Source organism: Micropterus dolomieu, linkage group LG10, assembly GCF_021292245.1.
Source record: "Micropterus dolomieu isolate WLL.071019.BEF.003 ecotype Adirondacks linkage group LG10, ASM2129224v1, whole genome shotgun sequence".
Taxonomy (NCBI): Eukaryota; Metazoa; Chordata; class Actinopteri; order Centrarchiformes; family Centrarchidae; genus Micropterus; species Micropterus dolomieu.
The window spans coordinates 20,092,532-20,164,620 of NC_060159.1; the positions used below are offsets into that span (position 1 = coordinate 20,092,532).

General features: G+C 39.2%; 2 protein-coding genes across 2 annotated transcripts in view; one reads left to right on the top strand and one right to left on the bottom strand.

Annotated features, from left to right (window-relative positions):
• Positions 1-43,762: 43,762 nt before the first annotated feature.
• LOC123978240 (vesicular inhibitory amino acid transporter-like) lies at positions 43,763-60,414 on the bottom strand. Its single transcript, XM_046061407.1, has 8 exons — positions 60,227-60,414; positions 58,896-59,592; positions 49,021-49,157; positions 47,562-47,682; positions 47,220-47,422; positions 45,525-45,762; positions 45,060-45,222; positions 43,763-44,082 (listed from the first exon to the last, which is right to left on the bottom strand). Exons 1-8 carry the CDS (start codon positions 60,412-60,414, stop codon positions 43,763-43,765), a joined length of 2,067 nt encoding a protein of 688 aa, XP_045917363.1.
• A 1,562-nt stretch (positions 60,415-61,976) lies between these two features.
• lama2 (laminin, alpha 2) overlaps positions 61,977-72,089 on the top strand; it is a 196,063-nt gene continuing 185,950 nt past the window's right edge. The window contains exon 1 of the mRNA XM_046061408.1: positions 61,977-62,089. Within this exon, the coding sequence (XP_045917364.1) occupies positions 62,023-62,089 (67 nt within the window). The 5' untranslated portion in view covers positions 61,977-62,022. The remainder of the gene's footprint in view (positions 62,090-72,089) is intronic.

Here is a 72,089-nt window from a genome sequence, read left to right on the forward strand (position 1 = left end):
AACACTGGACCTAAGATTATTTTTGGAAAAGGGCACAGTGCCCTTGTCTCAGTAGAGTGCCACTTTATGAGGCATAGCTTGCACTCTTTAATGATGAAAAAAGATGTGTCTTGAAAAAATACACTGATGAGCCCATTCAAAGAACGCAGTTTATAAATGTCCTTAAAAACCTCCCTCCCCTGCCATTTGTACATATGTGACAGAGGAAGGCAGGCAGGTTTAGCACTGATTATCCATTGTCAATCATGTCTTAATTGTGTTTGCGAAAGCACGACAGCCTCTCCCTCCCCAGATAAGAACAAAATAAAATATATAGACAGAACATCACTGCCAAGTGTCACAAGATGAATAATAGAAATAAAACAAAAAGTCTATTCAGCAGGCACAAAAAAGAAGTCACATGCCAGTGCACCTTTAGAAAAACAGACTTGCAGAGAGGCTTTCATTCACGGACATCATTTCTTACAAACATTTGTCATTCAATGTCATTCATTTCATAATTCATTTTCTAGTAAGAGAGCAGAGAGGTATTTAAAAGATTTCAGCACATTCACATCAAAGCCACTTTTTGCAATGAGACTGAACTGAGGTTGATCAGCCCAGTAAAAATAAAAAAGCTTTACATTTGTTAAGGCATGTCCTAAAACCTCAAGGCAAGCCACGTAAGTCCAACTCAAGTCTGAAGTCTTGTCAAGTCCAAGTCAAGTCACAACTCTAAGCAAACCCCAAGTCAGTTGTAATCATCCAATTGTCACTGTCACAATCACTGTTTCCTCACTGTCTCACCGTGAGGTGTTCCCATGTGCTTCAAGACAGTCACCATCGTCCCTGTAAAAGTCTGCAGTGTCTAGTCTGAATGACTGCCGCCCTGTGCACTCACCCCCATTCTGATGAAGTCCTCCAAGAAAACTTTATTGTTCAGCACATCAAAGAATAAAATCCTAGCCAGCCTGGACCGTCACCAGTTTGTTTTCAGAACCAACAGATCCACAGAGGATGCCATCTCCACTGCCTTCCACTCTGTCCTCACACACCTTGAGAAAAGAAACACCTACATCAGAATGTTGTTTGTGGATTTTAGCTCAGCACTCAACACAATCTCCCCCCCGAAACTGATTGGGAAACTTAACACTCTGGGCTTGAGTATCACACTCTGCAACTTAATATTGGACTTCACAAACAGACCAACGATAGCTGGTGTTGGCGGTCACACCTCCTCCACTCTAGTGCTCAACTAGCACTAGCGCCAATTTATACTCCTGCGTAGGGTCTACGTGCGTACCTACCTGCAGTTATACTTATGCGTAGGTGTGTCCATCATTCTGCAATTACACCCCCAAACGCTAGTCGGTAGTAGCGCTACAGCGTCCACTGTGTTGACGTTTGCCGGCTGAGCAGGCTAACTTCCGGTTTAGCGCTCCACTAACGTAAATGGGGGTAAAACTGTAAACGTGCGGCTGGTGTAGCCTTTTCAAATGTTACCGACCGAATGGATCACATTCTGATAGCGAAACGAGTCATTTCGCTCGGGTTGCGACGGTCAAATATATTGATTCACTGTGTTACAGCCACCGTTTTGGCCGCTAGTAAATGTTACTTCAAAGCGCGGGATACTTCCGGTCAGCTTGGAGGCATTGCGAGGCTACCCAGCCGACCAATTACAGAGCTTATGGTCCGCTTCGGCTCGACGTGTAGTTCCATTTTTGAGGAGGTGCACGTCAGGCAACTGCGTAGCCTCTGCGTAGCACCATAGCCTACGCCGTTGATTTGACGCGTATAACGAGTATAAATTGCACTTAAGCCCCTCAGGCCTATGTGCTCAGTCCCCTCCTGTTCACGCTGTACACCCACGACTGTAACACCCGACATGGAAACAACTCTGTTGTGAAGTTTGTGGGCAACACCATCATTGACCAAAATTCAAACAACAATGAGACTTGACATATTGCGAGGAAATCCACAATCTTGCAGAGTGGTGCGCAAAACAGCACCACCAAAAGCTGATCGTTGCTGCACGGCTAACTGAACCAGTTAACAGCAGCTACAGTTAACAGCAGTTAGCGGTTAGTCATGGTGATATGCTGCCCACAATAAATTTTTCTATAAAATGTTGCAGCAATGAGAAATGAATAAAACAGCATCAGACAGGCACAACTTTATCTTTAGTTATTAAGGCTATGCACTGAAATGATTTGATATCACAAAAAAACAAAATTAACACAGTTTGACAAAAAATACCACCTCCAGAAGCTCCAGAGCCGATGGCATGTCAGTTTTAGCATCTGAGTTTAGACTTCTTGTCTGTAAAGTCTTCAATTTAAGAATGAAAGTTCATTCTTAATCTTGGAAAGAGTTTGACAAAACAACTCCAAGTCAAGGTCAACTCACAAACTTCCTGGAGCTTAATGAAATCAAATTAAATTAAAACAGGTCCTGAGCTTGTATGTCAGCAGATCTGTCCCTATGAAGACTGGAGGAAGCTCAGTGGACCTTGACTTGAGATTGTTTTGTGTTACTTTCAAGGTCAAGAATGAACTTTCATGTTTAACTATTAACACAGCTTTGAGAGGAAAATGTTAATGGCATGTAATTTTAATCAGTGGCAACTGAACTCACAAGATTACATGGTTGGTTTATTAGTCATTTTACAGCACAGGGTTGTATAAAGAGACAAAGTTTTAGTTCCCTTTATGCTAGTCACACAAAGTAAATTTTGTATACAAAAATTATAAAAAAAATCTATAAACTAAATGGGTGGATAAATAACAAATCACAGAAATAAAACTATTTGATCCGGGGGGAAAAGCCGCTCTGGAGTCTGGTGGTATGAGAGCACATACTTCTGTATCTCTTGCCAGACAGCAGCAGGGTGAACAGGCTTTGTTTGGGAGGGTGCTGTCTTTTAGTTTCCTTTGGGCTCTGTGCAGGCACCTCACCTCACCGATATCACTGATGCTTAGTAGATGGGCATGAATCATCTTCTGGGTTTCATCACCCGCCACCTCCTCCTGTCCTTGGCTGTGCACATCCCATGCCAGTTTGTGATGTTTCCAGTGAGCATGCTTTCTATTGCTCCTCTGTGAAAGTTATTAAGAACTTGATGATGCTGATTCACAGGAACTGTTCATCTGCTGCACCTCAGCTCCACTGATGTAGACGGAGATGTGTGTTTGCCTCATTTTTCCCTACTAGCAGTCGTATTTGCTGACTCTGCCCAGACTGGACACTGAACACAACCTAAGCGACCTACGGAGGCACGGTGGGTTTAGGCAGGAACAGGAGAGGCATCAAACAGGAGAGGAGCGAAGAGATTGGGCATCAGAGAGACTGCGACAGCTTGTAGAGCAGGGGTCGGCAAATAAGTCTGACATCGTGCCAAATTTTTTTAAAGCCGTTACGTGGCGGGCCAGAACATTATTTCAGTCAAATTATTTCAAAACCTTAGTGCACGTTTAGTTCAGTCGGTAGAATGTGGATCTCCCGTCGGGGGAATTCTGCCTACATTTTGTTCTCCCTTGTTAAACAAAGTGATTAGCATATAAGGACACTTTTTTACATGCTCGCAATAAAGCATGTGCTGCAGTGCGTGTGTGTCCCTGCGTTTCATCTGCATTCATAAACCTATGGACTTATTTTCATTTACCTGAGAAAATTCAGGGGAATGCAATCACACGTTTACTGACGGCTTTTTCAGAGGTGTTTATTTTGGAGGCACAATCATTTAAGAGGAAGTGATTGTGTGAGTAACTGTAGCTGTCATGACTGAGATCTATTTCAGCACCAGCGCTATCAATTTATATATTTTTTATTTTTCTGCTATCTGAGGGCGGCCCGCCTATTGCCGACCACTGTTGTAGAGCCAGAATATTTTCAGAACTAACTTGGTAAATTAAGGATTTATTTTGACCAAACCAGAGATGGTGATTGTTGGGTTCAGTGGAAAGACAAACAGTAATGGTTTGGGGGAGTTTTGTTTTGTTTCTGTCGAGTTTGAATGAAGTGTGTTTTTACATAAGCTACGAAGCAATTAAGCTTGTCTTAGTATGGTAAAAGAGAGAAATACCACCATCTCAATATTCTGATGATAAGGTTAGTTCATTTTTGAATGTTTTAAACTGAAATTCTGGCCATATCTTACACATTGTACCTTTAAGACTTTCAAATCTCAATTGAGTCAAGCTCAGTCAAATCCCAGTCAAGTCTCAAGTCCTAATTGTGACCTATGCCTGACTCAGTGCTAAGTTTGCAGCTCAGGCAATAGTAACAGTTACGAACCAAGTTTATTATTTATTCAGCCAATTCCAATGGGTATTTTTCTAACTCTTCCCAACAATAAAATATTCTGCATTTGAATGAGCAGAGGAGAGGAGAGGAGAGAATGGTTTCTTTTTGTAGACAGAGTTGGCAAGGCTCCATGTTAACACACATACACAAAGTTAAACCATTTGGGGTCTGTGTGCTAGAGATATGCATGTTCATGTTCAGTCTCAAGGTCGCAGCTATGGTAGGAAACTGCTGTGTGTGTGTGTGTTCGTGTGTGTGTGTGTGTGTGTGTGTGTGTGTGTGTGTGCATGTGTGTGCATGTGTGTGTGTGTGTGTGTGTGTGTGTGTGTGTGTGTGTGTGTGTGTGTGTGTGTGTTTATATTTGAAAAAAGACAGAGAGGGAGAGAAAGTTTGTGCGCGTTATTTCTCTGACACATACTCAGGTCTGAGGTATGCAACCTGGTGTGGGAGTGTGTAAACACACATGCGCATAAATATACACTTCTGCATACTCTGCACACTTACTAAATTCACACACACACTTACATAGAAACATACCTGAAGCCAGTTTTTCAGCAAATCCTTCAACACAGTGTAACACTGGGCGCTGTGTTCGAGAGATGTTGCAGAGTTGGCCAACAACTAGTTAAAGGAAATGTGAGTCTGAATGCAGCCTGACCAGACACTCTGCCAAGAAATGATTCGGATGAAGCCACCATTTATCTTCTGCACAATCATGACGCTATTTTTTTTTGTGTGCGTATATAGCTGGTTCCCGCAATGTTTTGAAAACAATTTTTTTTTGTAGGAGTATCATCTTGCATTGTCTGTCAGCTTGTCTGCCTGTCATTCTGTCCACATATCTGTGAATCTGAGTCAAAGATAGCAGCTAACAGCTTTGATTTGCAACTTTCTGTGTATGGAGGGTTTTTTTTGCAATAGTCTATACCAAAACCAGATTTTTGTTCCAGGAAACAAGAAAAAATGTCATCTCAGTTTGAGGCGATGTGTATTTCTAGAAAGAATTCACACCTTGTGCAGCTTCAGTGATTTTCCTGAAAAGCTAAATTGCATCGCTTTAACCACATTCAAGCACATATAACCCACACACATGCGTGTACTGTGAAGTTGCTATGGCACTGTTTACACCTGGACTTAACATGCATCTCATGGACTCTAATAATCATAATAACCTTTATTTGTATAGCACTTATATAACACAGGTAAAAAGTGCTTTACAGAACAAAATAAAATAGTACAAACAGTCAAGATAAAAACAACAGAAACAATATAAAACAGCTGATAAAACAAGTGTGCAAGTACAAAAAAGAGGCATAGAAACTAGACAGACAATAGATTTAATATTAAAAAAAGGCCGTCCTATGATGTTTTGAGGAGTGATTTAAAAGACGGTACTGGATTAGCTAAATTCCTTAGGTGGAGTTCCACAGTTGTGGAGCTTTAAGGCCCCATCCGCACAACTCTGTTTTACTTTAAAAACAGAGTTTTAAAATGAATACAATCTCCGTCTACACCAGCGTTTAAGCTGCGTATCAGAGTTGATCTCCGTCTACATTAAAACGACTGAAAACACACATCTAGTGTATGTTCAGGTACACTGGGCATGCGCATGCTGGTGTAAACATGAAGCAGATGGTCTATTACCTTGTTACAGAAGATTTGGCGAAAGACTAAAGTACTACAGACGAAGAATCACACCAGATTTTATTTTGCATGGACCAAGAACTGGACATGCACAGTTCAAGTGTAGGCTATCAGTGTTATTTGCACAATACAAAATATTTTAATGAAAATACCAAATCAGAAACTCTGTCTGTAGCATTGTGTTTCTGCTTTGCATGACTTATAAGACCAATCTGAGAGCCATACTTGAGTGGCTGCATCATCGTCTCTAAAGTCCTCCGTTTTTGCCTGTCCCCACTAAAATGCTACCCCGGTGTTTTAAAACAAAAACAGGGTTAGCAGCATTTTCAAACTTCTCCGATTTAGGTCTTTGTTTTCGCCGTTTTAGTCTGGATGGGAGGTGCAAAGGTAGCAAGAGGTGTCCCTTTTTAAAACGAAAAAGCAGTAGTGTGGATGGGGCCTAAGGGTGCAGGCCAAAGTGACCTAAGTCAGTTTTTTTTTTATCATATATTATGTACAACAGTATGAACAGCCCAAGTCACACAGCATCAGATATTTTTCCAGTTTGGATTTGGGCCACTTTCATAAGGAGTCCAAATCAGATACAGTTTTTGATTTTGAAATGCGACCTCCGTCTGGTTGTAGGATTAGCAAGTATTAGCTAACCTCTGTGGCCTCCATGTTCACTTCCGTATGACAGCGTGCTGCCTGTGACGTCGTATTATACTTTTGTGCATGCGGGTCACTTTCAGGCTGTGGCTAGTTCACACTGGAGTCTGAAATGGGCCACATTTGAAAAAATGATGTGTTCGGTCAATCAAAAAAAATCTGAATTTAGCATTAAGGCCTGTAGTGTGAACGTATACCAATAGAAAATTACTGGTTCCCTTTTGTAACAAGGTGGATGTGGGAACTGCCTGACCTCTGTGCTGTCCAACAGTTAAATTATTATTAATTAACAGTTACTAGTCCAAGTAACGCTGCGCTATTGAACGTGCTGCAGGTCAGCGGCACCGGACCTTAAGTTGTTAAAGTCAGCTGTTAGCCAAAAAGCTAAAGGAAGACTGGAGAACAGGGAGAGAGAGGTATTTTCAACAGCTGTAATTGACGGTATTGCCATTATTGTGTCACAGTCTACGATGCAAAGAACATTGTCTTCCGTTGTAAAAGTTTTTGACCGCGAACAATTCTACATTTATACTTAGGCTAATTTAAACATCAGCTAAAGCAAGACAGCAACGTGAAACTCAGAAAGAAACTCCGGCGCTGCTGCCAGTGATGGTTGGACTCATCGGGAGAGAGTGGCGTTGTATCACCCAGTAGTAAGTAGAGTAGCTACTATTACTTTTTTAAGGAGTAACTTGCTAAGTAACTAGTAGGTAATAACTAGATTATTTCTGAGTAACTTGCCCAACACTGAGTTGACAATAAGGATTGGATAAATTGGGTATGTTTTGATTATTGCTTGTGATAGGCCTAATGTTTACTTTGACTTTGTTGTCGATTGATCATGTAGCCTATATGTACACTTTGCTGTAAGAACGTTTGCATTTTAAGTCGTCCTTACGTTAAAGGTTTTGGCAAGTTCTAAAAAAAATTATTGTGAATTGTTGTGACAGGGTTTATAAGTCCATTTCATAAGGCTTTGATCCGTGGGGTCGCTCTGCGCTTTTCATCAACAGAGAGGCAAACAAGCGCTCCACGAGGTAACCATGTCAACGGCTTCTGTGTAATTGGTGCAATCCCGTGAAACTGTCGCGGTCGTTCTGTCTCACGCACACGCCTGCCTGCTGCCAGAGTTGAAATGTCAAACCTTTTCCTACAGTTTATCAACAGACAGAGACTGATCAGCTGTTTGATCTGAGTTTCCTGAATAATATAACTGTTTCTTTAAAAGTTAGGCCACCAGGTCTTAAACAGGCAACCTTTGCTGCTGTCTTTTATTCATTAAAAATAACCTCTTAACTAATGAAGAGGTAATTAGAACTAATTTGAAAGTTAGTAGTTATATTATTTAGTTATAGAATCAATTATTTCATGTTTCATGTTGCACATTAAGCTGTTGAAATTTGGTAAAAAATGAACACAAAATAATAATTGTTATAGAGAGGTTGTGATGCCGCAGTGGATTAGACCCTTGTCTTTGATTCCCACTGCAACACATCCACCAAATAAGTTATTGTCATGGGTCCTGCTTTACCATCCATGTTATAATTGAGCCACCGCCAGTTTAATTGGGGTGTCGGGGGGTCTCAGTATATTTTCCCTTTGCCAATCACATGCCTGAGTACTGTACATGGAGCTGTGCTCTTGTGATCGGATCACCCAAGACACATGTTAATGCCAAGTGTAAACAGGGTCTAAGACCAACTGGAAATGATCCCACACTGCAGTTTGGCCAGATAGCCTGTGTACATAGTGGATGCCTTGTAGAAAGCGGCTGAATTTAATTTTTGCAGCAAGTTTGCTTCCAAATGTATATTCTGTGCGTCTCTGCCAATGTGTGTGCATGCCCACAGAAGCCATGTGACAAAAGACATGGCCAGGAATGTTCAGTTTAACCCAGAAGATATAGTCTTCATGAGATTGTTGTCAAACACATCGAAAAAGTGGCTTTCTGAAGTAGTAACACTTCCTCTCATAATTTCTTGGTCACCTTTTTTAAAATCTGCATTGTGTGTTAAATTTTCTTAATCACAGCTTTTAATGACTTGGCCACTTCACACACACTAGTCTCATCTTTGCGAGCCTGTCCACTGAGCCATGAGGGGGAAGGGTTAGTACACACTTCAGCTGTGGCCAATTTTTCTCACATTGCTCACAGATTCCTCCAAGGCAAACACAGTTGGCTGTATTTTTGTCCAGTGCCTGGAAAAAAGCTGTGAACCTGATTTGAAGTGATATTCTGCGAGATAAGTCTTCAGTTTTGTTGCACTTTGCTGTCGCTAACTCTTTTTTTCTGGTTTAAAAAACAACAGCTCCAGGAAATAAAAGCTTATTTAATCTGGCTACAGGTTAATGTAAAATAATGGGTGTTAGAAAGTTTTTAATTTCAGAGGCGTTATTCTGGCGTGTAATAGCTGTTGTATGGAGCTTTGAAGAATCAGTACTATCAAAAAAACTGTGTGTGTGTGTGTGTGTGTGTGTGTCCCTGGTCCAGCTTGGCCTATAAGGCTGGCGCTGCCCACTTGTCTGTTCAGCTGTTACCATGACAGTGCCCACCATGCCAGGCCAACACCATATGGTTGCCATGGTAACGTTCACGTTTTTTTTGGCTGATGCTGGGGAACCAGGTGTATCTGCCAGCTGGTAACGACAGGTGGATGGTGGGAGTGAGCGTGTGTGTGTGTTGCGCCTGTTTTAGAGCAGATAAACCGAAAACACTGAGCCTCCAGGAGACAGAATAAACTGGAGAAAAAAGAGCCTAGCGCTGTGTTTTTCTTCTTTCCCAAAGACTGATATTTAGAAGCATCGATCCATCATTTGCAAAACTCTCCATGGGTAGGGTACCTGTACAGTTGGCAGTTCTTGCAAGAGTCCAGCAATTTTGGTTTTGGTCTTGGCCTCTATCAGCTTCTGTTCTGCCAATTCAGCATTTTGAAGCTGGGACTCGAGTGACCTGTCTGAGTGGTTGTTCACTAGTTATCAGTTGCAATTTTTTGTGAAACAGTTTGTATTTGAAACATGACATGGCTGTTAGTTACTTACATTTGCAACGCTGTGAAATGACTAGTCTAGTCTCTGTTAGGAATGTGGTTTTGTGTTCATGTCTTTCCTGTTTAAGTCTGTTTTTGGTTCTGTGTTTCTCTGTGTAGTCTTGTTTAGTTAGTTCTTAGTCCGGTACATTAGGTCATGTCTGTTGTGTTTACTCCTGGTCTTGTGTTCCCTGTTTAGTCTTGTGTATTCCCTTGTTCATTTACTGGTTCTGTTTAGCTCTGCATCTCAGCCCTGTGTCCTAGTTGTGTCTCAGTTGGTGTCTTAGTGTTTACTTCTGGTCTGTGTACTTGTGTATTCTGGTTTAACTGTCTCTCTCTGCCGGCCTGTCTGTTACCCCCTGTTGTCTCTGCCGGCCTGTCTCTCTGTTTTCCTGCTGTCTCTCTGCCTCCCTCGTTAACCTGATCCCAGTCACCTGTGTTGCTCTCTCCCAGCTCGTTAACCCATGTGTGCATATATACATGTTTGTTCCCTCAGTCTGGGTCCGGTCATTGTATTGTTGTGTGATGTAGTGTGTTCACTCAATCATGTTCGTCTGGTGGAGTGTTCTGTCTTCTCTATGGATCTTCCTGTCAACTGCCTGTAAGCTTGTTTTGCCTGTTGCCGTTGTGGATTAAATCCCTGAACCTTATCTCTGCCTTGGTGTCTTGGGTTTGGGCTCACCTCCTCTGCGCTCCTCCACGAATCGCGACAGTATCTTTGCTTTTTGTTTTTTTTCTTTAAGAATCCCTGCAAAACGGGAGAGTGCAAAAACTACTATTACTCTTTTTATCATTATAATTTACCCTCATGAGGGTGTAGAACATGTAATGTTGCTTTAGTTTTTATGTTTACTGTAACTTTAAAAAAAAAAAGACTTAGACAAATACAAAACAGGCCAACAGACTTGACAGTATCGAAGGAGAAGGCCATAACATACACACAGAGGGAGCCCCCCTTCATGACAGTACCACATTTTTGTCCTCTCCTAAATACAATACAGTCTTGGACAAACACAAAAAAAAACAAAAGGCAGGGGAGGGAGAAGCCATGTCACACACCAAAAAAACAGATCAGGAATGATAAAATACAATAAAACATAAATCAGAATAAGAGGCGGGGGGATTAGCCCCATTAGAGACACCCAAGTCCTGCACACCTACAGAGGATAACATCACTAACCCTTAAACTCCTAGGCTACATATTGAAATTCGCGCAACCCCAAAGCACTTCGGTCATGTACTAGTAGGGCTGTTGCGGTTTCCACCGCGGCAATATGTTAGGGTTCAACAGTGCGGTATGGGGTATTATTGCATTTTTCATCAATGAAGTAATTTGGTGCCATATAGCAGAGTAAGAGTGTCTGTATCTGTCACCTCACTGCACAGCGAACCGCTAATAGCAGCTTTATGGTCTGAGCAAGCTAGCTGCTGCGTGCTATTCAACAACATTGTCAAGAAAACTCCTTTTTGTAGTTTGACCGTGTCTTTTTCAGACATAGCTATATTATTACCTTCAGGGCATGTCTATCAAGTCAATTTACATACATACAATTTGTGGTGCTCACGGTAGGCTTGACCAATAGTATTTCAATTTTGCGATTATCGCGACAGCCTTTATATACTAGTACGTTGAGTTGCTTCCCAACTGTGGCCTACCAGGCCTTTTAGCACAATGGTTGCTATTCTAGTACCCATATAGTCTAAAAACTGGGGCCAAATACTATAAAATACCTTTAATCCTACACTTTGACCTGTATGTAAGATATTCCATAGGTAACATATCAAAAATGACCTTATGCCACCCTGTTAATGTTTATCCATTTCAGCAGTATACTATTCCTTGCACAAAAAGTGAGAATACAGAACAGTCTTTTGGAGTGTGTGCTTTTAAGTTGTTTGGGTGGTAGACTGAACAATAAGGGTAAAGTGTCCTTGCTCAATTTAATATCAAAAATTAGACATAGTACCACTATTTTATTCCAATATTCGTCAATATATATATATATATATATATATATATATATATATATATATATATATAATAAGTCCAGACACAATTAATAAAGTTCCCGACCTTAGCGTTACACTTTGTACGTACTTCAGATTTATTGTGATCCATTTTATGTCGAAGATATGGCATTATCTGCTGTTGGGTTTCCCTCATCCTATTGCAACTTGAAATGTTATTTGCCACTTCCCATATTTGCATCCAGGTTGCTTCATCAATGTCTATATTCAGGTCAGTCCAATCTCTGGGCAGAAATGCAGGTTTGCCTTTATCGTATTTAGATAATGCTTCATATCCACGCCCCAAAATACCTTTGTTCCAACAGATATTATATTCTCCAACGGAGAAAGCTGATGACAAAGGTTGGCGCCCTTTTGACTATTCAGAAAACTCTGTATCTGAAGATATCTAAAAAACACATTTTGTGGTTTACTATATTTCTTACGTATCTGGTCAAATGAAAGTAGTATTTCCTTTTCATACATACAGTAACTTTTAAGGATGTGATCCTAGTAGTTCTTTGAAGTGTGCTAGGTTTTGAATTGTTTCATTTAAAAAAAATTTTTCATTATACCAGAATATTGTGTAAATTTCTTGTAAGTTATGTTTACATTCAATGTTACTCACCAAGACACATTGTATGCACTCTAACAAACTTGTTGAACATGTTTCCTATTATTAATATTTTTAAATTCTTCATTGTTTATCAATGTTTACTTTCTTGCAGTCTTCTCTTTCACTGCCTTTGTTTGTGCATTGCAAGGCTTCTCTACATGTCACCGCCAACTATCAATCAGAGGAGCAGACTAAAAGGAGTGGCAGGAATGTATACATGGCTGTGTACAGTACTTGCACACATGCATGTCTGTCCTTGTGAGAGTGCACTATGCAATCAAAATGTAAATGTAAATGTAAAATGCTAGTAGTCAAGGACTCCACAGGGTACCTTCAATTGCTGCTGGTATCATACTACAGTGAAGGAACCATTAAGTAGTATGACTGAGAACCTGGCCGACTTGTCACTTGTCTTGAACAGCTTGGCAGCAACTTTTGAAGTAGGGTTTTGATGGGAATCATCAGGTGTGTCTATTTGTCAACAAGCATCAGATGCCAGAGTCAACAAATTCCAACATATCAAGCTGACTGCATTATTGAAATTGTTCCACACTACATCCTTGATTCAGCTCAAGAGGTTGTAATTGTGCTATTACATTATGCGATGACTGCTGCACCTCTAATGTCAAGAACCAGACTGAGGCTCTATTTAACTATTTTACCTTCTTTAGTTCAGTTACCCCTCACATCAACTGAATGCTTATGCGCCTGGGATGGGTTCTTTGCAGAGTCTTCAGAGCTGAAATCTCCCTCTGGAGGGTTGGATCAACACAATAGAAGGTGGAGGTTGAGGAACTGAAAAGACAGCTGAGGCACAAGCAAGAAGGATTTTTATATTAATAGATTTTGGAATTTTTGAAAAAGATCTTTTTAATGTGGGAGAAGGAAATAACTGTATTTTCGGGGAAAATCTGTGGCTGTGTCTCAGTTCCATGACACATGCTAAACAAATAAACAGTACGTATTTGCATACTAATTGTCATAGTATATTGTCTTTGCAGAAATCAATGTACTTAACCACTTTGTCTTGAAATGACGCCACCAATTAAATGTAAAAAGAAGATTTGCAGTAATATATTTTTGTGTACCAAGTTCTAATATTAGTTTTAATATTTTTTCTAAAAATTGGCTACTTTTTTCTTGAAAATGTAATGCTTTTTTCATGAAATATTATGGCTTTTTTCAAAATATTAAGTTTTAATCCTCCTAAAAATACAACTTTATTCTCATACTTGGGGTGGTGATGGTGCATAGATAAGATGCTTGCCTTTGGTGTGGGAGACCTGGGTTCATCCACCATTGTGTCCCTGAGCAAGACACTTAACCCCTCGTTGCTCCAGAGGCGTGCGACCTCTGATATGTATAGCAATTGTAAGTCGCTTTGGATAAAAGCGTCAGGTTAATGTCATAAACTTTTTATATTTCATAGGCCTATTGTACTTTTAACATTTCATGAATTAATTCACCAAATCTCAGATTACTGTTTTTCCAAATTTGGCCACTTTGACACTCTCATGACTGCCCACAATTCTTTAAAAATGTCGAGCTGTGAGCAGCACTTCCATTTCTTTGTGGTACCATAGTGTATATCTGCCACTCAAAATAATTACTTAGTCTTTTTCAAGTACTTTTAATTTTGTAACTTTTCCATTGTGAACACTACATAACCTGATCATTAGTTTATGGTATAGAACTGACACACGTCATATGTTTTGACAACATGTGCAGTCTTCTAGGTTTGGGAAATTATCTGATGATATCGAAATTCAATATTGAGTTCAATCTTTTGCAAAGGTGTGCAACATATTTTTTTTTTATAGATGATGTGTCTCTCTGTGGATCATGTGAAGTATACAGAATGGGTAAGTCCCAAACTTGGGGTCATAAGGTTTTATAATTGACATTCACAGCAGGCCAGAAAGGACTGGGACATGAAAAATTACATCAAGCTTTGGAGCCTGTGTAAGAGTTTGCTCTTGCCAGAGGAGAGGTGTGTGTGCATGTCCCGTTGCTTTTCCCTGTGCATGTGTGTCTCTGTGTGTGTCACCGTAAATGTGTGTGCTTACATGTACATTGTAAGTATCCGTGTGTTGGTGTGTGTGTCTTTGCCCGTGGAGAGGAGAGGAGAGGAGTAAAATTCATATCAGAGTGTTTTTGCTACAGGCATGGTAATTATGGCAGTTTTTTAATAACTATGCTTTATAATCATTTAGCAATGATGATGCACACGTACTAACACACATACACACACATCTCTTGAGGCACTAATGAATTTAGATGTGATAGGCACTGAAGCTGAACTTAAGGGACGGGTGGGGGCAGAGAGAGATAGATGGATGAAGAGCGAGGAAGGCTAAGAGACAGAGAGGCGGGGAAACTTTGTTTTCAGTGTAACAAAATAACCATTTATGCATGAAAATGCTGTGCTGCATCCATCATTTTTCTTCAGTGTGTTGACTGCTTCCCACTCTGATACCATGAGAATGCAGAGAAAGAAAAGAACAAACAATTTCAATAAATTAAATGCATACAAATTAAAAGTTATTATAAATGTTGGTTACAGATTAGGCTGCCTTAATGGTTCCCAATCTGGGTGTCTTGACCTCTGGAAGGGGTCACACGCTAAATCTAATCAGTCAGGAGATGGTTTATGAGACAGGAAAGAAGAAAAATAATGTTCTGCCAATTAAATTTATGTTCTTTTCCCCCCAAAATTTCTTTGCTGTTTCTTCTTGTGAAATACTGGATAGTCTTTTCGTTCTTCGTGCCCCTAACATTCAGATAAAACAGTTAAGAGGTTTAAGCCTACTTCACACGATTTGCTGGTCGGAGAGCTCGGCGACTGTCGGGCTGTGATCAGGGGTAAATCAGCGATCGGTCTGCGGTTCAGTCGTTATGTGTGAACTACTCAATGACGCATCAAAACGGCTCCCTGACGCATCACTGAAACATCGCAGACGCCTGCCAGATATCTAGCATGCCAAATATCTGGAGTAGCTGGCTGACTCGACATCAACATCCAGCCAATGAGAGCAGGCAGCTACTTTTTCACTGCAAAACACTTTTTACTCACTTCCAGCTCTTTCTGTAGCATAGACCATCCCTGCTATCTGCGTGTGCTAATCCATTCTTTCACCCAGATTCTTTGTCTTTATAATTGGTATCTTTATAATAACAAACAACAGCTGTTTTGTGTGTAGGTTTGCGTCACTTCCCGTTTCACATTTCACGTGTGTTTTCTTCACAAAATGTCAGGTTACACAGCCGCTGTCAGCTGGCATAGTGTGTGACCCCCTGTCACTGATCAGGCACATTGTGTGAACGCCACAACGACTTCAAGACTCCCGTCACAAAACGTCAAATTGTGTGAACAGCAAGGCCATCGGCTGACGCTGAAAGTCATGTAGTCTGCATGGGCCTTAGAGAAAAATGAATCTATGGTAAAACTGCTCACAGCTCATTGACATATTCAACCAGTGATCACACACAGTCTGAAAATCCCCTTTCTGAACAGACAATTTTACTATCATGACCACTTTTTGTGAGGCCTGAAAGAAGGCAGGATGTCACTCAAGCTTCCTTTTATGGTTTTTCACATCTACTGCCATCACAGTTTTGCACACGAACAGTGATCTAAGCTTTAGGGGAAGGAGAAAGGTTTTAGATAAATAAACCTTCCTCCTCTCCCCTTATTCTCTCCTCTCCTCTCTCCTCATAGGTTTAGACAGGTACTGAGAGCTGAGTGAATTGGTTGCTGAGATGGGTCATTAGCTTTCCGCCCTCGCCATCGATCTGAGCCAGAAGAGATGGGGGAGAAAGAGAAAGAGAGCGACAAACAGAGGGAGAGAGAGAGACGGAGGCATGGCTGCGCCTTTAAATTGAGATGATTGGAGAGAATCAAACAGTGAATGGAGTGACTGCGACAGGATTGGCCAGGTTAAATGGATTAAACTGTCTAGAATGCTTTATTTTAACTTAATGTCACAGGTCCAGTAAGTAAGCCTGATCAGGCGGCCATTTTGTGCCCCGTCGTGTGTGACGTTTTGGTCAGTTTATTTGGGAACACAAAATGGCATGAGTGAATTTCATAAAACCAGCAAAGAGGATTATTTTAGTCTCAGTTATCCAGACCACCTGATACACTGAACAGAATTAACATTAAGTTATTCTAAAGAGCAAGTTGTCTGAATGTTATTCTGATTAATTTGTGGAACTGTCATAATTTTCCTGCTGAAACATTAAAGTAAAACCAGTCAAACAATGTGTTAGAATGAGAGAGGCACTTCAAAGGCATGGATGTTTTGTCTTTTTCAGCCATGGTAGCGGCTTGGCTCTAGGGATGGCAAAGTCGGTCTGACTGCCGGTTGGTCCACCACTTTGGTCTGGACCAAAATCTACTTGGAGGATTGGCGCAAAATTTTGTACTGACATTCATGATTACCAGAGAACAAATCCTAATGGCTTTGTGACCCCTGACCTTTCGGCTTTAGTGTCACCATGAGGTTGACATTGTTGCTGTTTAGTGAAATAACTTGACACCTGTCAAGATCACTAAAATGAATTGTACACACATTCATGTCCCCTTCAGGATGAAGTGTAATCACCTTGGTGAACCTCTGATTTTCCATCTGGCACCATTGTGAGGTCAAATTTTTATTTTGTCCAATAATGGTGGTTGGTGGTTGGTTTATGGTCATCATCCTCAGCTGTGGTTTGTGTTTAGTGCTCATTAAAGGTCCAGTGTGTAATATTTAGGAGGATCTGTTGACAGAAATGCAATATAATATACATAAATGTTTCCAGTGGTGTATAAAGACCTTACATAATGAACTGTTATGTTTTTATTACCTTAGGATAAGCCATTTCTACATACACTGCGGGTCCTCTTACATGGAAGTCGCCATGTTGCACCATCATGTTTCTACAGTAGCCCAAAAGGACAAAGTGCTCTATAGAGCCCGAAGAAGAAGTAGTAGTAGTTCTTTGGAATCCCCAAACTCACCACTAGATGCCACCAAAACGTACACATTGAACCTTTAACAAATGTTCTCATTCAAACACGCTAAACTATCATGTTGAACATGGTAAACTGCTAAATATTACCATGTTAACTAACTCCGAAGCACAGTCTCACAGGGCCACCAGCGCAGCTGTATGCAGGCTTCAAACAAAAAGTGAAGCAAATATTCACCTCAAAACATCTGCTAGGTTGTTTACACCTACTGTAAGCCAGTCTACCGACTGTACTGACACTAGCTGTGAACAAGCTAGCAACTGACACATCAGCTGTGTCTGTGGGAGTGTACCTTTGTGTGTGTTTGTGTGGCAGCTCAGCCTCTCACTGATCCCTCACCGGAAATTCCACTTCTTTCCGTTATTTCCCTCCAGTCCCTCTCCTTTCTCCTCTTGTCTCCGTACATTTATGAAGTACATTCATAGAGCCCTGCGCAGAAATGTTGTTTTCTCCTCTTTCCACCCACCCCCCTCCACTCCTCCTCCTCTTCCTTTTTCCTTCCAATCATGCATTTTTGTTCACTTTGCCAACACCATGTAATTATCATGAAAGATGTGCTGCGTTTGTGTTTCTTTCTCTTCACAAAGCCTCACACATCTTGTAGGAGTGTAGGTGGAGTTTTCTCAGATTCGACTATATACGGTAAAAGACCTCAATCCACTCTGCTCATCCCTTCCACCATCTTTACAATCTTAACGAGCTGTGACATCACTGCCTTGCCGTTCTAACGGACTGTGACATCACTGCGGTTGTGTTTATTGATTAAAACGCTGGCAGCCTTCAGGAAGTTGAAATAAGAACCCAATCCAATCACGGTTTGACTTAATGGCATTAGTCGCTGCCATTGGCTGGGTGGTTGCTCGGTAACCTGATTAGTACTAAAGCAGTTTGATGTTAATGAGATTTGCTCTTATTGGTGTCTGATCAAATCACATCAGGGATGCGTGTGCACAGATGCACTCGCACATACACACAAAAATGCCAGAAGAGACACACATACACTTTATATGTATTAGTGCATGCATCAACAAAAGTACATACAGCTACTTATGTACAAAATCACACGTGTGAAAATACAAACACATGTATCTGTAAGTTGCACACACACACACACACACACACTTACACTGCATTATAATGATTTCACTGCATTAAAACAAACTGAAAACCATTGGACATACTCAAAGTAACAGACCCAGAGAGGAGGAAGAGAGAAAAATAGAAAACAGAATGATGAGTACAACTTGGTTTTAACTCAAAGATGAGTCATAGGATGTTTACGATCTTTTCCCAAAATGATTCTTTTAAAGCTTCTGATTTTGAGGCACAACAACAAACTGGAACAGAGAGATAGAAGGGGGGAGATTTAGGGCTCCTCAGAATCCAAGTTCTGCAGTAACATCAACAAACATCAATCTGCAGTGAAAAACTCCATCAATCCTCTGGAATTGATCCACTTGGAGAGGCAAAGCTAAGAGGTAAAACACCCCAGCGGGGTACACAGTCATCCTGCGCTCTGAGATTCCCATCCAAGCCACATAGGCCTTTTTATACACCGGCAGTTTACCACACTCAAACATCTGCTTTGAATTTTTGTCAGAGGTTTATAATGTCAGGTAACTTGGTCTCAACATATTTGGCTGCATCAGTTTATTACCTTGTAATAACAGAAAGAAGAAGGAGGCAACAAAGGAGTATCATGACCAGTTGTATGCCTGCCATAGATCCCTTTAAGACTATGATAATGCCATAAATACTATAGAATAAGAAAAATATTGAGAACACTCAAAGTTTATGTTCCAAAATAAGATTATTTGAAAAAAGTGAATCAAGGATTTGATTAAAACAGACTTAATTTAAAAAGAACAGGAGTCCTTATTTGACAGAATACTCTCACAGACCGAGTCCTCCTAATGCAATGTTATGATCATTACATTTTGGTTTTGATGGGTGGCTTGGCAAATGGAGCACAGCGCATGACAACCTGCCAACTGGACAGGACCTGGTTATGAATATACATGAGAGAACCAACTGTCTGAGACTCAGACTTAATGTCCACAATAAACCGGCTAAATTTGAACTCAGTTTTGGCCTACTGTCCACGCTAAACTTGCATTTCCGCACCCCAAAAATGGCTTTTTAGGAATGCCTTCCAGAGTAAATAGATCTTAAAAAGATTGAATATGTATGTGTGTGTGTGTGTGTGTGTGTGTGTGTGTGTGTGTGTAGGTGCAGGGTTCCTTTCTCTTTGTAGGTTGAAATGCCAACTCCTCTTTTCACTCTTACTGATTCCCTTATAATTAATCAGCCGTGCAATTATACTGCAGAATAGAGAGAGAGAGAACAAGAGAGGAGGAAGAGAGAGAGATAGAGAGACACAGGGATAGGAAGAGAGAGCGAGAGAGAGAGAGAGAGAGGGTATAAAAACCTCTATTTGAATCTATTGTTGAGGAGCAAGAGAATAAAGAAAAAGTCGAAGAGAGAGGTGGAGAAAGAGAGGGTTTCTCTTGAAAGGTGATAATAAGGAGCCCTTAAAAGAACAAATGAAAATGTCATTTCTCTCCCCATTTCTCCCCACCTCACCTCCCCCCTCCTCTGTCCTGTGGAGGGATAATGAGGGGGAAAGGGAGAAAGTGAGGGAGAACGAGTGTTTCTCAACATGAGCCCTTTTGTTGAAACATCTCTGCATCTCTGCACCCCAACGTCTTTCCTCCTCCTCACCATCCAGCCTATCCTCCTTCCCTGTCCCCCCCCCCAGCACCCTTTTCCCTTTGTTGTGGATTTCTTTTCTCCTTGTAAAGACACATCTCCCACCACCCATGCCACCCTCTACACCTTCTCTTTTCCTCCTTCGCCAGCCCTCTATTATGCTGGGCATTAATTCCAGGTTGTTATCAAGACGATAGGTTTGGATTGGGCCAGAGCGGGGAGGTTATTTCCCCCTTCTCAGCCATTAGAAAGGTCAGTTATTATGGTAATAGGACACAGTTTGATATTAGAACCACTCTCTTTGTTCCAGACAAGTTTCATTACTCTAGAGAAGCTCTCATTACAAAGAGCAACGCCTCACTCTGGCTTTCTTTTGTTGAAAGGATAATACATGAGGCTTGTGAATGTGGGGACACTGTCTGCAGGCTGTAAATATGATGTTGAGGTGCCCTTGAGCAAGGTAATTAGCATGTGACTGCTTCGGTAAAAGCTGGTGCAGTTATAGTTTGAAATACATTGCCTCTGATATTCATAGACAGTAGTTTTTAATGTGCAAATAATTGAAAACACACTCGCACTGAAATGAAAACAGCACATTCATAAAATATGACTTTACATTAGGTTTTGTTTGCTTTATTCTGAGCTTCCATACACTTTCAACAGAATAGTGTAATCACAGCAGATCATAATGAATGCTCCATGAATACATCTTGTTCTCACTTGAAATCAGACCTGTGCTTTTAGTGTTGCAGTCGATAAGAGAGTACGCTCCTTTGAGGTCATTTCACATTGTAAGCAACAGTCGCTGAGAAATCAGTCATTTCCAGTGAAAGGTGAGTGCAGAGCTGCGGGCAACCTCACATGCAGAGCAGGAAACAGGCTCCTTCTCATGGAAGCTTCTGTGAAACGCAGGTGAATCATGTCGAGCTTTTAGAGGCCGCACAACGCGGTGCTTGACCAATGACATGACAGCCCTGCTCCCTCTTGCAGAGAAGAAAAGGTAACTCTTGCCACTTGTGGTTCTCTTCTGGTGTGAGTGCTGTACGAGAGTTGTCTGAATCATGAGCGCCAACAGGTGCAGGTCTTTTTGTTGCCTGTATGTATAGTCATGCCACACATATGCAGTGACTATATTCTCTTCACTGCGTACAGAGAATGATATAACTTTTGGGAAAACATTGAGAAAACCATGAATTACTTAGGAAAAATAGTGGTAAAATATACAGACGGGAGGAAAATTTTTAGGAAACATACATAAACTGCAAATTAGGTAATGCAGAAGGGTTGGTGATGGAGTGAATAATGGTGCTGTTAGTTACTAAGTTAACACAGTCAATCCAAAGGAACATATTTTTACCATATGTCTCTCAACTAAATGCAGACCAAGCCTTTTTTTGGAGCAGTTTATACTCCGGCAGAGCAGCTAAAATGTGTGCTTTTGGCCATTTGGGACTCCCCACACCTTTCCATTCCCTCAAAGTTCAGCACTTGTCAACAGCAAATTCGAGTGCGAAAATTCTCCACTGTTTAACTCTAAATGAAAGATTTACTTTGACTCCAGCAGTGAATCCAATAATCTTGGCACTTCAAAGGAAAAAAATTGATTTCGTACTGAAATTTTGCAGTTGTAACTCTAGTGTATATGAGCTTGCCAAAATAAAGTTCAGATGTTAGTTTCAATTTAAAATTAAATGATATGCTATATCTATATGTTGCAGCTTCTCTATTAAAGTGACCTTGTAATATATCTAAATGTTTGTCTTAAAAATTATTTAATAGAACACAGTCATGATTTAAACTAAACCTAGTTCATAAAGAGTTGCTGTCCTATACAGAAATTAATTTCTTCTGTGTGTTTGGACTGGAACATACTTTATATAAAGCTGAATATTTAGCATTAACAGTGAGAGCCACCGTTGACAAATAACATTAAATTCAAAGCAAAGCTTGGTCAGCACCAAAGACTGGAACAAAATTAAACAAACTTCAAGTGGAGTATTACAACTTTAACACCAGTGCATTCAAAATGATGATGTTATTGCCCGTTGGCGCCTGTAAATGTAGACCTAGTTGAAACTCTGCTCCTTTCCTCTTCTTAGTGTTCCTACAGAGAAACAAGCATGTCGCAGAGAGGCTGCATGGGTCTGCAGGCGACACACTGCTTATCGTCTGAGAAAGAGTTTAGGATGATTCTGTTATGCAGCCGCAGGGAGGCTGAGTCCAACTGGATCAGACTGATCGAACTGAACAGAGATCAGCGGAACACACCGTGGAATCAGACAAGACTATTACCAAAAGATAGAAGGGCTTTGTGTGTGTGTGTGTGTGTGTGTGTGTGTGTTTGTGTGTGAGTGTGAGTGAGTGTGCTTCTGTATTGGTCTTATTTTCACACTCTGTCTAAAATTGTGTGTGTGTGTGTGTGTGTGTGTGTGTGTGTGTGTGTGTGGCGACAGCAGATGGGCGGTAGAAGAATCAGTAAATTAATCCTCAACACAACGCAGAGCACTAATTACTGATTAATAAGCAGTGGACTGCTCTCTCTGTCTCGTACACATACAAATATGCACACACACACACACACATACAGGTTGATCTGGTTATGTTCACATGGGAGTTATACGGAAAATTTGTCAGAAATGGACAGAGGCAGGTCAACAGAAATACAATCCGATAAGCAGAGAATTTGACAAGAGACTGAAAAGATCATGACACACAGAGAGAGAGAAAGAGACACAGAGAGACAGACAGGGAGGGGGGTTTGGCTAGAGAGAAACAAAAAGAGAGAGGGAGCGATGTAGGGATGCAGAGGGAATGCAAGTCTATTGTCTTTTCATCACACAGCACTCATTGTTCCTAATCCACTTATGCACTCTGGGGTAACTGAAACACACACACAGTTACAATTTAGACATTTAGCTGGCAACATACAAAAACACGCAAACACACACAAATTCCATACCAGGTTAAGACTAATTGTTGCTATCTATCTATCTATCTATCTATCTATCTATCAACTAGACAGGTGCTACTCCTTCTGCTATAAAAAGAGTGATGGATAACAAATGATGGTGTACAGCAACAAACAACTGCAGTGGATCAATACAGTATATATTTGTTCTTATGAAATTGCTCCCGTGATAAGCTTGGTTACATCAGCTATGTTGATTTAATGATGTTTCATTTCAAACTGTATTTTTGGCAAGTTCTTCTTTCCAGCCAGAGATTAAACCGCATGATTTCAGTGACTAATACATTTTCACCCACAGAGGCGGAGGACAAATCATTCAAATGATCTGGTGTAGTTTTTCTGGGGTGGTATAAAATCTGGTAAACATGTATGCCTACTCACAACGTCATGTCTACCTCTACTCTAGAAGTTACCTCTGAAGTAAAGTAACAAATAATGCAAGATGCATGTTTCAAATCACCTTAGAAGTGCTGAAAGTAGTATGCTACAATACTGTAAAAGACAGATTACACAGTTTTCATATTGGGCAATACACTTATATTACCCAACATTTATGGAATCTATCATTTCCATGATATCTGTCCTATATGTAATCAAGTTGTGATCAATGAAGTCATCCTCTACCATCACTGATGAGGAAACACACTTTAACTGTATTTTACTCTATTGCAACATATAGTAGGGGTGTGCATCTTCACTGGTCTCACGATTGGATTGGATTATGATTATCAGGTCAACGATTTGATTCGATTCGATCACCTCAAGTGTGGGAATTTCTAGGCCTGATTATGATTATGAGTGCTACGATTGGATAAAGATTTATTTTTCTCACTGTGTGACTACTTGGTACTTTTAAAGCAAAGTATTTATCAACAGTCCAAACAAGTAGGTAATGAAATGCAGATAAATGTAGCTAACTTTGCATAGCATTATTACATTATTACAGCTTTATTACTGACCTCTGCTGCTGCTGTTATTAGTATAGAGTCAGATGGGGTTTGAACTACGCACTTTACAACGCTCCAGCCAAACCACATTCACTCCACCTTAATATATCTGTTACTTTTTTTGTGTCATCTAGTGTAGTGACATGTTTTCAGTGTAATTGAACTGTGACCTACCCTGTACATTTACTGCCAGACTGAAACGTAGCGCTCATCTTTTCCTCTGCTCCGCTGCTTTGACCGTCACTTATTGGGGCCTTTCATGTAAGCTGTCGATGCTGCACCAGTGTGCGGATTAAAATCATTAACGTTAGTTGCGCATTGATTTTATTGATCATGTGTAAAGTTTAGTTGCGGCAGTCACTCAATCAACAACTGTCTGTCTGTGCCAAACGGGGAGAACCACATGTCTCCAGACGGTCCGGAGCTACACTTCTGCATTTCTGAGTCCCGCCTTTTTCATTCTGTTAACATTACGTTATCAATTAACCTCTAGATAATCGATCATTGACATTTGTGACTCAATTCATAATCGTCCAAGTCCGGATTGCGATGCATCTAAAAATCAACACCCCTAACAAATAGGTTTGTCTAATCAAATGTAACTCTGAGCCTTTCCTCTCTGATGGGGGCCTTGCCCACCATGCTGGTGTTCACACCCCTTTTACATTATATGATTATCAATTGACTTTACCACCACGTGAAATTGGCAATGTAATTATGGATGGTAATCATGTAGTGTATTTTACAATATTGTATTGTACATACTATAATCATTGCAGTGGTCCTTTGTGGTTCTGTTTGTTACATAGAGCACTAAGCTACTTGCACTAAGGTTGTAGGTTTGAATCCCACTGAGGTAACATACAGTGAAAATCTCACATCTTATTTTTTTGTTCTGTTTTTTGAAGTTCTGAATCTGAAGATATCAGGCAATTGAAACAATAATATATACATGTATATTTGGCCAATAATTCAGAAATTTTTTTACAAACATTCTGCATGTGCTTTGTATGAACATAATGTATTTCAATGCAAAACATGTCTTTCTATATGTTTTTATTGTACCGAGTCAATGTCAGATGTACTTATAGTTGTGAAAAAGGCTCCTTTTGATGATCTGTTCATAGTATTTGTTAGTGGTGGAGATTGCCATTCCCACAAGCTGGATTCAAATTGCCTTCAAACTCATGAGTGATTCACAGGAAAAAAATGCATGCGTCAAGCATAATTTTAAATCTTTGATGACAACTTTGCTGTTAACTGTACACCTTCCTACAACCATATCAGATCTGTATTATGTTTTTTTTTTCAAATCTGTGTACAGTTACTTTGTTGTTCACAACTCATTTGAATTTCTCATTCATTCAAGCAGATTTCATGTGTTTTGGCACATATGTGCAAGAGTAGTACATCATTTGCCACTTGCACATGGCTTGCTGATCAAAACTGATATGTTGATTGTCAGTGAACTTGTCATACTTACACATTCAACATTTTTTCATCATTTGAGCCACCACATGCAATATGATACATTCAATTATCCAAATATGTCAGACGTAGTACATGTATATTTCATAAATATGTATGACATGTTATTTTTGTGATGTCTTCTAAATTGCCAAAAAACCTGACTCTCAGCAGTGCTCTCTGCCGGTGGATCAGTTTTAATTATTGCACTAATGGACCAAGAATCAAGAGTGAGCAAGGTAACAAACTCATGTGACACAATAGTGTTGCATTTAATGATTTTAATTTAATTTCTTATTACAACTTAAAGGGTTTTAGTTTCAAAGCTACATAGTTTAGACAATGTCTATTCAATGCACAGGCTTAGTAATTAAACATTTAAAGTGTGTGACAATGCAATGTGTTGTCAAGTTCAACTTGACAACACTTAACATTCAGACATAAGTCTCAAAACACGAGTCTACGGCTCGTTTTAAGATTTTGACTTTATTTTGGATAGTAAGTAGTAAAATTCAACATTGTTGCCCCCCGCAGACAGATTTTGGTGTCTTTTTCCTCTTCACTTTACATCAAACAGACCCACAGGACAATAAGCTGGACCTCGTTGTGTGTCCCTTTTGGGACCGTGAGTATTGGATGGACTGGAAACTCTGCACTCATTACTCAACATAATGGACAGACAGGGGAGGGGGTGGGAGGAAGACATAGAGAGAGTTAGTGAGAGTGGGAGTGAATGTGTCCTGCACTTGATCATGCAATATTACCGCTCTAATAGATAAAGTAAAAAAATGCTGAGTTGTAGTTTTCCCACCTCTCTCCAGGACCATCTATCTCACTAACTGTTACAGCCTGTGGAAGCTGCTATTTCTACAGGAAATTACCATAGAGCCTTTACTTCCCCCCAAGTATGACCACATTAGCCTTATCTCCAGCAGAAACTACAATACGCAGTAGACTGTACATTCCCATTGTGGCTTTTCATTCTCAGAAAATAAAATTTTAATTGAAAAGTTACATGGTCTTTTGTGTAATGATTAAATCCAGTGAACCCTGTGAGAACCATAGACCCAAGAAACTCATTGATATCACCCTGCAGATTTCAGGAAAATCAGTAATTTCTTTATCTAAATGTGGAACTTTTCATCTTTACTCCTGAATTAGATTTTATTATAATTATATTTTGGAAATACCTTTTTTTGCCCAGCAGCAAATATATGAAGGGCCACTCACAGCCACATCGACTTCAAGGGTTATAACCCCCATAAACATTTCACATTTGTCTCATTTCAACCAGGAGGCTGAGAGCAGTAATGATTTACTTTAATTGATGTGGAGGTAATTCAGTGGGGATGTATATTGTTAATGCTTCTTCTACATTCCACAATTCATTTCATTTAGTTTTTTTTATTTTTATAAACACAGTGACTTTGAAAATGATCAAGGTGAGTAAGTCTAATAAGTACAAGATGGTTTGTAAAAGGCATTGTCATAACCTAAATAGAACTAAAAACAAAACTTTATGGAAGTCAAGTACAACAACTTGTAAAACTACCTAAATAAATATATCAGAAAAAATGTATGTATGCTGATGAAGATCATGTGATATGATTGCAAGTACCACAGCAGCCACTAAATGAGGTTAGATGTTTTGTTAACTACATTTGTTATCAACTGATCAACTTTTTCTTTTAGTTTATGTGGGAGGAGCAATTGCTCATGATTGAATGTAAATATCTGCTATGTAAATAATTATGTAAATTATTCTCTGTTTCAAAAAATACTGGAAAATGTTCAAATAGAGTTGCTAAGTGGGAGGAACTATTTTGAGCGCCACTGGTTCTGGAGGCCCCGCGACCCTGTACGCAGGATAAGCAGTTGACGATGGATGGATGGATGGTTCTGGAGGTAAAATACCCATTCAGTTTTTCCATAGACAATGTTACATGACTCGCAGTTGACGTACTTCTATGGCCTCGATCGGCATGAAAGTCTCACAGTTGAATCAATCTACAATGTTTCTTTGATCACAAGTTGATGATACAAGCCTGCGCATAAAAACATCAGAGTAGAATTTATTTATTTCAGAAAGAAATCACAGAGCTTGAAATTCTGTTACGTGCATTGCTAATGGTGGGCAGAGGCTAAAGATTACACTGCTGAGTAAATTGATGAATTCAGCTACTACTACGTTTCTCTTATTTCCAGTTGCATCTCCGAAACATTTTGAATTCTCTACTCTGGTTCATGTTTTTGATTGGCTTCTTCTCCATGGCAACTGGTGGCAATAACATAAACCTTAATTGATCATCAAGGACAGTCCTGTGATACGATGTTAAATAAGTTTTTTTTTGTAAATACAGAATGGGTCCTGTGGTCCCTCCCACTTCGGAACTCTATATATTTCAAACTATCTAAAGTGGAAGTGAAACAAACAAACAAACTGTGAAAACTCAACTAACACAAAACTCAAATTAAAACTTTACATCTTTACATTTTCATTTGTATGCGTCGAGCTCGCACACTGGAAGCTGGAGTTTCACAAAACAGTCCCAAAAGTTTGTATAAAAATTGGGGGTGTTCAAGACTGGTGATGCTATTTTCACTTTTCACACACACACACACACACACACACACACACACACACACACGCACGCACGCACGCACACACACACACACACACACACACACACACAAAACATCATCCTGTATCCTGCTGTTGAAACAGAACAGACCAACAGCTGCTGAGAACCAATATCACTAATGACTGACCTCATAACATACAACAAATACACACACTAGACTTGGCTACCAATCAGTGCAGCATGTGTGTTGTGTATCAACACATATACCATACAGTGTGTGTGTGTGTGTGTGTGTGTGTGTGTGTGTGTGTGTGTGTGTGTGTGTGTCCGATGTGGGTCATTGTGTATGCGATCGGTGTCTGATGATATTAATTTTAATCATCATCTGTCTGTCGACACCACAGCTGCCACACAGCATAGAACGTGAAAAACTAGAGCAGACTGGGTTTTTCTAATGTAGGCTACCTGTTAGTAATATAATAACAGTAATTCATGTGTCTTGCAGCACCAACGAAAACATGAATTAGATTTGAGAGCAACTTGCAATTAGGAAACATATTTTGGACTGCGGTTGAAATGAGGACATGCATTTTACACAACTGTTTTTGCAAGTCAATAAAACCAAACAGAGGATCAGGGAAGAATGAATGTATGCCTCGAGTAGCCACCCATCACTAATGTACTAAAGTTGGTTTCAAGTATGTTGCTCTAGTTGAGAATGGGTAATTTGTACATAGTGTATTGTGTAATTCAGTGCTGAAAAGCTCGCTAGAAAAAGACTGAGACCAAAGCTTACACTGCTGGGGAATTTGGGGTCAAGCAAGAGGCACGGCATGTAGAAGGGTTTCATGATTCTGGTTGATATAGTAATCATTATTGTTTTTCTCAATACTTATATTGTGAATAGCTTCAATATTCATCCATCTTGGGGGTGTGGGTGGGGGGAGAAAAGCAAGCCAACTCACTCAACTCAGTGCAATATGTAAATCATTAAAATGGTCTGCCATTTTGAGGGCAGCTGAAACAAGTAGTGAACACAACACTGACATATCATCAACTTTTAAGTTGATACAGTGAACTTGTCATCAAACAGTTTCTTTGTTTTTTATTTATTTATCAAGCAGTTACAGAGCAACATTATCATTCATTTGCAGTAAGCCCAGTTTTCTGTTTTTGGTCTTTACTAACTCCTGAGGGAAATATCTGGCTCCACTATGTTCACAAGCTATTTGCTAACTGTATCAGTCTGCTGTTTGGTGCTGAGTAGGTAGTGCACATTAGGTTTTTAGAGTATTCTCACTAAAAACAGTGGCCTGCCACAGAAAATGCTGCTATGACAATGGTAAGACTGAACCAAAACAGTCAAGTTGCAGTACTATATTTATCTACATATATATTTTGTATAAAACACTTTATCAAAACACTTATAGCATACATCTATATAAGAAAACTTACACTATACTATAACAAAAGACTTCTCTCCCCTTCATTCCACTACTCATGCAGACATACTGGACACACAGCCTGCCCTGCACTCTCTGTTACCTACCCATGTGCCCTCAGACACACCTGGCAGAAACTCTACCAGTTTGCAGTGTTTTTAGTGTACATGCTGTTAAATTGGTTGATGTGTTTCTTAATTTGCTTGTGTTTTTTTATTTGCAGCATTAGCTTCTAAATGTGATGTACCTGTTGTCACAGTGGTGAAGCTCTTTTATTCATTTGTTCTGTTTTGTTTGCTGTCTGTGGATTTTCTTCCGTCGCAGTGCTTTGAGCTCGCTCAGACTTACAATGTATAATATATGTAATAAGTTAATTCAGTAGATTGTATACAACTAAATGCCCACACATCCTGTGCTCTTTCTGTATTCTGAAGGCGTGTATGGGGTCCAAGTATTGATAAGTAAAACAATTTCAACAGCACATGTTGTTATAACTTTCTGTTGCTTTCAAATTTGATCTGGCAACTTTTCCTGTATACTGTAGATTATTCCCCCATTGAGTTACTACCCACATATTTTTACAAATAAGTGTCTTCTCTTGAAGAGTAACTCATTCCCAAGACATTTCCTATCTCAAATCTATCAATTCCAAATCTTTATTAATTGTTATTCTTTCTCAAAACTAAGTCAACAGCAAAAGAGTTTGCATCTTTGGCAACAGCCCCCTCATAACTATGGCCTATATACTGATCTCGCTCCAGTTGCTGGTATGAAAGAACAGATTATTACCAGCTTGACAACCCAATTTTAATCTAACTGCCAACATTTTAAGGCAAGAGCAGACGATCCAGGAAATTAAAACAGTGATTAATGACTTTCAGGGAAGATCAGAGCATGCAGGAAAATTACATTTATGGGGGAAAAATATCTAAGTTAAACTGATTGAGATGTGTAATCGAAACCCGAATACTCACTGTTCACTGTTCACCATACAGGAAACAGTTCATACTGTTACTGGCGTTTCTATGATGAGGCATCCTCCACATCTGCTGACCTCAAGCTCAAAGAGATTAAATATGACCCAGGCTTATTAGGGTGTTTAATTATCATAATGCTCTCATTATGTTGCTACCGAAAGTGATGCAACATTATTATTTCATTATTTATGTTTGTTTAACCTTGTAGATTAGCTGGGCATAAATTCTCATTTGCAGTGGCAGTCGAGCTCGGGACAGAGCTGAGATGAAGAGATGAAAAATAGAGACTGTCTGTCTCCAGATGGGATCTAAACCACATACAGCAAAGTATACTGTTAAGGAAGCAGGTTACTATCAAACCACATGACGCAGAGAAATAATAGATTAATAATGTAAGAAAGGCAGCAGGTGCAGGTGTTTTGACTTGCCTATTTTAAAAGGATATGGGGTGGGATGAAAAGATCAATTTTAGGAATTTTAGAACTCATTGCATTTGCTGGCAGCCGCACAGTGGAGTGGGTTACAGCCAAAGGAGGTGTGAGCTTCGGGGAGGAGGAGAGGAAGAAGGGGAAATTGCTGGAGCTGGTGGAGATGTGGACTGGTGAGCTCAGATAAAGCGGAGTCTTGCCAAGGATGGATTTGAAGATGAGTTGGTCTGATGAATGAGTACAGCACTGATAGACTTGTAGGACTGCCCACAACGTGGTTAATATTTATGACAGCAGCAGCTGACCAAAGTGGTTTTATTATAATGTGCAGGCCACATTGAGTGCTCAGAGGCCCACCGAGCATGCTCCAGTAGATCGTTTTAGTTTAATATATTCCCTCGAAACCAGCAGGTTTTCCCACAATTATGTGAAAAACCATCAAAAAGGAATAAACCTCATTACAGAATAAACAGCATTGAGTATAGTAATTACTGTAAACACTTGAAAGCTGAGATTACAGTAAGAGCTATAAAGTATAAACGATGTAAAACAAATTCCAAAATAAATAAAAACACAAGCAGCTATATAAAAGCATGAAAAGGAAGTAATTCACTGACATTCATTATACAGAGATCTCAATCCATTGAAAAGCCAAAACAAGTCACTTTTTAAGGGAGCAGGGAAACACAAATATACATTTTAAATGAGAAAAAACACTTACTTTTTCACAATATGCCAGTATTATCAATCAATCATTTATTAACAAATTTGTTCTCAGAACCAGATGGTAGGTTCATTTCAACAGTGTCAATAACATCAAACATAAATCACATTAGACCTGGGGTGGAAACTTTTTGGCTCACCTGCCAATGGGACCACCGGCCAAACATATTTTTTACCAGCTAAAATAACAAATTGCCTTTTTGCGTCACATATATATATTTTTTTTTTCGGTTCTTTTATTTGACATAATGATGTATTATGTCGAATACAAACTTAAAGAAGAGGCCAGAGTGAAATTTGTTGCAAAATTATATTTTTTATAGTACTTAAGACATAACAGTAAATTGTTTTCTAAACTTACAAGAGGCTTATTTATCATTCAACTTAAATCTCGTCACTGCTTACTCTTACTCTTACTCTACAATCAACCTCTTTGCATGGTCCAGGAAGTCTGGCCTCCTGGTTCTGACCGACAGAGTGTCAACATTTTTTATACAGTCTATAAATCATATTCCTTGATCTCTAGGGAGGACAGCTGGACCATAAGAAGATCTGACACTAGACTGGACCGCCAAGTTTATTTTTTATTTTCTGCTTCAGCCTCCTTTTTGTCAGCGTTTTTTTATTTTGTTAGTTTGATCACTACACCTGGTAAATGTTGCCACATTATGGCCGTAGATAGCAGTTAGCTAACAGTAAGATTAAGTGTGATTAATGTGTTGTACCGCGCGTTACTGAGATTGTACTGTTTAGTTTTTTTTTTTAGTAATATGTTATATTAATGCGAAAAGCAATACATTACAGTAACTGCGTTACTTTTGTAGCGCGTTACTCCCAACACTGGTCTTTTAGTACAACCAAATGCTGAACAAGATATTTTTAGGCAACCAAAATGCTACAATGCTATTAACTTTAAAGCGTCAGTTTCACGCAGTATTGAAGAAGACTTGAAACTACAGCAACTCAGACCATAAACTCATTAGTAAAGTTTTTACTGAGTTATTAAATCTGATGACGAGTATGGTCATTTTTTCATTTACTAAAATGCAAAATGCAATCAGAGGTTTAAGGCACTTTCACATTGGCTTCACTTTTTAGATCCGGAGGTTGCTGCTTGCATTAGACGCAAGGACTAGCACACCATAAAATATTCACAGATTGCCACAAGATGAACTTCACAGACAGTACAGTTATTAAATTATTAGTACCCCTACATGCATCTTATTCCTCCTGTCAGATGTACTGTATTTGAAATGCAACTTGCCCAAATTGCAGCAGCTAGAATGTGAAAAGATGGTCAAATTAGCCCCGTCCTGACCCTGTTGCATTTGCTCCGATTTCAAGGTACTCCAGCTGACATAACATTACATGGACTTGCACCATCTGAATCCTGTCTGAACCCACAATACAGAGCTGCTGGCTATTCAAAGAATTAACAAAAAGCTTTCTTTCAACTACCGAACAACCTTTGGTATTTGGAATAGTTTTCAAGCTCTTGAAAAGGCATATCTGCTTAGTTTGAATACAGTACAAACCTGTTATCACAGGCCCTATCCTGTATGTGAACTGTTATTCCCATTTTCTGTTCTTTACAGTATATTTGATTACTAGTTATTGTGATTGGAAATTACTGTGAACATATTGACTAAAGATATATAAAGTTTTTTTGTTTAGTCCCTTAGGATATTTTATTTTCTTGTTTAGGACAAAATTCAAGAAAATGGTGAATTGGTATTTAAAAATACTATTCTTTAGAGATACAATCTTCACCCAAAATTAAAGTTATTATCCCACAAAGCAATTCACCAAACTAAGCCCATAAGGCTCCAGAGAGGTGAGTTTGTTTTCAGTGGGACATTATTTTATCGCTCTGAAAGCAACTCTGTGGTGTGGGAGGCACACACACACACACACACACACACACACACATTGACGTCCATGTGCATACATTCACATACCCGCATAAAATATATGCATACATAGCCATACAGTATGAGCTGAGCTGAACTGATATGCAGACTTTAACACACACAAATTCCATCATGTACGCACACACACGTACGCTGCCCTACAATGGCACTCCCACATACACATTCACACACATTAATACATACACAGTGTCTTCGCCAGCCAGATGTGAGAAGGATTAGCAAAGTTGGCAGTCTGCACAGTGCTCCTTATCCACTGGAGCTAATTCACTTTACTACACTACCTCTCCCTCTTTTTCTCACTGTCAATCTTTGTCTCCATCTTCACCTTATGATCTCTCTGTCTCTTTTTCTTTATCTGACTTTCTCTCATAAATATCTTCATTCCTATCTCCCGTCTTTCTCAGCCCCTTGCTCTCCCTCTCTCCTTTGTTGCTTTCACTTCCAGCAAGAGCGCTTCATTTGCTTTGTCAGGCAAGTGAGGTTGTCTTGGAAAGCACTCTTTGCCTCCAGTGGTAAAAACCCTGCGCTGATAAAGGTGTATACTGCAGATGGGTGACACTATGAAAACTGATAAAAAGCTTTATCATTGTGACTCAAATATTATTTAAAATATATAAACATAAGCTATTTTGTGTTAGTTGAACAGTGTAGGAAGGTCAGGCTAGAAGCTTTTTGATGTAGCAACTACTCACAGGGCTATTTGGTATGAACTACTGTGCTAGCAAGCTTGCTAATTGTCAGTTAGCTCGTTGTTATCTCGGTATGAAAGGAACTATTTGTTCACACAGTTTTTTCAAAAGATGTTTGTAGGCCTTTCTGCAAACTATTCCTCTTTTGTGCAGTAGTTTATGCTATGAGGATAGTTAAATAAAAGTAGAAAAAAAGTAGCTAAAAATCAACAATAGCGTCCTCCATTTTTCGCCATTCCCTCAACCAGTCGAGTTGCCCCCTGATGGCTACTATAAAGAATGCAGGTTTAACTACCGCATTAGCTTCAGACCTTTTAGTTTCTGGTCCTGACCAAGAAATAGTCCGGTACATAACCCACCATAAAACGGTGAGTTGTCATTTTTGCACTTTGGTTTTTGCATGTATTACATAACTGAGATATAATTAGTGACTTGTTACCTCCTATATCCAGTCTTAAAAGGTTAATATGTAGTTTCCAGGGGCCACTAGCGGTACAGTTTTTAAATTGCAACCAGGTGTGTGCTTGGACGCGTGCCCGAATTCATGAGCGAGCAGAATCCGTCATACAGAGACAGTTTCACACAACATACTGGAAATTAAGGTAAACGTGACAGCAACATTTTCATCAGCTTGAGGTTGAAGTAATCCATGCTCGTTACATGATAGCATTCCATTTACAGCATTTAGCCGACATGATATGTTTGCATTAGCTCGCCTGCCTCTTTTCAGTAACTATTGTCTTTCACCGGAGGCTTAGCAATGTGAGCACAGCGAAATTTAGTGGATGATAATGAAACGGTTAGTGAGCTGGACTGACTTAGACTGACCAGAAGCCCCTCTCGTACAAGACAAACAAAAGTTAATTGGAAATCAATTAAACACCATTATGTTACCTCAACAGTCCAAAACATTTCTGGCTACATCAATACACGATATATCAACTATAAAACCAGAAATGAAATGTTACATGCTGAACAAAGTTTCTCGACACAGCAACTTAAGGTACTCCAGTACACCCCTCTGTACTGGCTCCACCATTCCAGGTCTTCCTCCCTATAAATTACTCCACACTCCATCACTTCCTGTTTGCCACTTTGACCCACAGGATAGTAATATGGGTAATGTTAACTAGTGAAGTAATATGGAAAGCAATAGAACTGTAGTATTTTGCATTAGCAACTGCTCGGCGTTAAACTAACCTTACATGAGCCAGCTAAAGCACAACATCACAATATATTTCACATGTTTTGCAGTACTGTTAGTTTACCTATCCAACAGGATGAAATCCAACTCTGTGTCGGTTTTGTGGGTTCCAAAACAAAGCAGAGGTGACTGTGTTTTCACTCGACATCAATTTGTTTTCATTTGCCGGACGGGCTTCAGCACATAAAACTTTATTGTTGTTTTTCATCTTTATGTGGATTTTATGTTGGAGTTTGGGTTGGAGTCTGTGTTGTGCTGGGAGCCGGTATTTTTGTGGTGTTAGTGGACTGCATTTCGTAAGCTGCAGTGTTGTTGCTGTAGTGTGAGAGAGGCTCAAGAGCGTGCGAAGCAACAACCCGACCCGATACCTTCACATAAGAAGCAGAATAGTGGCTGTTACAAGAAACACAGAAAACAGGCGTGTGGTTCATTTCTAAGTGAGGTCACAGCCTGTTGACAAAAAGGCAGTAAAAAAGTTATTTATTAAGTGATTTCAAAGAAATACTAATATAGCCCCTTTAATGCTTAGTTAGTTAACTTCCTATTTACCATACAGATATGAGAGTGATGTCAGTCTTCACATCTAAAACTCAGGAATAGACAAATAAGCATTTCCCAAAATGTCAAACATTTCTTTTTAATGTTGATGTGACCGTATCTCAAAGTAGGATGCATGCTTTCCTTCACAGGGGTTTAAACCTGGGTCACCCAGTTGAAGGACAACCACAGTTATTGCCATATGTGACACAGTGGATACTTTTTCCAGAGCAGCTCACTGTGTGGTGAGTGCATACATCTTGTACATAATTGGGTGCAGTGGGATCGACTGAAACAACCTTCCAACCTGACCCCAGATGACATGGCACAACCCAACCCACACTCAGGCTAAATCAGAGCCAGTAAGGTCTAAAAATACTGATGATTTCAGAGGCTAGGTGGCAAAGCATAAGGGCCTATTGTACAACACTGGACACTGGGACAATTTTTCAAAAAGGACCTCCCTGCAAAATGATCATGCTCTCTGGAAAATCAAACACCAAAATAGCTCACCTAAGAGCTATTACTGTAATTCACTAAACCAAAAGTTATGGCTAAAGTCCTGCATATAAATAGTATCATTTATCATTGAGTACAGCTCCAGGTGTATTGAATACAATTTTTGGGACAACTGTAGCAATGACGAATAACAAGATATTAGATCTGCTTTATGATAAATCATTTGCTCCAGAGGTCATCAAGCTATCAGCACAGAGGGAACATTGTGTTTTTTTGTATGTCTTCCAGAAAAATTGCTTTTGCTTGTAGTTTAATGCTGGTTTCAGCACAATAATGATTAAAAGATGAAAACAAAATAAATTACTTCTGTGCATTGATATTGGTGTTTTGTACTCACTGCAAGAGACTGAGTTAATATGAGTAAAAATGTACACATTCCCTCACACAACTGATGTTTCATTCATTAAAATATTAATCACTATTATCTTTATCTCATGCATAACTTTTAAATGGTAGGCTATTGCGTTTAGTGGTCACTAGTCATTGTTAACAACTGTAAAAATTAAACCAAGAAGCACCTCTTTTAGTGCACGTGTAACCATCACTTAATACGAACATAGGGAAGGAAGTTGGTATTAAAATGTTTATTGTTAGGATGGCGGGGGAATTAGGATGGCGAAGGATAAATGATGGCAGGTGGAGGCAGAGGGTAGGAGGGCAATGGTGGATGGAAGAGCTGAGTTGAGCAGGATGGCAGACAAGGGAGTGAGAGTAGCTGGTTGGGGTTAAGCTTGGGGGTTTAGCAAGCAAGTATGATCCCGGAAACACACGGAAACACGGTAAGTACAGGTAATTCACACAACACGAGGAATACCTATGAATCCATGATTTCGGCACGGCAGAAAGATAGAGAAAGTTGATGCAGAGTTGATGAGATGATGAATGGCAGGCTAAGAGTGGGCTGTGCCACAATCAGGAGGGAGCAAGGAGGGCGCCACACCCAACACACACTCACACATACACACACACAAATTTTGACTCATTGCAGTATCCGGATATGAACATGGACCTCTTAAAGGTTTTCTGTAAATGGAGTGTTTGATTCCTTTTTTAAAGAGCAGATTGTAACGATTTGATAGGAAATGAGGGCAGAGAAAGATGGGGAATGCTAGGTCCATAGCTGGACTTTCATCAGAGAAGTTGCAGTTACATTGTGCATGCCCTTTAAACTCCTGGACAACCATGTTGCCCCTACAATACTAAATGTTAACCGACACAGTAAATATTCCAGTAGTGTGTACAGTTTATTCCTTTCCCCAGGCTGGCAAAGTCTAGCAGGCAGAGGCAGAGTGCGCTTTTTCAAAATCCAGTCATGCAACAATTCAAGACCAGACTGACCTCAAAACTGTGACATTGTTTTAGAATTTGATTTGGGTGAGATTTGACCACTGGGTCACGACTGCCAAACTTGCTGGTAGTTTCACAGTTTCACACTGAAGAGACTCACGCTGACAAGTGTCGTTTAGATGCTAGACTCTGAATTATCTTGTCTGCGTGGATCGGCCCCTCACCCCGCAGGGTGTGAGGTTACTTTACATTGAGGCTTCTTGAAAAGACAAGGAACCAACATGTTCAGTTTAAATCAATCGGGCCTGATGGTGTTATCAAATTACAGGTAAACACTTCAACAGTGTTGGATACTTTACTTATTACTCAATAAAGAAGGTGATCACTTTACTTATTACAATCATATACTTTCCAAAAATAATACCAGTCTGTACCTGGTTTAGAATTGGTCCAAAAGACTGATTAAACTGGTGTTAGTCTGTTTATCAGGGGAAGAGGCATACTCACCATGATCCATAACAGGACAATGCTCCTTTGTCACATTTGTATCAGGTTAAAACAAGAGTTATATGTAACCTGTCTACATACAGACATCTAAGAAAGGATGTCTGAATCAGTGTAGACAGTGGACTTTTCACTTTCAACTCACCAAACAAATGTTTGCTTGGGTGTGAAGGGTGGCTGAGGGGGCATGCAATGTCTGACTCTGTCATCTTCTTTTAAAGGCCATTTAAGTTGTGTGTATGTGTTTGTGTGTGTGTGTGTGTGTGTGTGTGTGTGTGTGTGTGTGTGTGTGTGTGTGTGTGTGTTTGTGTGTGTGTGTTTGTGTGTGTGTGTGTGTGTGTGTGTGTGTTTGTGTGTGTGTCCGTGAGAGAGAGAGAAAGAGAGAGAAAGAGAGAGAGAGAGAAAACAATGGATAGCCGACAGACTAACATGCTGTTTGGTATATACATGCCACATCATGATATGAAACTGACCTTTCTCTCTCTCTCTCTCTCTCACACACACACACACACACGCGCGCGTCTTTCAATTATGTCTGTAAGGAGGTAACAGGTCACCCTGTGTGTGTGTGTGTGTGTGTGTGTGTGTTTGTGTGTGTGTGTGTGTGTGTGTGTGTGTGAGAGAGAGAGGTTGTAAGATGAGTGGGTAGATAGACTGTAAGTCTAACCCTAACCAAAAAAAAAGGAAAAAAGCTGGAAAACTGAAAGAAGGAAGGATAACAAGAAAGAAGCGATGGAATGACATCTTATTATTGCCTGCCAGTATTATTAACCTCAACTGACATGCTACAAAAAATGTTAAAATGTTACAAATAGCACCTTAAAGTTTATACATTAGTATTCTAATTAAGTGCTATACTGGCCACTTTATTTGGTACACCTTGTTAGTACCGGGTCGGACCCCCTTTTGCCTTCAGAACTGCCTTAATTCTTCCTCAGAGACTTTGGTCCATATTGACATGATAGCATCACGCAGTTGCTCTCCCGTTCTATCACATCCCAAAGGTGCTCTATTGGTTTGAGATCTGGTGACTGTGGAGGCCATTGTAGTACAGTGAAACCAGTTTGAGATGATTTGAGCTGTGTGACATAGTGCATTATCCTGCTAGAAGTAGCCATCAGAAGATGGGTTCACTGTGTTCATAAAGGAACGGATATGGTCAGCAACAATACTCAGTAGACAGTAGACTGTCACGTTTAAACAATGATTAATTGGTACTAAGGCGAATTGTAGCCTCAGTTTCCTGTTGTACGTTCAGAGATGGTATTCAGCACGCCTTGGTTGAAACAAGTGGTTATTTGAGTTACTGTTGCCTTTCTATCATCTCGAACCAGTCTGCCCATTCTCCTCTGACCTCTGACATCAACAAGGCATTTTCTTACACACAACTGCCGCTCACTGGATATTTCCTCTTTTTCGGACCATTCTCTGTAAACCCTAGAGATGGTTGCGCGTGAAAATCCCAGTAGATCAGCAGTTTCTAAAAGAATGTCTGGCACCAACAACAATGCCACATTCAAAGTCACTTCAATCCCCTTTCTTCCCCATTGTGATGCTCGGGTTGAACTTCAGAAAGTTGTCTTGACCACATCTACATGCCTAAATGCACTGAGTTGCTGCTATGTGATTGGCTGAAAAACTATTTGTGTTAACAAGAAATTGAACAGGTGTATTTAATAAAGTGGCCGGTGAGTGTATATCCCTGGAGGGCTCCAAACTGTTTCTGGGGAGGCACATTGAACAGAAGTGAAGAAAATACTACATAAGTTATCAAAAGGAGATCATATAGAACAGACGAAATGTGTGTGATTTGGTTAAAGAGAGAAAGTTTATTGTCTTTCCTACTTTCCCAGAGTCAGAAACTAACAAATGCCTTAGGACAGTCTTGTATGCATTTGGTATTGTTTGAAGTTAAGTCAAACAGCAATATTATCTTGGCTGAATTGTTGAGTGTCTATGGGATCAAATAACATAATCATGATGTAATAACATAGACATGCAGGAATTGAGCGAAACTACGCAAGTAAACTAACTATAGTGGCAGTCTCGGGTTTCCTGTTGTCTGACATTGTGTTCATTTTCTTTTAACATCTCCTCCACTCTCTTTGTCATTCTGCCTTTCATTCTCCTTTGCACTTGATCAAATAAAACATTACTGAGCTACAGAGATTAACAATGCAAATCCACATTGCTTTCAGAGACAATTTTGTGCTCAGACAAAATCATCTCATTTTGCATTGTTACTGTTGTGCAGTGTTGTGCCTACATATGTGTGTCTAACTTGATGTCTAACTAGTGACTAATAGGAATACAGCGTTCCCACAAACGCCTGAATCATCTTAAGTTACATCAAACCCTCACAGGAACAACTGAAAACTTTAATGTCTCCTACCACTTTGTCTTTCTATTGACCTTCTTTAATTCAGCTGTGATTCAGTTCTCTTGTTTTTGCCCTTTCTCTTATCTTTTTCCAGCTCATTTTTCTTTCCTCTCACTTTTCACATTTTCAGTAGATATTTTTAACAGTGTGAAAATTGAAACCATTTTAGTCTCATCTGTGGTTCCTTTTGTCTTTGCTTTTCTGCTCTTTTTCTCTTCTTTCTCACTTTGGTTCAATCCACTTCCACAGTGCATTGGACGCACATAAACAGAAGCAGAACCAAAGCCAATATGACTCCCACCTACCAAGATACGGAAACACACACAAAGTCCCTCCATACATGTTTTAACATTAACAAATTAAGACACGAGATAAGACAAACATCACTCAATCTTCTCCAACCCAAAGGAGAAAAAGATAAGTTATTGTTTTTATGTTTATTTCCCCTGCAGGCTAATTAGACAATTTTCACAACAAAGATAAACTTCACACATTAATAATACTTACAATAATGCTGCACAGCAAAAATGTTCATCTAGACATTAAGTCTTCAAAAATAGAATAAATTGCATTGTAGTTAAGCTTGTTCCACTAATGGCCACCTTGTCTCCTTACAGCAACACCATAAACTGGAACAGAATCGGCACCCTTCATGGTTCAATTATGAATCACAGCATATATAACTTCTTGAAAAGATAGCCTGGGGCATTCTTCTATCATCATTGCATTAACGACTTTGTGACCATCCTCTTTTGCTGTCCAATGCAATCGCAAAAACATTAATTACACTTTTATTTCTTCTCACAAACAAGAGAGAAGAAATTGTGTTGGAAATTAGATTTTAAAAATTTGATGCTTTGGTTGATGAAATGCCACAAACATCTCCAGTGGTGACAGGTGAATATAAAACATGTGGCTGACATACTGATTGTTATTTTGTATGGTTTCATTAATTCTCATCACTCACTTTACTTGGCACCATCTGTAATATTTCACCATGGTAACTAAAAGATTTCACTGTCCATATGTCACTACAAAATATGCCACCTTCCATATGATGTTATATTTAGTACACTAGATGGAGGGGAAATGATTGTATGAAAGAAGAATCTAAAGATAAAATATAGAAGACCCTGTTGGTGTTATGATTCTTTTACTTTAAGGACAGTATTCAAAATGAAGTATTCATTATTTACCTTGGAAGTAGTAGTTTGACAAACGATCCCAACTTAAGGTCTGCTTACTAGCTTTCAGCTGTATTACATGGTCTTCATCAGGTGACATTACCATGAGTTGGGATTGTTTTGTCCAAGTATGAAAATGTCTTTTTGTTCAGAATATGAATTTTCTATTTTAATGCAATAATCAAATGAATCCATGGTAAAGCCTAAATATAAAACAAACTCAACACAGATCACCACATTCTACAAGATCTATTTAAATTTGACATTGATGTGGATGTTTTCCTTTATATTACAGTGTCCTTTGCTATTTATCATGGATATAAAAAGGTATTTCTAGAATAAAACATAACAGGATTTTTTTGTGCACTGTCCACCCACCCTGTTGTATCTCATGACTAACTGCTTCTGTACAATATGAAATTTGTGCAAATTCTTTATGGTTTCGTTCAAGTCCAATAATGAACTCTTTCAGGGTATTTTTTCAAAGTCAGACACAGTTTTTTCTTTGGGTCTTTGATTCGCACATAACTATATTATTAAACATTCTCACTATATGCAGATAATAGTAATATAATATAAGAGCATAATCACACTATTCCACTGGCTTTGGTTTATTTTGACCACTGGTTTCTCCCCTGCCCAGACACAAAGTTTCTCACTTAATTTTAATGGCTATTCTCATCTACAGTCATACAAAGTATTTAAAAATCCAATCCGTACATTAACATATCTACTAAAAGTTTCAGAAAAGCTACATTTAAGAATTTGAACTGAAAAAAGGAACTAAAGAAGTTGCCGCAAACTGTCTGTTTTACATAAACAAGCCTTTTTTATACTTTTTAGTAAGTATAAGGATGTTAACTTGCAATAACTGATTTTTTGGCCACTTGGCGGCAGCAGAAACAAGTTTAGCAAACTGTTTTGTATGTGCTCACAAGGGCATCACTTTGTGTTGAAAAGTGGTGGGGAGATTTAAGGGCTCATATTAGGGGTCTGACGAAACATTTAGCCCACGAGACGTGAGACTGCACAATATTGGAGTCACACGAAGAAGACAATTAGATACTCCAATGCTATTTATAAGAAATATTCATTGATGAAATAGGCTATTCGATTGGGTGGTCTGGGGGTCCTCCCCCATTAAACTCTTGATTTCCTGCATTCTAGAGACATTTTATGCACCAATTTATGGTGGAAATGTCTTTTATTTATATGAAGGGAAACAAAATTCATGTAGTTGGTGACAATTCAGATTATAAAACTATTATTGAATATAATGCAGTAATCAGCAGCTTGTTTTTTTAGCCTAAGTTACGTTTTTGGACAAGGCAGATCTGTTATCTTCTATATTTACATTGCAATCCATGTTTTCCTATTGTGCAAGTAAACTGTTCTCATAGAATTTTTATTTGTTATTTAACATTTCTCGTTGCAAGCTAATTTTCAAAAAAACTTTAGCAAATGCTTTCAAAAAGTGGAGGGGACAAAATCAACAATTTAAAAAAATGGTGGGGACATGTTCCAAGCGTCCCAAGTGTAAATGACACCTGTGTGCTCAGACCTCTAAAGGGCTTCGCTTTGCTAACTTTGTCTGTCTTGCTGTTTGGTGTTGGGCAAGTAGTGTACAGTGGATTTTTTTTTTTTTCTGCTGAAAACTGCTGCATGCTGGGGCCAAAAACAATCCTGATGAGAATGGTGAGAGAATTAAAACAGTAAAGTTGTGGACCGAAAAACCAAAGCTATGAGCTGAAAGATGATAATATGCAGAGCTGAGGGGAAGTGCAGAGTTGGTGATAATTCTCTGTGGATTTGTCACTATGAGTGACCCCTTTGACATTACAGTCAGCCATTTGATCCATTGTAAATATAAAATTGTTGCTGCTTGAAGGACCAATCATGCACTTACATAGTATTCTAATGCAGAAAATATTACAAAGGAGAGATTGCAACTGTCCTTTTCTTCAGAATGACCTGCTTAACCTGTCCACACATCTACCTTACCTTACCATCCATCCATCCATCCATTAATTCATCATCCACCCCTCCTAGAGTCCTTCCACCAGTCTTGTCACTGAGCAAACCACCCCAGACACACTACAGATGACCCCTAGACTCAGTATACACACATCTATCAGCCGCTCCCTCACAGTGAGGCGGCTCCACTGCAGTCTGAGGTGAAACAGGCACGGCAATATGAGTGTCATGGCCGCCCCGGTCACACTGCCTGTCAAACCCATCAACAGAGAGAACCTGGGGACTAGCAGGGCCAGTAGGTATGATGTCATCAACAAGGCGCCGCGGACCATCAGGGCCGGACGAGGCACACCTTGACCTCCGTGTTTGGAGTACGATGAGATAACACTATCTGCAGAAAGAAGATTGAAGCAGAGAAGTTGAAAGGCTACAGCGCTTTTGGTGACAGTTTGTGTTGACCCTGTAAGCAACGTTTGTGTATGTGTTGCTCTATTCTGACTTATTGTTTTCCAGTTGCATCTACGTATGTAGGGGCATCATCAGCCTCCAACTTTACAAGTAGAAGTAAGTGAATAGAACAAGTACCAATTATGTGGCATTATTTACTGATGAGTGAAAGACTTGACTATTGCTTGAAAAAGGCTGTAGAGGACAGGGAAACTTTAATCATCTTTTGTTCATTTTGCCCAGTGAAAATATTCATCATAACACTACATTACATTTCGAGGGCAAAAAGTAAAGTATCATAATCTGATGACTTCATGACTGTTGACAGTCAATAATTATGAAAAGTTCAGCCATGGTGACAAATGTTTTGACAGTCAACACATTAGCGAAATTTCCTGATCACCCGACTCTCAAGTGAAAATAAATGGCATGTGATATTTGCTTGTATTCTGAGCTATAGGTTGGATTTTTTTGACATTCTTTTTGAGGTTTCATTTCATGTTTTGCTGACTTTGTTGCTCTTGATTTTAGGTGCAGTTAGTACGAGTTAGTTGTCATGTTGGTGGGACTAGTGTAGTGGCACTATGTTTTTCACATGTTGTCTGCTGTGACATGTCTGATTTGTACTTAAAACTAATGTACCCCTTTGGGGATTAATAAATTGATCTAATCTAATTTGCTCATGTTGCTCACAGTGTGAAAACACATTGAGGGTCCAGAATTAAATATCTGTTGTGAATCAAAACATATGTTTCCTAAATTGTTATCAAATTACTTTATTGGTAATCTTTGGTAGTCATGGGGCTCAAAGGTGGATGCCAGCATCCAGATGACTTGAAGGAACTAACTTCACATATGGTGACAATACTTTGGGCAAGGTTAGAGGTTTGAATATAGAATAGATCTGTTAGTAGTATTCACCTCCAAGCAGACAGGTCTGTAGTATTTCAGCAGCGGAGTAGAATGGCAGAGGGTAGGACAGCAGGGCTTTAGCCAGCAGGCACAGGTTGACGAGAGGTCGAAGGTCAGAGGGCAGGTTGTCTGTGATGACCTCACTGGTCTCTGCCCCCCATGTCAACACGGCCTGATGGATGAAGTAAACTATCAGTGCAGTCAGTCAATCAATCACTCCACTTGTCCGTCCCTTCTTCCATCCTTTGATCAGACCTGCTGTTGTCAGCTAGATGTCGAGCCAAAAATACATTATAGTACTGTCTCAACATTTTTAGATATTCGGCCATCAACAAATTAGAAAATAGCAGCTGTAAAAACTGATGGAATAAAACTAACCTCTATGTTACTTTTAGAGCCATCAGAAACGCAGACAAGCAACTCTATGAACTCAGTAATCATAGAAATTACAGGTAAATTTGCCCTGTCACTAACCAGTAAAGAAAACAGGGTTTTTATGATGCAGGCGGCACCATGAGTCCACGCCAGCATGGCATTAAACTGCCCTCTGTCCTCCATACTGCCCTCTAGAGGTGGGAGGAAGATCTGCGAGGTGTAGGAGAAGATGATGACTCCCACAGAGACGAGGAAGTCCTCCGGGTCCACGGACAGAGACAGGGAGGACCAGGACCAGCTGCTGGACCGACTCAGACAGTACAGCATGACCAACAGGCTGTTAGAGGGGTCAGAGACAAAAGGAGAGAACATGAGAAAACATAATCCTCAATTACTGGAATAAAGTATCTAAAATCAATGTAATACTAATTCTTTCATTTATTAATTCATTCAACATAATACAACAGAAGAAGGCCCATTAAGATTTGGTCACTCTCAGGGCAATAAAAGTCCTACCTAAAGGCAGATGAGGAAAACAAAGGAAGAAATACTTTCAGACAAATTAGATTCATTGTTCCTGTATAGTTTTTGAAAAATCTCCTACTTCTTCAGCTTAATAAACTAGCTTAAAATGTTTAGGCACAAAGCTGAACACAGCTGTTTTTCTTAACTCATGAAAGCTTGCAGTTTTGGAGATACATAATTTTCAAAAGACAGGGATTTTGTTTTTTTCTTATTAACATGGAATGCATATTCTTAATTTAATTTAAACCTATTCTAACCAAAAATCGACAAACTCTACTTGAGACTCCTCTTCAAAAGACTTGCCTCGAGCTCGAGGTGCAGGACTTGTGAACAATGTTTATTTTTAGTAAGGCTCTGAAGAGCTTGCTGTTATTCCCCTCCCTCCGTTACCTATAACCTACCTACATAACACGTAGTATCAGCTGTGCAGGCCACACATGAGAGGGGAAAACAAACACCGGCTTTGTTTGTGTTGACTTACAATAGTTTAAGCTGTCATTAATTGCATTGCACATTACATGGTTGTGCTCTGTGAAACACAGGTTACAGGTTTATTGTTGATCATGTAACATTACAGTTTTATTTAGTTATAACATTACACTGGTTTGAGAGTCTGGGGGATGTGTTGACTTACAGTAGTTAATAAGCTGTCATTAATTGCATTGCACATTACATGGTTGTGTTCTGTAAGTAAAAGACAGGTTTATAAATATGGATTGAACGCAGCAGGTTCATCAGGTTCATTCATTATAACCACGAGTGACTTGAGACTTGCTTGGACTCTGAGCATCTCTGCATCCTACTGACACAGTGTTGTTTCCCATTTGCCATGATGTGCATGCAACAAAGGGTTACTTTTATTTGGTTATTAAACCTTTGCTCCGGAGGGTGGTTCCCAATTAATCCAAGCTGCAGCAAGAGAAAGATAGATAGAGGTCCAGATAAAATATTTTTAGAAATAATGTATTTGCACATGACTTAATAGCCAAAGAAAAGATCTAAAGCTGGAGAACTTCAAGACCCATCTCCATTTTCCTTTGTCTCATGCAAGTCACCTAGCATGAGAAATAAATCTAACAACCAGTAATAGCAGTGGAGCAGGAGCAGCTTCAAAATGATCAAGAGTGAGAATGAGAGCAGATTATAAAGGCCGCCTCGTCCTGATTTAACACAGTTGGTGGAGTTTGTCAGCTGTTACTGATCACCTGACAGTGTGCACAATTGTTCTGCTCTGTCAGAACAAACTTGATGCGACTTCCACTCTATCACCTGATCAGTATGTGAGCCAGGGAGCACAGCAGGCTGAGGGTAGAGACTGGTCTGAGATCAGTCAGCAGCAGGCAGGGAAGCAGGAACATCAGAGACGCCAGAGAACACACTGATCTAGGAACAGCCATCCCTGATAGACTGTCAGACAACAGATTGGTGGAGACAACCAGATACAGGGTACAGGTCATCAACAGCTCAATGATCTGTAAAGTAAAAAAAAGAATAAAAAATTAAACAGGGTTAAAGAGAGATGTTTACTTCAGGTATTTACTGGACATTTATCACAACTCAGTTTATAGACATGTGTAGAACGTTTAACAAAATAAAGAATGTGTGTGTTACCTGAGCTCCATTAACCATGCACCCCCCCAGTCCAGGACAGTTGGGCCACAGTCCTTTGCAGCAGACCTTCACTATGTCCTGGTAGCTGTGTCGGACTCTGACCTTTGACACCGACCCTCCGCTGAAAGATACAAAAACCTCCTTGCAATGATAAATGTGTGTCCGATACAAATTCACGTTTTTTTTCTGTTTTCAATGCTACATCATGTTGTCTTCGAACTATTAAGCACATTTTCAATACATCTTTAATAAAAACTAAACTGTCCCTCAAAAATATAAGAATTGCATTCGCTGTTTTGAAGCTTATATTCAAGTTTTTAAAGTTGTTTTTTTACAGCTAGCAATGCATATTTAAAATCAGACTCATTTGAACTAATCTGAATCAAAATATAATTTGACAGAACACCACAAATGAATGAGGCAAAAGTAAACACGAATATCACAGCATTACAGAACCCAACACAGTCACATTTCTTTTAGCTGTGGCAGAGGTGTATTTCTAAAGCGTACCAGTGCTGAATGAACAGAATAACATGTATGTGTATTTGGTAAGAAGAGGAGTCTGAATAGAATGGGATGAATAAATATAAGAATGGCTCTGTTGTCAGAAATAATAGTCACCCCTGCTGAAAATACAGAGAGGAGAGCACCTGCGGAAACTCAAAGTTAGTCAACAATGACTCCAAGAAAAAAAACTCCTAGCACTGATCACACTGACAAGTGCTCTTTGGGAAGTACAGCCCAGAAGTGCCACAGCAAGTTAAATAAGGTGCTTAGCACATCTTTGCTTTCAATACAATAGAAAACCCCCTGCAAGTGCTTTTATGAATTAAAAGTGATATTACCTAACTATAGAGTGATGTTGCTATTAGTTAATTGACACTGTAATGTTACATGCATTCATTCTGTTCAAGTGTTTGTAGCACCTCCTGTAGGCCATTAAGTAAATGTCACCTGTTCTTGTCATTTTAGATATATGCTCTCTCATTAGCTGTTAATAGTCACATTGATTGTAGTCACATGATCAGTTCTGCCATTTTCCTGTAAACAAGCTAGAGAATGGCATGCTTCAAGTCCTCACTTCATCTTGCTCCATCTGCCTGTGTTAACCTTGGGGAAGCTTTGTTTGTGAGTAGATTAGTTCATCTATGTTTATAGAATTTCTTTCTGCTCATTTTTCATTGTATTTAATATTATTCATGTACATTATTTCATAGTCACTTTTGTATTATTTACAGTTTCACACTTCAGCAACTTGACCACATTGAGTGCTGTGTCTTGAATAAACGTACAAGTGCACGTTGATAACCAACTTTACGATCCTCTGTCACTGAAGCCATCTAGTGCTGCTTTAAGTCAAGTTAATCAAGAGTGTTTATCTAGCTGGTGATGTGCGCCTCGCTACGCACTCATGTGCCAGAATAGACACCAAATGATTAGAATATAATAGGAACCCTACCTTTGATCCTCTTCATATAGACAGGTCACCAGGATCCTCCCTGTGTGGTTGCAGACCCAGGCTGACAGAACCAGTAGAACAAGACCCACATAACCTGACTGGACCAGAGCAAAGGGTAAACCCAACACAAAGATACCCTGTGGGAGAAGAGAGAGACACAAAGAAAAACCATTATTGGGGAGGCTTCAGAGGACAGTGAGAAAAGATAAGAAATGAGAAGAGACCAATGCCCTATTTAAAAATACATTTTCTTGAACACAATTTCAAAATCTCACACACAAAACTCCACAATATTACTACTACTATGATAATCTTATGACCAGGCCTTGTGCATTTTCAGTGTTACACTGCATACTATACATACAGAAACTGTTATGTTTTCATACTCAAATATAAAACACACAAAAGAATATAATGTTTTTATATGAAATACTGTGTACACATCTCAGCGAACACTACAATCTACAATACCGTACACAATAGTGTAGGTAGGAATACAATCTCATGCATACATACAGTAAAACATTCTTTCAGTTTACTGTGGTCCACTTGCAATACTACACTACAGTAATGACTGAGTACTGTATTGATATGCAGCACTACCATACTGTATTGACAGTAGATTTCTTACCTATTCTCATTTTGGAAAGTCTGGTCGACAGATGCAACTCTGAACCTGCTCAAGTTTGGTTGTACTCTCTGCCTAGCCAGCCTCATGTTAGACCATGGTAGCCTAAATCTCATCATAGATAATGGCTCTCCTTCCTCTTCCTCTGACTCCACTTGCCTCTCTCTACTACATTGGCATCTCTTGCTCCAAAACAGAAGAGCTCACCTTTGGCCCTATTACTAAAGCTCTCATTGCCTATTGAACAAATCTGCAACATGTCTTTGTGTATGTGAGGAGCCAGAGTGGACAGCATTAAATATAAGTTTAGCATTTTGAATGGCAGTGAGTTCCATGTGAACAAAAGAAATTTATATCATGACAACTGTGCCAGAATTGGTTTCAGGGCGTTGAATTACAGGCTGTGGTCACTGTGTCTCAAGTGCTAGTGTGATTTTGTAAACAACTGCGAAAAACTGTAAAATGCTTAAATGTATATTGGCCCTCAATTTTTCATTATGCATGAAAAATGTAAAATATACATGTCAAAGTGGCAAGGCAAATATAATTTTCAGTCAGAACAAATAATACAAAAATCATAAATATAGAAAGTAGGTAGGGGAAAGGGAGAAATAAGCAAACAGCGAAAAGGACAGTTTGACAGAAACCTAAGATACAACTAGCACAGCAGACTGAACAATCTGAAACTGAATGACTGAAGCACTGGAATTAATATACTGCTGCTGATGCTCTGATGAGAGACATGTGTGAGTGATGAGCCAGGAGCCAAGAGAGAGAGAGCAGCGCCACGCCCACGCAAAACACAGAGAAACTCAAGGGACACAGGGGAGGGAAAGACACACAAGAGAAACCAATAGTCACGGCCATAACTGTGACAGTAAATAAGGTACAAAGAATATAGTTTACATTAGACCACTTAACATATTGCAGGATGCTAATTTTAGGTAGGTAGGTACATTTATTTGTCACAATATAACAAGTTATAGAGTAAAATTGAGTTTTGTAACTCCCTTCTGCTACATACCAGACAATATACATTAATACAGAAGAAATTATAAAAATGGTAAACAGAAATAAACTATAATCAATGGAGCAGTGCTGAGGATGAATTTGCGTTTAAAAGTCTGATAGCTTGGGGGAAAAAGCTGCTTCTATATCGCTTAGTAAGTAAGTAAGTAAAGTTTATTTGTATAGCACCTTTCACAGATAAAAATCACAAAGTGCTTCATAGTAAAATGTAATACAATACAACAAAGTAAAATACAATGTATAAGAAAATTTAAATACAGATGGAAAACATAGAGACAAAAACCATAAAAACCATAAAGAACCCCCGTCTAACTAAAAGCCTGCTTGAATAGCAGCGTCTTCCGTTTCTTTTTAAAAGAATCAACAGAATTCACACAACGTAGAAAGGTAGGCAAAGCGTTCCACAGCCTAGGTGCCACTGCTTGGAATGAACGATCCCCTCTGGTTTTAAAATGAATGTGGGGAACCACTAACAACCTCTTCCCCGATGACCTCAAACTACGCGTCGGAGTATGAAGCTGTATCAACTCAGAGATGTACGGAGGAACTTGACCGTGCAGGGCTCTAAAAGTAAGAACCAGGATTTTAAATTGAATTCTATACTGGACTGGTAACCAGTGAAGTGCTGCTAAAACAGGTGTGATGTGTGCTCTTTTGTTAATGTGAGTTAAAAGCCTTGCAGCAGAGCAGCCTTCTTGTTCAAACAACTGTTACAGTAATCTAAACGAGAGGAAATAAAACTATGAATGATCATCTCCAACTCACCCTTTGACACCAGTGTTCCTAATTTGGATATATTCCTTAGTTGGAAGAAACAGTTTCTGACTAGTTGTTTAGAGTGGTACTCTAAGGACATCGCTGAATCAAAAACAACACCTAAGCTCCTGAGGCTCGGCTGGACAGACGAGCAGTACAGTTGAATATCATCCGCATACAGATGGTAAGATATGTCACTGAATTGACTAATTATCTGTCCGAGAGGAAATATATACAAAAGGAACAGGATGGATCCCAAGACAGAACCCTGAGGTACCCCAGACGACAGTCCTGCAGTTTCAGACATAATCTGATTAACACTAAAACCTCTACCAGAAAGGTAGGATGAAGAACCATTTTAAAACTGATCCAGACATCCCAACCAGATCATGGAGTCTATTTATCATAATATTGTGATCAACAGTATCAAAAGCAGATGGAAGGTCCAAGAGAACCAAAACTGTGTATTCCTTAAAGTCAGCTGACATCAGAATGTCACTAGAAACTTTCAGTAATTCAGTTTCTGTGGAATGCTTTTTACAGAAACCAGACTGGAATTTGTCAAACAGCTTGTGATTCTCTAAGAAAAGGCTGAGTTGCTCTGCTACAACTTTTTCTAGAATTTTTGACATGAATGGAAGTTTGGATATCGGCCTGTAGCTCTTAGGCTGAAATGGATCCAAACTGGGCTTTTTAGTACAGGCTTAACAACAGCATGTTTAAAAAAATAAGGAACGGCACAAGTTAAACGTGAAGTATTAATCATCTCCACAATACAGGGGCCAATCGAATCAAACGCTTGTACAAATAGCACAGTAGGGAGAACATCCATAGGACGAGATGAGGGTTTCAATGTACAGGTATGTAGCAGAGAGGTGATGTCCTGTAATGTCACAGGTTTAAAATACGACCAAGAATGAGCAGAAGACAGGTCACATGCAGAGTTCTGAGTAAGTGATGGTGAGATGTTTGTCTTAACATCTCTGATCTTACTTACAAAGAAGTGAAGGAATTCATTACAGTCTGATTTAGAGGACACAGTTGCTTGAGGGGCAGAAGGAGAAACAATTTCATTTATAGTGTCAAACAAGATTTTAGGATTTTGCTTATTAGAGGATATAAGTTGAGAAAAGGAGCGAGTTCTCGCATTTCTTAGCATCTCGTTTAAGGTAACCCTTAGTTCTTTCAGATGAAGCCTATGAACCTTGAGTTTAGAAGATTTCCATAGATGTTCAACTTTTCTACAATTTCTCCTAAAACACTGGATAGTTTCATCAACCCAAGAACAAGGTTTTTTATGGGAGACAATGTTTGTTTTATGTTTATCTAAAAGTGCTAAGCACTGATTATTAAAAGACTGGATAAAAACATCTGCATCCCTGCATCCCATCAGTGAACATGGGTCAAACAAGGCAGGGAACCTCTCCGCAGCATCATGATTAATAATCTGCCTTTTGGCCCTAATTCCCAGGGGCAGAGGATCCAGAGGAAAGTTAATGTCAATGAACACACAGCTATGATCACTCACATGAACATTTTCCACACGAGCATTTACTACAGTAAATACTGAGAATATAGTACATGCTGAGTTAAATTAAAAGAGTGTGAGAGAGATAGGAGATCCGCAGCTGTGTTACATGCGATATTATCGATATGCAGGTTAAAGTCCCCAATTATTAGGACCTTCTCCAGTTTGATAATAGACGATAAAAAGTCAGTAAAATCAGTAAGAAAGACGCCAGCCGGGCCAGGAGGACGGTAAAATTAACACACAGTAAAATGTGTTAAAAGCACCTACTTTGAGCATCTGTGATTCAAAAGAGGAAAAACATAAGAATCTGTCACGACAGTGACTGTCTTCACAGATTCAGCAGGGTGAACAGGCTGTGGTTGGGGTGGGTACTGTCCTTTAGTATCCTTTGGGCTTTGTGTAGGCACCTCACCTCCCCGATATCAAATTCAAATGATATCAATGATGATCTTCTGAGCAGTTTTAATCACCCGCTGCAGAGCCCTCCGGTCCTAGGCCTTGACTTGTTTCCATTAGAAATAATAACTGACAATTCTTGAAATGTGAAAATTCTAAAATTTTGTTGCAAGAAAAGAGGGGGAAAAGACTAATGAAGACCACTGTCAAGGAAATGAAGAGAAGAAAGGACCATTCATGGTTGGAAGATGAGGAGGCGAGAGAAGAGTTTTGGCCTAATGCCTGGAGAGTTTGAGGATGCCGGAGACCAGCAGGAGCAGAAGGAACGAGGAGTGTCGAGCTTTGGCCCATCACTGAGGGGAAAATATTAGTGACTGCCTGGGAGAGGAGAAGAGAGGACAGGATAGAGGAGAGAAGGTGTAGGGAACAGAGCAGGAGGAAGGAGAGATACAAACTCAGGGCTAGAGAGCAGGAGGTTGATGGAGGAAGAGGAGGAGGACAAGGGGAGATCAGAGGAGACAACAAGCTACTTTGATGGAGCTGCTGTGTTTTGACTGTTGGAACATGGAGAGGGAGCTATGGAAACACATCATAGCACATCACCACCGCAGACTCACGCACACGCAAACACACATTGTGGATGCATAAACAGACAAGCACACATTCTCTCTCTTTCAAGTTACTATTTTGTAACTGGTGTCTGTTAGGCATATGCTGATAGAGCTTTGATGTTCAAATGGAGCTGCCGGGGATGAAAGCAGTTTGAGAGAAATCTGACACTCAAGTATACAATTTCACCCCCCTCTCCCCCCCTTCTCTCTCTCCCTCCACTTCTCCTCTCTGTGGTTTTGCCAGCTAATTCCTCATTGGTTACTCTGAGCACAACCCGAATTACAAACTGATACAATAAGGCAAGAACCAAAAAAAATCCCTCATTGGCTATGGAGAAGATGATTTATTCTTTTCTGCTCCATCCCACCATAATATGACGCCCAAAGACAGTCGAAATCTGTTTATTCAGGGAATGTTGACCAAGCACATATGCTCTTTTTCATACCTTACATTCACAATATTGGCCAGCAAGCAGCAAGGGTATCTCAGCGACATATGCTGGGGAAAAAAAACATTATTACACGTTCACTGCTCCTGTCTGGACTTCCCAGGTCCCAAGATTTCAGCTGCTAAGGTCATGCACGGTATGTTATGCAAGCACATGCCCTGTGCACAAAAAGAGATAGAGAGATGTATTTTGCCCAGCCATGAGGGGATAAGGTGATGCAGATCCAACCTGAAACAGACAGGTTTTAAATAACTGGAAGTCTTTTTTTTAAACCATGACAAATGTTGTTGTCTTTAGTTTAATAAAAGTTCTTCTGTTTTTTCAAATGATGAAACTCTGAAAATGACATTTCTGCTATTGTCTTGCAATCCTTTCACAGTGTATAAATGTTTGTGTAAAGGATGGAGAAGATGTTACTTCTACTACTACTCATGTTACTTTCTTTGTTGCTGATAATGATCAGGAAAAGTGAAAAGGATCTGCACACTATCTCCCAGCAAGTTTAATTTAACAGAGCAACATTTCGGTCTAATAGAGCTCTTCATCAGGCATTGTCAAATGACCATCATAAAAAGCAGAACAAGCAACATACAGATACAAAGACATTCATCACTTCATCAATCACTATCACTACAGAGCTGGATAACATGGTCTAATACTCCCATATAGGGGACAAAGGATACATTTATGGAAATGGAAAAATAGAAAAAACATATCTTACAACAACATATTAAATCTAATACATCAACTCTTACCTTAAACAGGAAAATCAACCCAAACAAAAGAAAGAATAAAAAAAGGGGGGCGATACATCCACAGATGTTAACCCTTGAGAGAGACGATCAAAACATATTTATATCAAAATCTGTGAAAGAAAAGTAGGATCTGTTGTTGTTCCAAGCAAACGTTGCTCCGTTAAATCAAACTTGCTGGGAGCTATCAGGACAGTGTGTGTAGATCTTTTGTCTGACTTTTGCCTTCGGGTTGGTTTTTGATCCAGCACCTGAAGACATTTTTTGGACGTGTGTACCCTGCAATGGGTTTGTCTATGATCATGAAAGGTGCCATAGCATAGTGAGGTTGACAATGATGATAGAAAATTGTTTTACTTTTATGGAAAAGATTATATTAGAGCTGAAAAGATTAGTTGATTTAATTGGTTAGTCGATCATCAGAAAATTAATTGGCACAGTGAGGTTGACAATGATGATAGAAAATTGTTTTACTTTTATGGAAAAGATTATATTAGAGCTGAAAAGATTAGTTGATTTAATTGGTTAGTCGATCATCAGAAAATTAATTGGTAACTATTCTAATACTTGAGTAATCATTTCAATCAGTATTTAAGCAAAAATGCCAATCATTCATTAATTTTCTATAGTGTAAATTATTAATTAAAGTAGTAGGTAGTCCAGCAAGTTATAAAGCACTTCCATAAAGTTGCATGACTCACATGGGGCAGATAGTAATAATAATGATAGTCAAAATCAAAGCAGCAAAAGCCGAGATATCACACTTTCAGCATCTAGCATGGGTCAAGCTCCACAAAATGTGCATTCTACATTTCCCGTAATGCAACTGGATGACATATTTTCTTGAAACTGCCTCCTAAATGCCAACATCTTTCACACTCCACACCTCCTGTTTTTGATGCAGGCTTTCTGTTCAAAATTGTGCCCCTTAATTTAATTGAAAAAGAAAAAACGATGGAGTAATCAGCAATGAAAATTACTATAATTATCTGCTGCTAAACTGGGTATATATAATGTTTTTTAAGAGTATTATGGTGACTAAAGGTTAGCAATTTGAAGATGTCACCATGGCTCTGTAAAATTATAATGGAAATGTTATATTATTTTCTGATATTTTATAAACCAAATGATTAATTGGTTTGGAATTCAATCGGCAGATTAACCTTTAAGGAAGTACAATTAAAATAATTCCTCTGGCAAAATATCTGATGAAGATAATAGTGGAAATGATAATATGATAATATTACAGGAGGTGATCTACCAAAGAACTTGTGGAAGATGACACTAAAACTGCAAAAATGTACTTTTAAAAATTATGAATTAACCTGCAGCATCTATTCAGCTTCACTTTTTTGTAGGGTCTTGGGATGTATTTGGCAGCATGATTAACCAAATAACTTTTGACAGCAAGCTTTCCAGAAAAAAAGGGGGAACTTTCTTCATTTCCCTACGGCTTGCACTTGGATTGGAACTTGAATTTTTAACCCAGTTTAAGGTAAAACATGACTCAGAAACAGAGTATAGTAAATAGGCAGTGCAATTAATATAAGTTTTTCTCAGTGTCCACATCTCTAATCCGCGATGAAGACACACAAACTGGCGTTGCCTCATTAACAGTCAGGTTGGAATTAAAAGTGAGCTTCATAGTATTCCCTGTTGCTTTGAGAGCTGGGTTTTGCAGTTTTGGCAGCAAATTTGCTCTCTAATAAAAACTTTATTAAGCTGGCAGACAGGCAGTTATATTGGCATCAATAAACCACCACCGGAAAATGCATATTTTCTTTTTAACCTTGATAGGAGATAAAACGGCTGTTCTTTTTTCCATTATCAAGACATCTGTTCTTAACAAATGGATCTGTTGTAATGGCACGGATAGGTGTTTATACATCAGATACATTCTGCGTCTTTTTGTTGTTACTACGTGGTTATCCATCACTTTAAGCATCCAGTGAATCATCACCTTTGATAAAAAAAAAAATTGTCATCCAGTAGTCACTTAACTTAACCTACCTGTGACCTCATAACAAAGCGATTACTCAGTAATCTCTTTGGTTGCGGTTCCTGATTACAGTGTGCTGCAGGTAATAGATAACCTATAAAACATCACCCAACCCAACAGCCAAGGAAAGAAGCTGAAAAACTTGATGTACAACAGTAAAATAGAAACTATTCCAATCAAAGCACTGTTGCAAATATATCTGGAAGTATTGAGGTTTCAGAAGTAACAAATCATAGATTTGATTAGGCAGTTTAAATCAGTAATATGGAAAATATCACAGTCTCAGTTTTCATTAGAGACAGCGTTGTCTGGCACATAATCTCAGTCTCTAATGAAAAGAGGAACTGTCTGGCACTCACATAGATAGACTAGCATCAGTAAAAGAAGCACACCCATACTTTTTAATCTACTGAATATCATGTGTGTGTATGTGTGTATTTATGCTAATGGTGATTTAAACCATGTATGTTTACAGTAATCTGATGCAAAAGTATTTGATGTAAATTTACCTCAACTCCTGAAGAATCATGTTTGCATGCATGCGTACACTGTATTCATGCCCTAATGCCATAATGCTCTTTAAGGACCAAGGGAGGCTGTTTGATTTCGCTACAGTAATTCACTGAACACATAATGGTAAACGCATTTACATGAGTACAGTAGTTGATTACCAACATTTACAGCAAAATAAGCTATAATCATTACCGCACGAGGACACACTGTAACTGGGAGCTTTTCTTTCTTTTTTTTCTAAACAATTTGATTCATGCATTATTTGATTATGAAGACCAGAGAGTGCCTGACAAGCAGCCTGCAACACCAAAAAGCATTGTTTAGTATTATTAAAACACAATGGGAGTGGATTAAATAATCTGCAGGTTTAATGCTTTTTGAATCTAGTGTGCAGCTTGGCGCCTAAACAGTTGGCACATACTTTTTGCATTTGTCTTCTACAAGAGGAAAGAGAGAGACGTAACATTTTGGAGGAAAAAAAGAGGAATGATGTTTTGAAACTGAACCAACAAAATAATTAATTCCAAGTTTGCAGCTGCGGTAAACATGGGCTATGTTATAGGAAAGTCAAATTCAGAGGACTGCTGTTCAGCAGCCAAATAAGAATTTGCTACAAGGAACAACTGGATTGCTATGAAATGATCAGATAATTTTGACCAACAAATATACGTTTCATGTCTGTGCAAGTCATTCCTGTACATTAAAATAATTTGACAGAGATGTATATTCAAGGTGACTTACAAGTTTTCCCCCACATTTACACACTGGGAGCAATTCGGGGTGATGTGTCTTGCCAAGGAAACAGGAAAAGGGATCAAAGAGGGATAAAGGATTTGATCTACCAAATAAATGGTGGAAGATGACACTAAACCTTTTAATGAATTAACCTGCAGGATCTATTCACCTTCAGGTTTTTTTGCTGGGTCTTGGGATGTATTTGGCAGCATGATTAACCAAACAACTTTTTGACTGCAACTTTCCCCCCCAAAATGGGAACATTCTTCCTTTCCCATGGCTTGTGCTCGGATTAGAAAGAAATTTGGGATAGTTGGCAATGGTAGGCAGTAATCTGAATTATGTGTTATTTGGTCTTACGTAATAAAATGAAACATGGAAAACCTTTGTAATGGTCCTTTAAATTAAAATATGAAAGTCACCAAATGTATGTATGGAAAAGGTTTCTGACAATGCACGTATTATTATAAGTATACCTGTATAGCATTTGTGACATTCCAGCCAGCCTCCCAGGCGGTGATGGTGGCAGTAGGATTCAGACCTGTGGTGGCGGTACTGGGGCACTGAACTGGACTGGCCAAACTCATCCCTGCTCTCTCTTCTTCAAGGCTGGTACAGAGCTGAGAATCCCCCTCCACAATTTCCTCTCCTTCCATTTTCTCCTCTCCATCTTCAGCAAGTCTTTGTTTTTGCACATTCCCTCTAAGCAGGGTAGCCAACCCGTGGGATCTTTTCTTGTTACCCTGGTTCTGGTTAAAACTCAGATCCTTGTCAGCTTGTATCTTAGATGATGTTTTCCATTTGCCATAACTCCTTGTATTTTTGAACCAAGGTGAGTCCGCAGTGGAAACCGCTGAGGTCATGGTGATGGCACTGGGCCCAGTGGAGATTACAGTAGCTCTGGTTTCTTTGAAAGCTGGACTCGCCTGCCGTAAGGTGGTGGTGGATCCCGTCAGATTAGGAGCTGGTCTCTCCCTCACAGTGGGATTATCTTGTTCAGTCAGAGACAGGCTGTTTCTTCTAAATGATGTTCTGTCTCTTCTGGTGTCATCGCCGCTTGTCTTGTTTTTGTTTGTGATGTTGTCAAAAGGCAATCCGGTGTCCTCACAATAGGTTCGGTTCAACTCGTCACTGTGGGTCAGAATCACCATCTCTTCATCCTGCTGAAAGAACCTGCGGATCAAACCCACACAATCTTTAAGTTTGTGGTTTCTCTGTCCACACCCACTTTATGCAAACAGCATATTTTTACTCTAATAGGAAGACAAAGCTCTGTGAGTATTTGGACAGTTAAAAATAACTCAAGTTGTCAACAATATTACTATTCCTTCACATGTAAAATGACATACTGAGTTTGAGTATAAAGTGTGGACTTCACCAAACTGGGGAAAATTGTTGCAACCTAGTGGAGTTTAACTTAATCAAAAACAACAAAAATAATTATATATTAATAACAACATTAATGTATTAACAGAATAACAAATAGAGCTTTTTTATTGACTTGTAGAACACCTTAAAGTACTGTATAAATAAACTTAACTTATTTAGTTTTCTGATTATGATGTCTGATTATGATTAGTGTATGTAGTTAATTAAGATAAATTAAAATAATATTTATTTGTTATAAGTCTTTACTTGCAATTGTAATCATACATAATACAAAAATCTTATGTGTACATGTATCAATGAACTTGGCAGATATTTTACATGATGCTCACAGACGTTATTGTGTTATGAATTAAATAAATAATAATAAATACTTCAATATGTAAATCTATAAAAGAATATGTCCCATGATGTGACTCACCTTGTTGTCCAGTCCAGGTGTAGCCTTGACACGGCCCAGCCCCACAGAGAACCAGCTGCACTCCAGGGCTGCCCCAAGCTACGAGCCCTGGGAAGAGAGTCCATCTTCAGCCTCACCGCCTGTAGAGTCAGCCTCCCTGCCTTTGGAGGTCTAAGGGTCTGGGGGAGCTTGACTGACACTGGACACATCAATTCTATACTCACACATAAATTCTCACCCAAACACACACAGACACACATTACTCACATTGTCTGCCCATAAAGAAACTGTGTACAAACACCAACACCCCCCCACACACACAATTGCACAAGCGCACTTGCATAACTACACACAACTGCACAGGTGTATGAAGTGAGTGGCAAGTTGGTGAGCTGTAACATTTTAATATACCAGAGTTTTCGACAGTGAAGAAGTAAACAGCCACAATGGCCTGCACAGTAGATCAGTACACTCAGGGATGAAGTGTGTGTGTGTGTGTGTGTGTGTGTGTGTGTGTGTGATAGATTGGGAGCGAATGGGAAATCCCAATTTATCAGTTACATGCTGATAAAATAAAATCCAAACTTAAATTATAGAATAAAAATGTTCAAATGAAAAATCAAACCCACAGACTTAGGTGGTTGCGTTTTGATAAGTACGAACTGTATGTCATCGGTTACTCCATTTCATTTAGTTTCACATTTCACATTTCATTTTTGACTTTTTGGAAGCTTCAAACAACATTCTGAGTTTAGTAAGAAATCATCTCTACACAAATGTATAAAATATTCACTATTTTGCTTATTTCTCGTCTCTTTATGTGCAATTGGCTGTGCTCTTGTGACAGTTCATACCTGGCTGCTTCAGTTTTGCCCCAGAGTGTGGTAAGTTGTGCATGGCAGCAGGAGGAGCCATAGAACAGTTGTTCTCAGTGTGACTCAGTGGACACAACTGGACCAAAACTTCTGCCCAACTCTGCTCTCCTCTCTTCTGAAGTGTTCTGTGCAACATTTAAACTCCTTTTTTCTTTTCCCGTCTGTACTCTTTGTTTGTGGTAGCCAAAGCTATGCTGATGCAATATTTTATTTGCTTTGTAGCATCTGAAGTTTTTATTTCCAAAACAGCTCTTGTTCTGCAGCACACTGATGTTCGCTTTAAGCTCTTTATGGATTCAGTGTTTTGAGCACCGGCTCCAAACTCAGACAGTTTCAAGTGTTCATTACCAGCTGTGGAAAGTTAACTTACTGCTTACAAGCTCAGTGGACCAGCACACAAAGTAATCTGATTGCTCTAATTCAGGGTTGCCATATGCTTTGCAGTGATGGAAAGTAAATAAGTACATGAACTTAAGTACTGTTCTTAAGTACAATTTAGGTACTTTGAATAATTGTTTTTAACATTTAACCTTTTTTAACTTGAAGTTTTGAATTTTATGCTACTTTATACTTCTAGTCTATCTATCTATCTATCTATCTATCTATCTATCTATCCACTTTATGTGGAATTTAAAACAGATATAGCCTATTTCTGTGGAATAACCAACTATGTTACATTATTTTGACTTTTTGTTTTATACATTTTCCATATGTTTTTCATCAATTTCTCCCTCCCTTTGTTCCTAGTATAAACCCGCGGAGAAGGAGGAGAGAAGAGAGGAAGAGGAGGGGGCGTAGGGAGAGAGAGAGAGAGAGAGAGAGAGAGTAGGGGTCAAACTTCTGCGAAACTTCTTCCATTCAACTCAACGCAGAGCCGCGCGAGAGGACAGCGCTGACTCCACGGCGCGCGCGGGACGATATCAAACTTCCACATTGAACGAAATGAAGCGACTGCTGCTCGTGCTTCTGACCGCGTTGCTATGGCAATGCTGCCATGCCCAGCAGAGAGGTAAGTCCCCCAGAGACTGATAGATAAGACTACCGATCTATACACCACTATACGGGCTCTGTGAGAGTCACTCAGCGCAGAACAACACTCAAATGAGCTCAGTGTCAATCACCCAGGGCTGCTGCTGCTCATAAGCTTATCAGTTTACAGCTAGCTACACCGTTAGGCGATGACACGACTAGCAAAACGTCTTTTCATCAGCGTGTTAAACAAGAAAATGTCCTCATTGCTGACAGTTGTTGAAAACTCCCCCACTTTGCTGAGGGTTTCTTTGAACTTTTGCTTCATTATTGGTAACAGAAAAGTGCAAAAAATGTGGAAACCCCTTAAATGACACACCTTGTTAAGCCTAATTATAACAAACACAATTGTGTGAGCACAAAACAAAACAAAAACCAAACAGCTGGAGTGGCATGAGAGCACAGATGAAAAAGAGACAGATGCTTGAAAGTTAGTTTGGAGAGGTGCCTGATCTGTTGTTTGTGTGATCTGTTTTTGTAATTAGAAAACAATGAGGAACATTATGAATCATCAGGGCCCAGAGAAATGCATGTCTTTGTTGTTATTTTTAGACTCATAAATCAAATTAATGGGTTGAACTTCAACATGACTGACTGAGTAGCCTAGCTGAACCGTATGTACTGATGCAGCACACTTGGATGGGCCTTTTGCAGTTACTGCTTAGCCAACAGAGTTGATTATTACCCAGTGTGCACTGGATGTCATTTAGTCTCACAAATTATGTCTACCCCCTGGGGAGTCTCACATAGTTCCAGTAATAAGACACTCACAACTGTGCTGGCCATATGGCTCTGTTCCATTGATAAAAATCAAAAGATGATTTTTTGCAAACAATAAGTTATCTATACTAAACATTAATAGTGTGCCATATTGGTTTTGGATTTTGTACAATTTGCCTAGTTGTTAGAAATATATGAAGTCTTAATTAACATTTCATATTTAGTAAAGTATACAGGTACAGGCCTTGTACAACCACACAGGTAGACTTTCGTGTTTCTATTATTTAACTGACAGGCCAGCCTCAGTGTTTTCCTCTAAGAAAGCTAACAATCAGACTGACTTTAAGGGTCTGTTCACCCTAAGGATGAAAAGAAATCATTTTTCTCTTCTATCTCTAGTCGGATCAGGCCATTCAGACTTGGTTTTAAGATATCCATCTCTGAATTTTTTGCCATCAGCCCAATACAATGAAGGTGAATTGAATTTTGTTTGTGGTGCGTAAAGTCAACAGCAAAACCTCTTTCCAGAAACAGTGTACCATGTTTCTCTGAGGTTTCCACAAACCTCATTGTCAACAGTTTTTTGTGGAGCTATTTTTACCAAAGCCCTATGAAAAGAGAGGAGCATTGGTGTTGAAAATATAATTTTCAATGCTTTGAGCACTGCAAAGAAAATTCAATTCATATCCACTGCACTGGTTTGCAGGCAGAAACCTTAGAAGAATCTCTCGAAACCCAGACAAATAAAACCACATCAATCTGCATGCCTGGATACCACTAGGGTTAAGAAAGAAAATTTTATTATTATTTTTTTACGTGAACCAACCCCTTTTAAAGATCAAATGTAGTCACGAAGTGCGCTTCAGAAAGATAAAGCTGCTCTTTTACTTGGTGTATTTGTGAGGTTGTGAAAGATTAATTAGGTGCTTTGTGTGTTGGGGCCGTGACAAGCAGAGCCGAGCAACAATGCCCTCAGCACAGATGGGGATTGACAGCTGGGACAAGACCAATATAATGTGACGCACAATAAGAGTCAAAATATTCATGCAAAATACAGATTCTTATTATTAGTCAAATTGTCCTTCTTAATCAGAAATTTTTGCTATAGAAAACAAACACTAGAGCGAGGGTTTGGCATTGACTATTGCTTGAAAGAAGAGACAAATCTAGTGTTCATCATGCTTTTTTTCCTATTTATCATATTCAAAACATCACTAGCTACTGTCTAACCTATGAGCGCTTTGGACCTCCCGCAAAGAGGAGGAGGAAGAGGAGGAGGAGGTAGCCTCGGCCGTCAGGAAGTGTGTGTGTTTGTGCGTAGTGTGTGTCTGAGAGAGAAAGTGAGTAGAAGAGGGTGGGAGAGGCCATCTGCATTACGAGCCTCATTACCGGGCGTGTCAACCAGGCATGCTCTCTATCAGTGACAGAGCTCAGAGAGACACCAGGAGATAATCAGAAAGGGAGGAAGAGGAGGAGGAGGAGAGCTGACATGGAGAGGAGAGAGAAAGGAGGGTGCGTTCAAGAGTAATTAGGCATTATAGGAGTGATAGCGAAAGGATGGTGAAACAGGTACACTGAAGGTTCAGAGGACATGCGAGAGAGGATGAGGTTAAGCAGCAAGAGAGAGCAAGTGAGGGATTGGAAGTATTTGAAAATGTTTCCTCAATATCGCCAAAGTTTTTGTGCTGGTTTGAGGAGAGAGATGGAAACACAAGTTGGTGATGATGTAAAGACATACTTTTTTTTGGCAACATTACAGAAATTCAAGCAATTTTGCAGGAGATTTGGGCAGAAAGATTGCTCAATACTGTTGACCCTGCAGGCGTCTTAACAGACTCAATGAAAAACTGGGTCATAACTGAAGCAGTTGTGATGTTGGACTTTTTGTGCACCAAACACGATTCAAAATTTGAATGTAAATGTGATGACGGCTCTATTGCTGTTGCTTTACTGTCAACTTTATGATTGTTAAACTGTATGTAAAATGTAATGTTATAGAGAATTATTTGAAGTCTTGTTTCAGGGGCTGTAAGTCATTTATCACGCAAAAAAATCATTTGCATTTGCAGTTTGCTGATTAAAGCCTCTAAATGTGAGGGTTTGCTTCTTTTCACTGTAAATGTAGCATCTTTGCGTGTGAGACTGTTAGTAAGATTGTAATTTGAAAGTAAGAAGAAATTTAAAGATGTTATCTTGGGCTCTGAAGTGGGTTTTCATATTCATATTTGTTGCCAGTATTCATGAGTGAATGTAATTCCCACTGCATCATCATGAAGCCACGTCCAGTGTAATCAGTAACAAACAAACAAGTGCAGAATGGACAGTATAATTTTTTGTGTAGACCTTGTTTTATATACTCGATCAGTATGATTCTTTTTGCAGGTTACGTTTTGAACTCTCTCTGACTTGGTGTCAGATAAGAGTCAGAATGATACATGAGACTCTAGAGCCAAGCCAAACAACTGTAGTGATTAAAGATACAATGTCAAGAATATGTGGCTGTCGCTGGGGAAAATTTGAAAAGTTCTGAGAAGTTGCTAGAAAAGCTGACTTGTTCGAGAGTTAAGTGTGTCTTTCACTTTGTCTCAGTTGTTTACACACAAACACTGGTAACTGAGACACTATGACCCCCAACCTGTAATTCATGTACCAACCCCTGAAACCATTTCTTTCAGAAGTACATTTCCTGCTTTACAGTTAGACTGCAGTGTTTTCGAAACACTACATGCAATTCTCTGCATTTGGACAAAGATCATGATATAAATATCTTCTATCCTATCTCACTGCCATTCAAAATGCTAAACTTATATTTAATGCTTTCCACTCTGGCTCCTCACATACACAAAGACATGATGCACATTTGTTCCATAGGCAATACGAGCTTTAGTAAAAGGGCCACAGGTGAGCTCTTCTGTTGTGGAGCGTAGGAGAGAGAGGCAGGTGGAGTCAGAGGAAGAGGAAGGAGAGCCATAATCTCTCATGAGATTCTGGGCTACCACGGTCTAACATGAGGCTGGCTAGGCAGAGAGTACAACCAAACTTGAGCAGGTTCAGAGTAGCATTCGTCAACCAGACTTTCCAAAATGAGAATAGGTAAGACATCTACTCATTACAGTATGGTAGTGCTGCATATCAATACAGTACTCAGTCATTACTCTAGTGCAGTATTGCAAGTAGACCATAGTAAACTGAAAGTATGTTTTACTGTATGTATGCATGAGATTGGGAACTGTATTCCTACCTACGTGGTATTTAGAGTATTTATTGCCTGGAGATGGAAGGTCTATGACCACTGTCCCTATACGTGTACGTCCTCTGCAAACTATAGAAGATGCATGTGCAGATACAGCTGCAGAAGTTTCTCAGGGCTGGATTCACCATGCTAGGAGATACTTCTCCTGCTGCTTGGTCAGGGAGCACATTGCCTGTGATGTTGAGGAGGTGCTATGCCAGACCGAAACCTTTTCTTACAGTATATGCAGCAGGCTTATTTTCTTTTTTCTTTTGTTTGTTCTGTTTGAAGAACACTTTAAAAATCCAGCTGTGCTTGCTGAGATGTATACACAGTATTTCAGAATAGAAAATGTGTGTTTTATATTTGAGTATGAAAACATAACTGTTTACAACAGGCTTCAGTACGTACAGTATGTACAAAATGCAAAAGGCCTGGTGACAAGATTATCATAGTAGTGTTTTCCACTCATCATGGTGTTTTCAATTGAGCATGTCAAGGTTCAGTTAGTTCTTAAAAATGTCTGATCATTTGATGGTGTGTGTGTGTGTGTGTGACATAATTGTTTTGAATGCAGTCTTTGCTTTTGCAAGAAATTTGTGGAGTTTTGTGTGTGAGTTTTTGTATTTGTATTTAGAGTTTTCAGAAAATATGAGTAAACAATTGAGAAAAACTGGAATGTGAATGTTACCAGCCTGATTTGCTTGAACGGAAATGAAGTAAACTCGCTGGAGATGCCAGTGTGCAATGAATCCAGACAAGGCTTGTAAACCAACTGAGAAATCAACATTTTTATTTAGCAAATTCATGTGACTTATTCATATTATCGATGTCCCACAGAAACCTCATACTGCATCAAAAAAGCAAACATTTCAGGAAGGTTGAGAGTACTGATTGATTTCCCTGTTGATGCTTATCGGACTTTGGGATAATCAAAGGTGCAGACTGATCCTAAGAAATATTTTGTCCATGGTAGAATCTATGGTGAAAATATAAAAAAACAGTTTATTTGTACATAAAAGGACTCTTCAGAGAAAGTACAGATGTGTTTATAAGTTTATGGTAATGTGGGTTTAACCAAGCCAAGCTGAATGTGATGTTATATGAACTCACCAGAGGTATCGCAGTGTTTGTGATGCGAGTCCAGAGTGGGGTTTTCTGCCCATCAGAGAAATCAACATTTTTATCAGGTGAATTCATCCCAATGTCATAATGCTTGTAAAATATGTTGATCTCAGTCTGCTATGTTAATGTGAAAGCAGCCGAGCTTAGCTGAATGGATTTGATGGAATAGACAAGAAGGAAAGCTCTCAGACCCAAATTCTCTGAATATAATCAATTTGTCCTAGAAAATAAGAGGGCAGGAAGAAAAGAAATCAGGAATATTGGTAGGATGTACACATGTTTAGTCTAGTTGACTTTGTGCTGTAATAACAGATGATATGGCAAAATGATATGTAGCTTGTTAAAATATAGATACATGCGTGCTGTATCCATAATCTGAGTTGGAATAAATAAATACATCACACCAATATTTGTTACTCTTAGACTCTCATTCACACCATATCAGTGGTAGAATAAGTATTCACATCCTTTACTAAAGTAAAAGTAGCAATACCAGAGTGAAGAAGGACTCAAGGAAAAGACCCGCATTCAAAATGGTACTTAAGTAAAAGTACACATGTATTAGCAGTAAGTTCTTGTCAGTGTTACATTATTATCTACATATTATATTATTGGATCATTTTTAGGTGTGCATAACATGTTATGTTGCTGCTGCCTGCAGGTAGAGTGGATTTTAACAAATATACTGTTTATAAGTTTCTGTTTTGTTTTCTAGTAACTAATTTAATGGAGTAACATCTACAATATTTCCCTCTGAAATGTAGTGGAGCAGAATTATAAAGGGCATGTTTGAGCACCAGGATCGTTGACTTCAGAGATTTTCATAAATGCTGTCAATCAACCAATCAATCAATTGACTAATGTTTCAGAACTGCTTGTAACATGATCTGTGTTGCGTGTTAATGTTATGTGTTGGCTATTAAATCAGACATTTTTAAACCCCCACCTTTTAAATATCAGTATCAACCTCATAAACCAAGTGTTGGTTAGGCCACAGTCAAAAAGTCCTTGATCGTGATGCTGAACTCCAAATTGTCCCAGATGTGTCTATATGGGACAAATAAAAACTGAATTTGCTTTGGACAAACGTGTTGCCAAATCACCATGATCTCCCTGTTAGTGGTACCTTTTTTCAGGCCTCCCACCAGGAGTTACTTTGTCTTGGTGGTGTTTTAGAGTTTTACTCAATGCAAAGCACATGTGTGTGTCTGCTTGTACTTAGTAAGTGTAAGAGATTTGATATATCAGATTATGCTCATTATATCACTTGCACACGTTTGTCGCTCACTTTCATACCGTCGTGTTTGTTGTCATTGGATTCAAGGCAAGAATTAATACATGACATTGAGCCAAAGACACAAATCACACAATCATCAACAGGTGTGTGTGTGTGTGTGTGTGTGTGTGTGTGTGTACTTTAGAGGAATCCTCTGGGTGCTAAAATTAGCCAGGTGCTAAGTTGGAAGGGTGCTGTATCCTTCCTGTCAATAAGAAAGACAGGCAGCTGGAGAAGAAAAGAGGGAGAGAGATTCCATTGCACTGACTTTGACATTGTAAACCATTTTTTTTTCTTGACACTTGTCATAATGTGGTGCAGAAGTAGGTCAGGACACTGACTGGCAGTTAAGTGATACTTGGTGATTTCAAATGGGTAGAGTATGCACTGACAGTATAATATAACTACCAGGAGTGCTGCGTGTAGAATATTAATTCTGAATAAATCATAGCCACATTCACTAACATTGATAGAAGTACATTGAACAAAAAAAAAAATCAGTGTTCAGAATGATTGACGACTCCTAAAGTTCATGTGTTACATTTTACATTCATTTGTTTAGTTTAGTCGGCGGGAAATCGGCTTTATGGCCAAAATAAAAAAATAGAGGATGTTGTTTTCCAAGCAGAAATGACACTGAGGCTTTCAGAGTTTCTTTTGCACTGGCACATTGTGGAGAGAAAGAAAAGTGGATGAAAAAAGGATTGACACAGGGGGAGACAAACATGCAGTTGGACAAGTGGTACAAGTAGCGTCTTTCTCTTTACTGCAGAAAGAAAAGAGGTTTACGGTCTCAATTTTGAAAACACAAATAGTGACTGGAACAAGATAATTGATGTGACCATAGTGACATTTGTTTATGGTAATTATACCAATTTATCATAATTAAATTGAGAATCATGTTGGCCTACGGATGTTCACAAAGGCTAAGTTTGCACAAGCAGCGAAAACACATGTGATACATAAACACAGACTAATGTTTCATGGGAAATCCTAATGCATGTGTGATAAGACTCAAAGTATTTGCTTCAGTTTGTCTTGCATATTTGATTGTTTGCATGTATCATTGTTTGTGTATTTGTTAGTGTATGCTTATCACAGTAGCATGTTAATATTTGACTTGTGCTTTTCCCTGTGGTGCCGTGCTGCCTCCTGCAAAACCACATCTTGCAGTGAACAAAATCTAGGTCTGTGCATGTGTGTGTACGCCCATGTGTGTGAGTGTTTCCTGGCTGTTTTGTTGTCAGAACAGCATTGATAATGCTGAGGAGAAAATCAATAGTTAATTCTACCAGGGACACAATAGCTGCTCTGCCCAGCTTCATTCTACTGTGGGCTTAGAACCAGAAAGAAACAGGCCATGAGTTGATGAATTGGTAAGTGTGTGTGCATGTGACTTCATATAGTGTGTGCATGTGTGTGTGTGTGTGTGCACAAGTTTACTCTGCCTAAAAAATAAGCAAGAATGTGATATGGATTTGTAGGAAAGCACATAAAAATTGTACAACAGGTTGGATAACAAATTTTTTAGGTGGACGTACAACTACCTTCTAGTTTGAATACATTCCTTATTTTAGGCCACATTCTGCTTCTGAAATAATCCTCATGTGCTTGCAATACATAAATGAAAAAAAATGGAAATTAGATAAATTCAAGTAAACGTGTCTAATAGTGTCAGTGCTCCATGTTGGGAGGCTTCAAAATAAAAATGTGTATCTTGTGAAGTCATGTCCTGTGTACTCCAACTTGTAAATTGTCAGTGTGGCATTTCAGGAGCAGAAATAAAAGTATAAATATGACTCATTTTCACTTTGAAGCACCAGTCAAGCGCAGTTTGATGGTTTCATTCCTCTGACCCTCTAGAATTTCTCACACATCAGCTGCTGCTGTGCTGGTAAATTGCTCAGTAATTTTGCATTTTGCTTTTAGCCGACCAGGTAGCTAACTTGAATAGTAAAGACCAGAATCTAGGTTACTCCTTGGGAGTTTTACTGCAAACCCCATATTAACCAGTCGTTAAATCTTGCACTGAGTCTGAAAAGTTATTTTGCAGCTAATAAACATTCGGTTTTCTCACGCAATTTTGCTTTTTCCCAATCAAACGCCTAGAGCTGCAACTACTCTAATTATGTTCATTATCTATTAATGTGCTGATTTATTTTCTTGATTAATCAATTAATTGTTTAGTCTACAAAATGTCAGAAAACCCAAAGATATTTAGTTTGCTGTTGCATAAACACACAAAACAAACGAAAGAAAAGCAGCAAATCCTCACATTTGAGAGGCTGGAACGATGTTTTTTTTTTTTTACTTAAACGATTAATTGATTAGCAAAATAGTTCATTTTTCTGTTATTTGACTAATCAATTCATTTACTAATCATTTCAGCTCTACCAACTAGTAGACTAATCTGATTTTTCTTATCAAGCTCTGTCTGTTCTTCCCCACAAAAAAAAGAGCTTCTGGTACAGGTACTAATCCCACCAAGTAGAACAGACAGTGGTCATTTTAAATATTTATATATGTGTGTGCCTATGATAGACGTATGGATAGATCTGAGTATATATTGGCTATGGGATTTGACACTGTAACCTTGCGGCTAAAGCACTGCACGCCTGATACAGATGTACAGCTGCTAAAACAGAGGCAACTGACCCTTATACGTACACACAAATACACATCTACAGCTGCAAAGACTTTGGAATGACCTCCGTTTCTTCATCTTTCTTTCTCTGTGTCCTTCTCTCATCTCTGTCTCGCTCTCTGATCTTTCTGGGTGCTTTTATTTTCCCAAGGAGCTTCCTGTGGTAACACATGGTGTCAATAATGAGCCTCCCCCCTTAACACACACTCACACACACACACACACTTGCAGACAATTTCCCCTCCTCTGCTATTCATAATCCTTCATCCTCTCTTGCCTACTTACTTCTTTTTTCCCCCTCTCTGCTCTTTCTTTCCTTCTCTCCTTTCATTCCTTGGCCTCCTGATTGTTCATCTTCTTTCCTTTCTCTCATTTACTTGTCTCCTTCTCCTCTTTTGTGTATTCTTGTATTTAGTATTTTTTCTCTCCCTTTCTTTTTGTCCCTTCACCTCTTCTTCCCTCTCCTCTATTTCACTCCTTATGCATATCCTTATTGTTAAATAACAAATCAGCGAACAAAAGCTGAAATACTTGTAGTTGTCCATAGCTGATATATACATAAAAGTTGTCTTTATCTTTAATGTTTTAAGAGTACTCAATAATATATTGAGAAAATGTATTCATTGTGGCTAATGATGGACTTGCGCATCTATGCCTATCAAAAGCATTCTGCACTTTGCTGTTTCCCTATTTCATATCCTTGCCTTTCTCCCCTGTGGCCCCTTCATACATTTTTCGCCCTCATCTCTTCCTCCCCCGCCTTCTCTCCACTATCTGTCTTTCATCCTATGTAGGAGTACCGCTGACAACCTTTGCAGCCATAGCTGAGCTCAGTGTCTGGCCGCAGTTTGTTTGTCTTGCTGCTCCTTCACTGTTTGTTTCTGGGGGTCTTATTGTTTTGTTCCAGCTCAAACCCTCTGTTTATCCACAGTGAAGACACTGAGAGCAAGCTGTCTTTTACAGGAGAAATCTGTCTGACACAG

What these genes read in the sequence shown, in the direction of transcription:
- LOC123978240 (XM_046061407.1), bottom strand. Translation starts at nt 60,414, where the DNA reads ATGTGTCCAGTGTCAGTCAAGCTCCCCCAGACCCTTAGACCTCCAAAG. An exon ending in CACCTGGACTGGACAACAAG is followed by an intron (nt 59,593 to 60,226) that starts GTGAGTCACATC and finishes TTTGATCCGCAG; the next exon opens with GTTCTTTCAGCAGGATGAAG. An exon ending in GCATGGTTAATGGAGCTCAG is followed by an intron (nt 47,423 to 47,561) that starts GTAACACACACA and finishes TTTACTTTACAG; the next exon opens with ATCATTGAGCTGTTGATGAC.